The following is a 72,089-nucleotide window of genomic DNA, read 5'->3' on the forward strand; positions in this document are numbered from 1 at the left end:
TATTCTCTATGCAGACAGCTTAGTAAGTCGATACATGGAAGCCCCAACGGTGTCACATTGGAACACAGCAAAAAGAATTCTCCGTTACGTGAAAGGTACAACTAATTTGGGATTACTTTATTCAAAAACTGATGATTTCAAATTAGTTAGATTATGTGATAGTGATTGGGCCGGTGATAAGGATGGCCGAAAAAGTACAACTGGTTTTGTATTTTTTCTGGGTGATACTGCATTTACGTGGAGTTCGAAGAAGCATGCGATTGTGACGTCGTCAACCTACGAAGCTAAATATGTTGTTGTAACATCATGTGTATATCATGCAATTTGGCTTCGAAACTTACTCAAAGAATTTCAGATGACTCAGAATGATCCGACATAAATTTTTATCGATAATAAATCTACGTTGGCACTAGTGAAAAATCCAATGTTTTATGATCGAAGCAAACACATTGATACGAGGTATCATTTTATTCGGGAGTGCATTGAGCAAAAGGAGGTGAAGCTGAAGTATGTGAAGACTCAGGACCAAATTGCAGATATTTTCACGAAGCCGTTAAAGTACGACGTATTCAATCTATTGAGAGGTCAATTGGGAGTTGACAAAAATTAAGTTTAAGGGGCGTATTGAAAAAAAAATAAACATAATTTTATAAATATGTATTTGAATTAGAAGACATGTAGAAGGTTGATGGTGGAAGTCAAATATTCATCATATATGCATGTGAATGCATATGGATCAATTTAATTATGTTTTGTTGGTAAGGAACAAAAACAATAAAATATGAACAAATGAACACATTAATTGACAATTGTGGTTTGAAATGGTTATGATCTTTTATGGGTTAGTGTGTTTTATGGGTTAGTGTGTTGCTCAATAATGCCTATTTAAAAGGCTTTGTATTCTCATTTTTGACGTAGAGTGCTCAAGTAATAAGAGCAAAAAAAATTGTATTTCATTGTTTGTAATATTGTGATTGTGAGGAATTATAAAATATTTAAGTATTATTTCTTTAATTCATCCATTTCTTTTAACACTTTTTTCTTTGTCCTCCACTTTCAATAAAAAAAACTCATTCATATTTTCAGTCATTTTTTTAATGAGTAACATTTAATATTATTTAATTTTTTTTTTGTCATTAATGAAATTAACTAAATCCTATATATTGTTTGAAAAAGATTATTTTTTATTAAGTAATTCTTTCCTATATTCTTGCATTTCTTTAACATTTTTTTTACGTATTTCAAGTTATTGATAATTGAATTTTAAAAAACATAACATTTACTATGGTTGGTATAGTTTGACAACTTATTTAACTATTACGATTAAAAATATATATAAAAAGATCAAAACAAATATGGTGTCAACTTTTTGAAACTCCCAAGAAATAATTATTTTTTCCAGTCTATAATAATGTACTTCAAATAAAATGAATATTTATTGTATTTGTATAATTTGATAACTATTTTGTCTTTGTGAATTACAAAAAATAAATAAAGTTAAAGTAAAAAAAAGTTTTTTTATGGCTTTTTTAATTCTAAAAAACAACTTTATGGAACTCAAAACAATTTTTTTTGGATAACTTATTAATAATTGAATTCAAAATAAACTTATATTTTATCATTTATTTATTTATAAAATTTAACAATAAATAAAATTAAAAACACAAAATAAAATTTATATTTATGTTTCTACGATTGTTAAAATATATACTGTATAATTTGATTATTGAAAATATAATTTTTTTTATATAATGTGATTATAGTATTTGTTTTTATATATTTTTTTTTTGTACAAATGATTTAAAACACTTGAATGCTTTTCTAAAGATATATAACTTTTCAATATTATATTCTTTTGAGACGTTTATGGATTTTTACACATACATGTATTAATATGTACCAATTACTTACTTCAATTGTGTACATTTTTTTATTGTTTTCTCAAGCTTTTTTTTTTACTATTTTTAATTGTTTATTAAAAAATAATTTTTTTATTTGGTAATTTCATTATTAAAAATATCATTTTTTTTATATAATTTAGGGATTAAGATGTTTGCTATTCACTGTTTTTTTTAAATCATCTACAACATTTGAATGCTTTTCTAAAACATAAATAAGTTGCTATTTTTTAAAAGCTTCTATATGTGTATTAATTCGTTCCAATTGTTTACTTCAATTGTCTATATCTTTTTATTTGGCTCCAATTTTCCCATTGTTTTTTTTGTTAAACATTAAATTTATATTGTGATTTTTCTTATTAATACTTTTTTTTTCATTATTTGAAACTCATATGTCATTTCATGCGTCCCAAATTGTCATATTATGTTTCTTTTGTTTAACATTATTTACATATAATTAATGCACATAAATTATTACTATATAATTTTATTTGTTTTTTTCTATATATATACTTTTAATTTTTTTATTGGTTTGTGTTAAACAAATATAATAAATTTATATAACTTTGTACCATATTTTATTTAAATAATTTCCCATAAATAGATATAATTTGTTAAGAGTTATAAACTCCATTTGTTAGCACTTTTTTTTATCTATAGTATCTTAGAAAAATAACAGTTACATTAAGTATTTAATATGATTACAAAAATTGTCTTTAGTAAAAATAAATATTAATATATATAAATACTAAAAAAATAATATTATTTGTATGAGACATTATATCTGTCTTAGTTTCTTTTCGTTTTTTGTGTTTCCTTTCTTTTTTATCAAAAAAATATAATACTGATTTTTCAGCCAACCTTTAAAAATATTGTCATTTTCAAAATTTATTAATAATTATATCCAACAAAAAAAACTAGGATTTAATGCCATTTAATATGATTAGATAAGTCATTTCCTTCAGCTTTTTCAGACAATAACTTTTTGAGATTAAAAAAATAAAATTTTACATCTTCAATAATTTAACATTTAATATTATTTGTCATCTTCCTTATCATAAAAACCAAAATGTCTATAAATAAAATATCAAATGATACATTACGTTCACTTAAACTCACATGCTCGCTTATACTTCTTATTTGGTTAGTTTGTTCATTTCTTTTTTTATTTGTTCTTCTTTGTTTATCTAATTTGTTTAGTTTTTATTTTTTATTGCAATGACTAAACATTTTCTTTGTCAACAGATTGAAAACTTGCGTGACTATTCTTTTAAGGTATTTTACTTTACCTTTTTTTTATATACATATAATTTGCAAATAAATTTATTTCTTCCAAACAACCACTTGTAATTGTTTGTTTGAGAAACATAAATCTAAAAGTTGCTATGTTAAAACAATTTAAAAACAAATAATTTAATACATATATTAATTTACAATCTTGTCTTAATTTATTGAACAGATGGTTTTGATCAAGATACATTTGGAATCTTTGCTTAATAAATTTTTTACTCGAATGGAGTTTGATGTTGTATGGAGGTATTGACTTCTAGTCAATTGATATTTGGGGATATAATGATAATAATTTTGAAGAAGCAAATTATTACGATGTCTATCGAACACTTGAATGCTTAAAACCACTGTATAATATTGAAATTCATGATTTCAATTTTGACATCCGAACTAAATGAAAAAAAAATCTCGATGTTGCTCGCAACAAAGGAATGGAGGCTTTGATATTGTTAGATCATAAATATGATGAGCTTAAGGAATCATACGACCGCACCATTTCAGTCATTCGATCAATTCGCACTATATTTTGTGGCTTTAGATTAACTGATCATATTTTTCAGCATGCATAATATTTTCAATATAGTTGCGATTCTATAAGCAAAACATCTTCAAATCTTGAGGAATTTGAGGTTTTTATATCCACTGGAGTTTTTGAATTCTATCAGACCTTTTGAGTTTCCTACTCATGAACTGTCACTTAAAATTAACACACCGGTTATGCCTTTGAGAAATTTTAATCCAACTATTGGACTTTGTAACGGAACTAGATTACTAATTATGCAATTAGAAAAAAGAATCATAGAAGCATGTATTTTAACAGGTTCTTTTATTGGTAACAGAGTCTTCATACCACGTGTTACACTAAATTACAATGCAAACAAAAATCCATTTATTTTACAGCGTAGACAGTTTCTTTTAAAATTTGTTACAGTATGACTATCAATAAAAATCAAAGGCAAACACTTAAGCAAGTAGGTTTGTTTCTAGATGAACCAATCTTCTCACATGGTCAGCTATATGTTGCTTTATCCTGTGTAATAAACAGTTCGAATCTCAAAATAGTTTTACAGCCAAATACGACCCAAGAAAAACAAACAAATAAAGAAAACGAAATACATAAATGTTATATGACAAAAATATCGTTTACACTGAAATATTCAAAGATATAACATACAATTAGATGGAATCTTACTATAAAACATGTAATACATGTTATAAATATTTTTTTAATAGTGTATTTTTCATGCAGGTACAATATGTCTTATGTCGCACTGTCCAACATTAACAAGGACACTAAAAATGACGGAATCAAAGTACGTATTGCTAGGACTTGAGACTTTGTGAATCATAGAAATGTTAAACAAATCTACAGCTTTGACCTACTGTTTATTAACGAACATGAAACATATATTTTGTGTTTTTATATTTGGAAATTAATTATGTACTCATATGTATTATAATATCAGGAGGATACAATTCTGGCGACGATTTCAAATGATATTTCTGAAAAGTTCAAAACACTTCTTCTAGAAGGTAGTGTGTATCACATTTCAGGATTCCAAGTTATCACTTCCCAGTCGAAGTACCGAATTTGCCATCATTTTCGTTTGTGTTTCCCTTACAATACCTACATTAGGAAACTTGAAACTACTACAGCGGACATTCCATATGACATATTTAATTTCCTTTCTTTTGAGGCGATAGTAGAACGTACTAGTTTCTTGGACTATCTAATCGGTACGTTTTTTTTATATAAATGACAATGGTTTATAATTTTTTCTTTAATTCAACTTTTTTTAAATTGTTTCAACTAACATAAATTACATATATTAGATATCGAGTTAATTACAATGGTTGGAAATGTAGAAGATATCCGAGTTAATGACCAAATTAAGAAGAAACGAGACATAAACCTCAAAGACTCCAAGTAAGTTTTAAATTAACATATAAATTAAGCGCATGATTGCTAGATTGGAATAAAATAATAAAATTCGATATTTTTATTTCTAATTGGACAATAAATGAACGTTGTTTTGTGGGACACAGAAGACATCACTTTTTCTAAAGATTTTTTTCTATTGCTCAAGACAAGCCAATTGCAGTAGCCTTTGTATCAATTATACATAAGTCTTTCAATGATATTATTTTAAACACAATAAAAAATTTAATATAAATGTTAAATTTAATATGAACATTGACATTTCTATTATTGTAGATGGAGTTAGCTTAAACAGTTCGTCCGCCACCAGATGCTCATAAAACCAGAAATCCTTGAAATCATTTTTTTTGGAAAAGTAACTTTTGTTTATCTATTTTTAATTACAAAACACACACACACACACACACACACACATATATATATATATATATATATATATATATATATATATATATATATATAGGATCACTCTTAATGGGTATTACCCATCAATTGATACCTAGAAAAGTGTGTAAATAATCATGTATAGATTTTTTTTTTAATTAATGTAATTTATTAGAGCATCTCTAGTGCTAAATTACAAACTTTGTAACTTATAAGGTGCCACATAGGACAAGTTAGAGAGTCAAAGTGACATCCCATTAGAATGGGTGTTATTTAAAAAAAAAATTGGGTTAAAAAAATAATTAGATTAATAAATATGGACTGAAATATTAATTGTCCATAAAGTAAATTCAGTGTTAGCAAGTGGTGTCAGAAAAAAAAGTAAAAAAAAGTACAGTTTTTGTACAGTAAAGTTTGTAACTTTTTTTGGTTACAAACCAAAAAAAGTAACAAACCCAATAATGCTAGGCTACAACTCCAAGTTGGAAAGTTACAACCAATTTACAAGCATTAGACATGCTCTTACCCAACTATTTTACTTTAATTCATTTTCTCTCTCATAATAATTTTTTTCTAGGAAATGAAAAATAAAATTTCTAAAAGTTAGTGCCTTTTTGAAAAAAGTAATTTGAATTAATTTTATTTTATGTGACACATTAATCAATACAAAATTAATTATGTACTCCTCCCGGTCCACAATAGAAGTCTTTTAAGGTTAATGCACATTAATTAAGAAATGTAATTAATTTTAAGTAAAAAACTTTATTACCCTTGTAATAATTGCATCCACTAGTAACTTATCTATTCTCAAGACAAAAAGTCAACTTGAATAGGGGTATATTTGGTAAAAGTAAATTAATATGCATAGATTTAAGCAAAATGCCATTGTGGAATAAAATAAACTCTCTAGAAAGACTTCTATTGTGGACCGGAGGGAGTATAATTAATTAGTTTTTTTTTTAAGATAAAAGAACTTTATTGGCTAATATCAGCAGAAAGAAGTGAAGACAAAAAATGAGGAGCACAGGACCACTCCTCACGAACAGACCCAGAACTGACCGATCTTGCTAGGCAATGAGCGGCACAGTTCGCTGAACGTTTGACAAAAGAGATAGATATATTGTCTAACTCGTTAATTAACAAAATACAATCAGTAATAATGTCGGATAGATATGTTAATGCACCATTGACCCCTTGAATAGCTTGCACTACTGAGAGGCAATCCGTTCTGAGCTCCACATTACTTATTCCATTACTCTTTAACCATGAGAGCGCCTCTTTTACAGCCATGGCTTCCACGATGATTGGTTCGAACAATCCGGAAAGACCCCCATGACAAGCAAACATACAACACCCTTTATTATCCCGCAGTAAAAATCCAAATGAAGAGAAGCCCCTATCCTGAAATACCCCAGCGTCTATGTTGCAGGCTGTGATGCCTGTAACCGGTTTCTTCCAGATTTCTACAGCATTTCCAGGTTTTTGAATTGCAGACTGCCGCATCTCCCAAGCTGTACGCCAATCATAAGCCTCTTTTCCTGCACTTTGAATCAGATCAGCTACAGGTATGAGCAGATTTTGCCAGACTTTCCCGTTTCTGTTTTTCCATAACCACCAAAGCATATATATTTCAGTACACGCGAAGTTGGAACCCGTATTATGGATAATTGCTTCCAACCATGTTTTTAAGTCTTGCACCGGATCCATACGATTATCTCCATAGAAAACGACCCATGCTTGTCTAGCATATGAACATTGAATGAACGTATGGAGTTCGCTTTCGCCTGTCTCATTGCATACTGGACAGAGAGGGGAAAGGCTGCTGTGACGTAATTGCAGATTGGCCATTATCGGTAGACACCCAGACAAACACCTCCATATGAAATTCTTGATTTTGGGAATGGCTTTTAATTTCCACAATTCATTCCACATTTTGCTATCTGAACTGTATTGTAAACAATCATTGAGGAGACGATAGCTTGACTTTACCGTATACTCTCCCGTCTTTTCGAAGCCCCAATACCAAGTATCGTCAGATTCAAATCTCCGTCTTGGGATAGAGAGGATCATCTATTGATCCCTACTGTTGAAAGTGGCTTGGATCAAAGGTTGATTCCATCGATTGTCTGGGAGCAGTAGATCATGGACACTACCTGTAGGTAATTCATGAGTATATAATGATGAGACTTTGGGATTTACCTAGTCCGGGATCCAAGGATCATCCCAGATGCGCGTCGACCGACCATCATTGATTTTCCGTCTTAATCCTTTTAATAACACATGTCTGCTTGAGAGAATACTACTCCATATGAATGAGGGGTTGTGACCGGATTCTGCACGCAGGAAATCGACAGTGGGGAAATAACGAGCCTTTAAAAGACGGGTAACCAGAGAGTTCGGATTTTGAAGCAGACGCCATGCTTGCTTTGCAAGCAAGGCAAGGTTAAACTCTCATATTTTCCGAAAGCCTAGACCTCCAAATTTTTTTGGAATACACATCTTGTCAAAGCTCATCCAATGGATACCAGAGGTAGTACTACTATCAGCTCGCCACCAAAATCGGTTCAGTAACCGTTCAATGTCTTCACAGAATTGCTTTGGAAGGAGAAACACACTCATTGTGTATGTGGGGATTGATTGAAGGACTGAATTAATTAGGATCTCTTTTCCTGCGCGGGAAAGGAACTTCTCTTTCCAATTATTCAACCGAGATCGAATCCTGTCTTTTAGATACCCAAAGGTCTGTGTTCTGCTTCGTCCCACATAGGCAGGTGCACCAAGATAGAATCCGAGTTCCTGCACCTCCGGGATTCCTAACAGGTCATATGAGTTTTGCTTCACTAGTTCGCTTGTGTTGGAACTGAAAAATAGCGCCGACTTGTTTAGATTAATACATTGCCCAGATGCGCGTTTATATGACTGGAGGCATTGCTGAATTACTGTAGATTCCTCACTGTTAGCTCGGAAAAATAGATAACTATCGTCAGCAAAGGATAAATGAGAGATACTCGGTGCAATGCGCGCTATTTTACATCCATGAATAAGACCTGTTGTCTTCTTAGCTGTCAGAAGTGCCGATAATCCCTCAGCACAGATCAAAAAAAGAAAAGGGCTCAGCGGATCCCCCTGCCTTAAACCCCGGGTCGGAATGATTGGCCCCACTTCTCTACCTCCCTGTACTATCGTGTAACTGACCGATTCCACACACATCCGCATCCAATTAATCCAGATATCAGAGAAGCCCATTTTAGACAACATGTCCCATAAAAATTTCCATTCCACCCGATCGTATGCTTTACTCATATCAAGTTTTAACGCAGCTATGCCAATTTTTCCTTGTCTTTTGTTTTTTAAGTGGTGAATTACCTCGTATGCTGCAATGACATTGTCTGAAATAAGTCTTCCTCTAATAAACGCGCTTTGATTTTGTGAGATGACTGCCGGAAGAACTTCCTTGAACCTGTTAGATAGCATCTTGGATACTATTTTAAAGATGATGTTGCACAATGCTATTGGCCTTAGATCTGTAACTTCCTCGACATTAGGCTTCTTTGGAATCAGTACAAGTAATGTGTCATTCATTCTACTTGGGAGCTGTCCAGCTTGAAGGATATTTAGACAGAGTTCTGTAATGTCTTTTCCGATGATGCTCCAGAATTTTTGAAAGAATGCAGGGTTCAGACCGTCAGGGCCTGGGCTTTTGTCCGGGTGCATGCTGAAACACGCCGCTTTTACCTCCTCAGCGACAAACGGCTTTGATAGAAACAGATTTGCATCTTCTGTTATGCGACTTTCCACTTGTGATAGAAGTTCAGCCGATTCGCTACCTTTGCTGGTGAAGATCTGATGGAAATAACTGCTTAATATATCCTCGAGTCCCTCTCCCCATCCACATAAAGTTCCGTTTTCGTCTTTGAGTGTCGTAAATGTGTTGTGCTTTTTCCTGGAGGTTGCATAAGCATGATAATATTTGGAGTTAGAATCACCTTCCTGAAGCCAATGGAGCTTTGCTCTTTGCTTCCAAAAATCCTCCTGTTGCTGGAGGGTTTTTACATAATCGGATCTAGTTCTCTAAAAAAGCTCAATACCCAACTGATCAATTCTTGATCTAAGTACCTCTGTTTGCTGTTTTAGAGATTTGATCTGTTCTGTGAAGTTCCCTGTAATAGTCTTACTCCATTGTTGTAAAGCGGTTGCGCAATCCTCAATTTTGTTCACAATTGGTTTGTCAGATTCCCAAGATGACTGAACGGCGGCTGCACAACCTGTTTCCCTGATCCATGAATTCTCAAAGCGAAATCTACGAATATGAGGGGCACGTAACCATACCTTGAACTGTAGTAGGAGTGCAGAATGGTCGGAACAGGCAGCCGTTAGATTCTTTAACACTGATTGACCAAATTGTTCTTTCCATACTGCATTTACAACTGCCCGATCCAGGCGTTCTTCTATCCAATGGCTTGTGCCTCTTCCGGTTTCCCAAGTATACTGGTGCCCTTTCATGTATAAACTGTTTAAGCCACAATCTTCCAAAGCTGTCTGAAAACCCTCAATTAACCAGTAAGGTCTCTGCGAACCTCCTCTTTTATCTGTAAGACAAGCAATATCATTGAAATCCCCTATACAGCACCAAGCCCCGTCGTATACTGGGGATAAAGACCGTAAAAGCTCCCAAGACTCTCTCCTACGACTTCTCTCAGGGTAGCCATAAAAACATGTGAGTCTCCATGGTTGAACCTAGGGTATTGTAACCATTACGTCAATAAAATTAATTGAATCAGATAGAACATTTAAACTGATTGAACTGCGCCAGAACAATGCAATTCCACCCCCGTGGCCTCTTCCGTCCACCACATGATGATTTTCAAAACCCAACTTCTTGCAGACTAGTAAAACTTTTGCCTCTTTGATCATACTTTCCATTAGGAAAATAATTAGAGGCCTGTGGGCACGAACCAGGTCTTGTAAGACCGTGACTGTCCGAGAGTTGCCCAACCCTCGGCAGTTCCAACTGAGCAAACTCATAATCCTGGGCGGACCTGGCCTCCAGGTCTCGCCTCTCCTCCGTTTTTTGGTTGAACGGTGCAACTGAAGTCTCCTGTAATGGTGTCTGAAAGTCGTGGACGTTTAGGGTCCAGGATAAGGGTGTCATCAATCATGGTACCTTCTTTTGTGTGTGAGTCAGCCTTTGAGTTGAGTGTTCTGTTTGTGATCGTGACTTGCTTGTTTGGTTTTCCTTTTGGCCGTTCACTGTTATTTATGTCAGAAGTGGTGCCACCGGTGTCAGTATGAGAGAACTTATTAAATTTGGAGGAGTCGGCATCGTCAGACGGGTCTCGGAGCCATTCTTTCCCCCTCTGGATTCCGTTTTTTCGAACTATCGCTCGGAGCCAACTTCCGAACCTGCGCACATCTGACGTTTCCTTGCTGTCGAACAATGATGGGCAAAATTTATCAGCATGGCCGATTATTCCACAGTAAAAGCAAAATTGCAGAAGGCGTTCATATCTCACATTAACCCATAGCCAGTCTCCTCCGCTCCTTTTAATTTTCTGACCCACTTTCAGTACCTTACGGACGTCAATGGTGATCATAATTCTGAGATAGCTATGACGGAGGCCGGTGAAGTTCTTCGGGTCTGACTCTATATATGTGCCCAGTTGATTACCAATAGCTTTGCAAACCGCTTCCGTCTGAAAGCCAATTGGGAGATCAGAGAGTTGGGCCCAGATAATAAGATTAGTTAACGTAGGTTGCAAGGCTTGTTCCGTAGGCTCTAGCTTTTTTATGATCAAGAGGTTTTGGTTGAAAGTCCAGGGTCCGTCGTTTAGAACTCTCTTCATGTCCAGTTCGTGGTAGAATTGGAACAGATATCTTCCTTCCATGTCTATCTCGATGATCGTTACCCCTTTCACAGTTGCCAAATTGCAGCTAGGGTGTCTTCATAGACTCGAAGTGCGTTGCTTTAACTGCAAGGAATTGTCCGACAATAAACAGAGAGGGCGCTGCGGTGTCTATCTGTAAAAAATCATCTGGTAATTCGAGACCTTCGCCTTCTGTGCTGATACACAACTGTGCGTATTCCTCCACCAAACCTTTGTTTTTTTCCATTGATGATAGTTAGTCGAAACTTAGAGGGGACCAAGCCTATGCCGTTGCAGAAGTTTGCGATAGAGGGGTTAGGGTTTTGGGGAGGGCTGTGAAAATTATAAAATTGGAACTGTATAGGTGTTTAAGAATGTCGACCGGGATGGGGGAAGAGCAGATACGGTGGACGATGGCTAGATTTTGGATTTTAGGGTTAACACATCTCAATGGAGAAGACGCAAACACTCCAATAGGAGAGACAGAATTATGATAGGAGATTGATTGTATTTTTTAGTATAATTAATTAGTTTAATTAGTTAATTATTTATGTGAAATTCTACACCACAAAATATAATTCTTAAAATATAAACATTAAATCCTAAATTGTAAGAATTAAACTCTCAAATAAAAAAACTAAACTCTAAATATGTGACATCATCAAATTATAAATATATGACGTATCATCAAACCATCGTTATGATGTACCACATCATCCATACATCGAATGTATAGAAAAATTTCTCTTTCAGTGATGATATACTGCTAGAAAAAAGAAAAAAAATTTCTTTTGCTTCATCATAACATCCATCCACTCGGCTACTAATTTGATGGCATGTAACACATAAACCAATAAAAAATGAACATCGACAACTAATTAATTAAATATTTTTTAGGAAATTATTTAGATAAAATTTTAGACCCCAAAATACAAATACTAAACCTCGGGCTTCAAAATCTCTTTGCAACTGGTGTCATCAGTCTAGTCAATGATCCCAAACCAAAGAGACTGAGCCACATGCAGAGTACCTGGCTGGTGCTTGTACTTCTTCCCATTCTAGGGTCAATCGTAAAATATAACCCAAAACTCTAAAATATGTCATGTGTCATCAAATCAATGACTCGACATACCATATCATACATGCCTATGACATATACTAAAATTTGTGGTTTCAATGATGATAAAAAATACTACTGAAAAAAATCCTTGTTTTAAGATGTAATTAGGCTAATAATTGGATGACAAATAGCACATCGACCAATTAAAAAATTAACATGTGAAATTAATGAATTAAATGTTGATATTATCTTAATAATATCTGGATTCATGTGTCCTTATCCTAAACCAACTATAATGTCCGAAGTAAGGAAGGCCTTTAGATTAAACTACACATGATTCATGAATAAACATCTCTCGAGACACATTGATCAATGGGATATTCTCTGAATCCTCTTCGAATCAAAACCCTTCACTCACGCCTAAGATTAAGGAGTCCCAATTCAGGCATATTTCTAACTACCTAAAATACATCCATCATCTAACATAACATACTTTAGCATACGTAATGTGCCTTACCATAACATAATGTAAGGTAAGTTAAGGTAACATAATGTAACCTAACGTATGTAATATAACGTGACATAATGTAACCAACGTAATGTGGCGTGACATAACAAACATAACATAACATCACGTTAACGTAACTTAGCATAACGTAATGTACATTCGCATAAAAAAACGTATGGTAACTGTTGGCCCAAAAAATAAAATAATTATTTTTATGTATATAAAATGCTTGGGTTATGTTTTTAGGATATAGTTTATATTTTCTAGAAATAATACACGTGCAAGCTAACCTTCAACCCATGAGAGAGCCCGGCACCACGCGGGGCGTGTCCTCAATACGCAGCGCGTAAACAAGGCGTCCGGAGAAATCAACGTCAAAAACTCAATACGCAGCGCATCCTTCACTTTACGCGGGGCGTACTTTCTTACGCGGGACGCACTTGTCAATACGTCATGCGTAAGACGCATCCGCAGAGTGTTCCAAGATCAGAAGCTCCAATACGCAGGGCGTATCCACCAATACGCAGGGCGTACTCCTTCACGCGGGACGTGACACCAGAGACGCCACGCGTAGAAACCAACAAGAAACGCACAAGGCCCAGTATCCGCCAACACGCAGGGCGTAGTAGGACATACGCGGGGCGTATCGTCTCTTCCGGCAACAGTTGGAAGTAGTCAATGGAAGTTGATGGTAGTTAGTGGAAGTTGAGGTAGTGGGGTGATGTGGCATGGAGGTAGTTGAGTTAGTTGGTGACTAATTACCAAAATACCACTCAATAATTACCAAAATGCCACTGAATAATTACCAAAATGCCACTCCAAAATACTATAAATAAACCCCCTCCCCTTCATTAAAAAACACACTCAACACACATACAAACCCCTCTCTAAAGGTTACTCTCAATGCTCTCTAGTTTCTAGTTTTTAAGTTCTTAGTTCTTAAGTTTAGTTCTTCAAGTTCTTCAAAGTTCTTCTTTTCGTTCTTCGTTTTTCTTAGCTTCGATTCCTTTTTTAGCTCTCTTTAGCTCTAATCCAAGTTTCAATAGCCTCTTTCCAAGTCCTTTCCAATTCAATTTAGCATTCCAAGCCTTCAATTTGCTCAATTCTTAGCTAAAACTCTGTTTTCAAATTAATTTTCCAGATTCGTCTAACTACTTTCAAAGCCCGATTTCGTCTGTTTAAAGTCATTTTTTGCTTTCAATCCCTTCGACAAAGTTGTTCCTAACGTTCTGAAGTTCGATCTAGTGTGTTTATTTGCCCAATTCCGTGCCCAGAAACTCTAGTTACAAGCCGATCTTTCCAGCCCAAATTCTTTTAGACATTCTGTTTCCAGAATTTTCCAGATTCGTCCAGTTATTTTCAACTCCCAATTTCGTCTACTTAGCATCCGTTTTATCTTTCGATCCTTTATAGAAGTTTGTTCCTGACCTCCTGAAGTTAAATTTAGCCTATTTACTAGTCCAATTCCGTATACGTAATCATCCAAACGAGCCTCCCGAAGTTGAGGGTTAAATCTGCCCCATTTGCCTACCAACGTTTTGCCATTGCCAAGATCATATACCGTACGGGCCCGACCGACCACAGCCCTCCAAGAACTTCCAGCCGACACCAAAATTCAACATCAATCCGAGATAGCTATTGTGGCTCCGAGTTTGTTGTTGAATTCCAGTTTATTTTAATTGCATTTCAATTCCTTGTATTTGATTTGTTCTTCCATTTCAATTGAATTAGCTATATGTTTAGTATAGAAATTCTTCAATTGTAATTCATTTCCAATTTTATGCTTACCTCAAACACATGTATTCAAACCTTGATTTACATCAATAAAATACCGATTTTTCACCAAATTTCGTGTCAATTTCGCACTTTAAATTCCTTTATTTTCTCGTCTTCAATTTACCCGCATTAGCTTAAATAAAACAATTTATCTAGCAAAGTTTTTATAACGGCGCTAGAGACCCAAGAGGAACTTTTTTCAATCCTTGCGTCCCTCGCCAATCGCTTCGATTAGATTTCAAGTTTTGGCGAGCAAATTCCATAAACTTAACTATTTCAATTGAGAAGTAATCTTCTCTGGCACGCCCGCACCCTAACCACACGTGACAAGGTTGAAATTAGCATATTCGCAAAATATCGCTAACAGTAACATAACGTAATGTACATTCGCATAAAAAAACGTAAGGTAACATAACGTAATGTAACGTAACGTAACGTAATGTAATGAATGTAATATAACGTGTGACATAACGTAACATAACGTGACTTAACATAACGTGACTTAACGTAACGTAATGTAACATAACATTACGTAAAGTAATGTAACATTATGTTACATTATATTATATTACGTTTGAAGGAAAATAGATAGGTCTAGGCGCAACGGAAATATAAAATTTTATCTATTTTCCTTTTCCCAAGATCCGTTAATCGTTATTTCATATAAAGAAGGGTTAAACAAGTGCACATTTTCTAATGATCTATCTACCGTTGCAAACGAAGTTCCTATAACTTCTTAACTGTTTTTCATGAATAATGAAAACAACAGAAAAGAAAATGGTTAGTGATCAACCAATGAATAACAATCTAAATTGATTTCCTCTGAAGGAATCGACACGAGATCAAAGAGAGAGAGAGAGAGAGAGTAAACGAAAGAGTAATTAGATGAGTGGAGTTCAGAAGAAATTCTTCCTTTCTATTGATTATCTTGGTCGAATTTTCACATGCCAATGGGGTTCTATTTATAGCCTCTAAAATTATAGGAATTTTCACATGCACCTTAATGAGCAAGTGAATTTGCTCATTCACCGTTAGATATAGGCTTATTAAATCTAAGCCTCAGGATGCTTTGAATCTCTATCTTAGAATTCTAATAAACCTAGATCTAACGATGAATGGGTAAATTCTACATGCTCATTAAGGTGCATGTGATTAAGACTGCTAAAATTAACCCTAATCGCATTAGGTTAAAACTCTTAATTAGAATCCTAATCCGAATAGGTTTACTAATAGATAAATAAATACAATTATTATCTTTATCGATATCTTAATATATATAAATAATAATAATAATAATCCTAATCCTAATTAGATATTTATTTATATTGGAGATTTAATTAATTAGATATATAATCACATTAAATCTTCTGATTATTATTATTATCACATAATTAGATAATTTAACTATAACTATAATCTAATTACAATTATCAATTAAATTATCTTTATCCCTAATACATATATTTCGGACCCCATATATCTCCACCCTCTCAATTACTATTTTGTCCTCCGATTCCAAGTCCCATATGCGACCCAATGGGTTCTTACCACTACTAGCCGTATATATTTATTGGATTCAACCTGATTAATTTCAACTAAATATATAACAGAATGAATTCAAAGACTGTTACTAGAAGAACCGTAGAGATTCCCCCAGAGCGATAAGAAGCCAGGTTGATACTGACGTTTACCTTACCGCATTAGGTCCATTATAATTTGATCCTTCATTAGCTATATTCTTAGATGAATCTGTAAATATGTCAAGTTACATATAATGAGACCAGTAACGTAACATAACATAATATAACGTAATATAATGTAACCTAACTTAATAAAACTTAATGTAACTTAGCGTAACATAACTTAATGTAACTTAATTTAATGTAACCTAACATAATGTAACTTAATGTAATGTAACGTTACATAACGTAACGTAAGGTCATGTAACGTAACATAACGTAACGTAACATGATGTGACGTAACGCAACGTGACATAATATGACGTAACATAACATGATGTGACCTTACGCTATGTTATGTTAAGTTATGTTACAGTAAGTCATAATAAGTAACGTAACGTAACATAATGTAACATGACGTGACATAACGTAACGTCACACAATGTGATGTGACATAACGTAACGTCATATAATGTGATGTGATATAACGTAACGTCACATAATGTGATGTGACATAACGTAACGTAACCTAACGTAGTGTCATATAATGTAATATAATATAACGTAACGTAATGTAACGTAATATCACATAACCTAACATAACGTAATATAACATGACGTAATGTAACATCATGTAACATAACATAACGTAACGTAACTTATTGTAACGTAAGTTTCATAAGGTAACATAACGTAGCGTAACTTATTGTGACTTAGCGTAACGTAACGTAACATAACGTAGCGTAATTTAACTTATTATGACTTAGCGTAACGTAACTTAACATAATGTAGTGTAACATAATATAATGTAACGTAACGTAACGTAACTTAACTTAAAGAAACTTAATGTAACTTAGCCTAACATAACTTAATGTAACTAACTTAATTTAACGTGATCTAATAGAATGTAACTTAGCCTAATGTAACGTAACGTTACGTGATGTAACGTCAGGGCCATCTTAAACTTTTTGGGGCCCCTGTGCTAAATTTTTCTTAAACCCTTACTAATTAATAGAATTTTGTATTAAGGTTGTAAATTTTGAATGGTTGAATATCTAAATCACATACGCACTCAATGTAATGAAAAAGTGTAAATAAATCTTATTACATTATATTATTATTTTATTATTTTAAGCTAATATCTATATTCGACTAAGCACATCTTAAATTTTGGGGCCCTTATAATTTTGAGGCCCTGTGCGTTAGCACTCCTTGCACGCCCTCATCTACTCCCCTGTGTAACGTAATATAACATAGCGTAACATAACATAACTTAACTTAACTTAACGTCATATAGTGGAACATGACGTAACGTAACATAACGTAAAGTGACGTAACATAACATGACGTAATGTAAAGTGACGTAACATAACGTGATGTAATGTAACGTAACATGACGTAACATAGCATGATGTAACATAATGTAACGTAACGTAACGTGACATAACGTGTCATCACGTGACGTAACATAACATGACGTGACATCAGTAATGTAACATAACATAACACGACGTCAGTAACGTAACATGACGTGACGTCACCTAACGTAATGTAACGTAACTTAATATGATGTAACATGATATAACATAACGTGACGTAATGCGATATAACATAACGTGACGTAATGTAACGTAATGTGACGTAATGTAAGGTAGCGTGACGTGACATAACGTAACGTGACGTGACATAACGTAACGTGACGTGACATAACGTAACGTGATGTGACATAACGTAACGTGATGTGATATAACGTAACATAACATAACATAACTTAATGTAACTTAATTTAACGTGACCTAAAAGAATGTAACTTAGCATAATGTAACATAATATGACGTAACATAAATGACGTAACGTGACATAACGTAATGTGACATGACATGATATAACGTAACATGACATGACGTAACGTAACATCATGTCACGTTACGTAACATCACGTCACACTACGTAACGTCACATCACGTAACGTCGTGCAACTGATGCAGAATATAAAAATAAAATATCTTAGTTTTTTAATAATGTTTGAAACTATCCAACTTACCAATATTAGAGATAAAATTACTCTTACTTACTAATATTAAATTTAAAATTGTACTATTTTAAATATTTTTACACTTTATGTTTCGTCGATTTTGTTTGGATCCTCCTTCCGATAAAAAAAAATAAGAAACATGTACAATTTTATTTTAATACATACTTTATATATTCATAAAGATTGATAAACAATAGCCGAAATCAAGTTTATATAATTAATTACAATCTAGAATTTTTTCAAAAAATAAAATAAAATTACAACCTAGAATTTCATAAAAAAAAAAAGAAAATACAATCTAGAAATTAGGAAGCATTAATGCTAGTTAGTAGGAAAAAAATAGCATCAATTAAGATATAAAAGAGAGAAGCGTTTATATATCACAAGTCACATTAGTCATTTCATTAAATAAATATTTTCTAGCCAAACATTATTATTCTTTATAATTAATTTTTATATTGGAAGAATATATAATGCACATGTTTCCATATTGTATTTATAACATTATATTTTGGAATTTGGTATTATAAATCATTCTAATAAATTTACACATTTTTCAAAACTATCCATGGGTGGGTAATACCCATTGAGAAATAATCCATATATATATATATATATATATATATATATATATATATAACATATTAGTTGCTAATATTTATTATGTAATATCCGTAAATTTAGGGAGTGATTTTGCAAAATAAAAATTATAAGAGTTATTTTTAAATTATATTAAAATAGATGTATTATTTGAACATTTTGTTATTATTATTAGTTATTAGTTATTATCATTATAATATATTATATCAAATTGTTTATTATTATTATTATTATTATTATTATATTAGAAGGGTTCGCGGTGAAAAGGAGTTCCTTTTTTTTCAGAATCAAAAACCTTCCTCCTGCGCAGTCTTCCTTTTTCTTTTTCTTTTTAATTTAATTTTTTCCATAACTCCTTATTCTGGGCACCATTTGAGATAAAAAAAATTACACCATTAAATTCCTTATCACGTAAGGAAGATTTCAAGACCAATATTGTTATTTTTCTAGTCGAAAAATGTGGTGACCGGTGCGTGCATTTTTCATCGACAAAGTGTTAGATTTCGACCTTTTGAGTGATTTTAATAGCGAAAGGAGCGTACTTTTGGACTCTCCTAAACGTTGGCTATCTTGTGGTAGTCTCGGTTCGTGCTTTCGACAACTCCGGCGAATTTCCGACCACCGGTTTCCGGCGAAACTCCGGTGAGCGTTCCGGGCAGAATTTTAATCATTTCGTTTAGGTTCTAATCTACATAATAGTGTTTCTTAATTCTTGGTCTATTAGGATAATTGAACTAATTAGACTAATATGAAATCTTAAAGTATTTGGTGGGGTTAGGAGCATTTTGAGTATACATTTGCATATATATTATTTTTTCAATAATAATTAATTATAGGAATGCATTTCTATAATTATAGGAGAGGAAGAGACGGGTGAGCAGGACCCCGAACAGTTTGATTAGCTTTTGAGACGAGAGGTAACCATAATTATAAATATTTATATATATATATATAATTAATACTTATATGCCTATATACATTATAATTTATTCCAAAAAGGTTATGCCTATATCTATATTGTTTTAGGAAGAATTGTTTATACGTTGTTATGCCTATAATTATATGTCAATAAATATAGGTATATTCATTCCAGGAAAGTTATATCTATAACTATTGGTATATTCTATATTGTTCATGATAATGTTAAATATGAGTTAGTTTTTGTTCTGGACAATCAATTGTTGTGGTGAACCATTATTATTTAGTGGTATGGTTTTGCTTAATTAAATCATAGAAGGTGCATATTATTTTATCACATATTGAATCATTACCTTACAAGGAAAATGTCTGTGGTTGAATGGAAAGGCGTCTCATTTTAGAATTTCACTTAATTAGGTAGCTTAAGTGGATAGGTACAATGGTCTGGAGGTTGCTGATACTGTGAATATATACACCTGTCTTGAAAGAGGAGACGATAGGGTGTTATTAAATTTTGGATTGGGTTTGGTACTACGTCTTGCAAGATTAGACGATAGCAGTACCGTTATAAAAGTACTTATATTGTGAAGTCTCAAGGTTGTGTGTCTTGCAAGAGTAGACGATAACGCATACCTATTTTGATGATAAAACACCATAGGACCATATATATATATATATATATATATATATATATATATATATATTACTTAGGTTTAGCTAGGGCCCTTAAAATAAATATAACTTTAGGATATTAGGCGTAGTAAAGAGTCTGGTTTGTGATATCATCTATTTAATTTTAATGATTACTTGATTGATCAAATATAATATATGTGAACTGTATGTTTGTGTGTGTGTGTATATATATATATAAATATTTACTATTATGCTTATTGAGTAGGCAGCTCACCCCTTGCCATGTTAAAATTTTCAGGCTAGGTTCAGAAGTTCTCCTATTTGCTAGATTTTCAGGTTTTTCCTGCATTCAGGCTGGCCAGCACAACGGTCTTATTCCCATTAGCAAATTTTATAGACATTCATTATATTTATTATACTATTGGATTTGATTATTTGTTTAAATTTAAATGAATATTATTCACAGGTTAAATTGTTTGGTTGGTTATTTAATTCTTTGGTTATGAGATTTTGATAGACGGTAATAAATGAGGAGCCTTTATAGAGTTATGTTGGTGTTTTTGCTTAAATTATGATAATTGCTTGGTTTTCTATACGCCCCGGAACGGGGGTTACATATTACACTCATTTTAGTATTGAAAAATCTTACCTTTTGCTGGAAAAAAGCATGTTACATTTCCCAAAAGTCATGGCTATAGAGGAAGAGAAAGAAGCATATTGAAAGATAATTGATGAGTTACTGCAAATATATATTCATACAGATAAGGTTTATTTAAGATTATATTTGATTAGTTTATATATATGAGTCTAAGAATAAAAATTAACATTATCAATCTCAATTTCATTTTTGTTAAGGAAATCAAATTCACATGTAAGGAAAAAAATCAAATAAATTGACCACATTGATGATTGGTGGTAACATGCATGTCCTAGATGTAAAAGTAGTATTCAAAACTTTGATGACAAATTGTGGTGTAAAAATTGCAGATTCATTGATGATCTATCATTGACATGGTAAATTTTTAAATTTCTTATAATATTCATACATATTTCAATTATTTCCTATTAAAATTATTTTTGCTTATTATATAACAAATATTACAGGTATAGAGTGAAATTGGTTATTGAAGATGCTACAGGTACAAGCACATTTGTAGTTTTTGGACATATGACAACAGATTTAATTGGCATTCTTGCAAATAGTTTTAAAGAAAGTTATGAGGTTCCACCTGTAATGACAAAGATTTATAGTGTCGATATTGTATTTTAGATTCAAGTCAGTAATTTAGTTGATGATCCCTCCAACATATCATTTAAAGCAATTTATATATTTAAGGACATTTTGTTAACACCTAAAAAATAAGTTCCAAATCCAAATTCAACACCTTCCACTCATTTGAAGTCGCACGTATCTCGATGTTCTTTATCACTAGTAGCAAAATGAAAGTTACCAATTGTTGAAAGTCAACCAAATGTTCATCAATCATCAATAGAGGTTCAAAAAAACGTAATGAGTAAGTACATAAGTAATAGTTAATTTTTTTTTGTGAATCTTAATATTAATATGCTTTCAACTTCATCAAAAAAGAAATAAATATTAGATCAAATACGATCAATGAGGTTAGTTTTTTTAAATATCTTTTCCAATTACATTCTTGGTGTATTTTCATCATAACTATTTAATTTTTTTTCAGGGCAATTACAGCCACTTCTCAACTATCTTTCCTAATTGTCTCTTTACAATTATTTATCAATTGTACCTGAATTTATTTATTAAAAATTGTTTAATCAAATTATCTCCTTTTCCAAATCCTCTAGCTTACCTTGAACTCTTTTAAACAATGAAGTTAATGCAACGTATACTAAATTCATGGATAATATACGACTTCACAATTCAGTGTTTTCAGTCACTTCTAAGGTGTCAAAATAGATAACAATATAAATAAAACACCAGATCTATATGTTTTTAGGATTTGCAGAGAAAATCACAATCTAATTGGTTCTTTATTGCCTTCAATTCATCAACCATCTAAATTTCTCCAATACATCTTTACGACATAGTTACTGAAATTACAACAAAACTTCCAATTTTTACTCAAACTTCTAATTTCAACTCATAATCAAACGAAAATTTTATTGCTAAAGATATTACCTTCTCTTGGTTAATGAGGACCTAGGATGATATCAGGAAGGAAATAGGCAAATAATATGAGGAGGATGACAAAAAGCAGTATCTCTATGATTATGAGGCAAAGGATTTCGTTCATGGATTCACACTTTTTCTGATTCGCCATTTTTTGGTGTGGATGAAGAGAGACAAAGAGATAGTGAATATGCAGTTGGGTTAATGGAGGCATGGAGATAGAGCTATATAAGTGACATTATATAGTGTGCAATTTTTAGGGTTGAATATGGGTCATCTTATCGTACGATGATGTATTTGATACGTAGGTATATTAGGGCAGAATTATGACGGTATGCTGACATTATAATGACGTATTTAATACAGATAATGATTATACACTTCAATTCATAAAAATATGCATAAAAATATACTCCTTATTTTGTTAGGTAATATTCATAAAAATATATTACAAAATTTAATTTTTTTTCTACTATATTATTTAATTATTTTTTCCCAAAGCAAAGCGAGGGTACCTTCTAGTTATAAATTGTAAAAGAAATTGAGAGCGGAGAAAATTTATTAGTCCTTTAATGTTTAAGGATAAAATAATTATTAAAGTAATTGAATTGTAACACGTGTCTTGAGAAGAGAAGTATGAACCTAGAGGTGGACAATTCGATATGTAAATTCTTTTGAGAAAAATTGAGAAAGGCCTCAATAGAACTTATTGTATATATGGGTAAAGATGAGAATTGATTGTAGGTTGAGTACAACAAGGCCTCGATGGAAGAGATAGAAGAAAGGGGTGGGCAAATGCAACAAGAAAAAGAAAGGCCAAACACGATAGTTTGATTTTGTAAAATTTATCCAATGGTGAAAGCACACAAAGTAAGGCTTACTTTGTCAAAAACAAAGTAAGCATAGCATCTACCTAAAAATAGATGTGTTGTTGGTTATGTCATACACATCACTATTAGACATGTATGGCGTACCATAAATTTTCGGGTAATTTATAAAACTAGACTTTAGGAGAGACTTATTTACATATTTAGACTCATTCATATACATACTATCAAAATAGACTCTTCCACTTCTAGAATACCCATAACACTCCCTTTCCTCCCTAACCCTTCTCATTCTCCCTCCTATTGCGAACGGAAAATCGAATGAAAAACTGGCCACTGAAGATGGATAAAACGAGAAGGAAGAACGATCAGGATAAACCCAAATCGAAGTTATTTCCTTCCACATGTGTGTTTGTTTTCTTCTACTTGATTTCAGATAGAATTTAGGGTTTTATATATGGACTTGTTGTGGCATGTTTTTTTAGGCTTAGGTATTAGTGTTTAATGGCTACATTGGCGATTTTCAAACTAATTTGTGTTGTATATGTGTGATGAATGGGTTTTCGAACTAATTTGTGTTGTATTCCTAACACTGAGAACTGGTTTGTGATCGTTCGCATTTCATAAACTGCGAATAGATAAGCATAAACCCTTGTCGCATTTCGATGGAATGCGAACACTCTGCGGATATGTGAATAGATAAGCCCTTAATGAAGTAATCGCATTTTGATGAAATGCGATTACTATACGGATATGCGAATAGTTAAACTATAATCAAGTAGTTGCATTTCGATAAAATCTGATATCAACTACATAAACGCGAATCATAGTTGGATAAAATGTGATATCATTTATGTACACGTGAATCACGTTTACATGTAAATACGATGAGTTATATGTCACATTTAGTGAAATGCGACTCGAATTTCATAAATGTGAATGGTATGTTTTGTATGAACTGTAATTTTACTGTGTGAAATGCAATTAGATTCACTGAAATGCTAATTTTACAGGTTTCGGTTATCAAAATAAAGGCGGTAAAATCAGATAGTGGTGTCAAATTTAAGTACTCTTGGAGCTTAGGTACAAAAGGCACAATAACAATAAGAGGAGACCTTGAAGCGATGATCGATTTACAAGATATATTGACGCCTTTATAGATTAAGGCTTTCAAAAGCATATGTTTCGGACATCTGATGGATTTGGATAACATCACCTTCTGTAGTGCCTTTATCCATACGTTGTTATCTAGAGAGATTGTGCACAAGAAATCGATGGATAATGTGGTTTTATATCAGAGGAGTTGAATTGAGAATTAGTGGTTGGGAGTATGGACTTATATCCGGCTTGTGATTTGGTGGTTGCTTGATTTTACGAATAAGATTAGTAAGCCGAAGAAAAAGGAAATACTGAAGAAGTACTTCAAATGGGTAGAACACATAACCCATGGTGGCATATTTCGAGTGTTCATAGAAACTGATTGGAGTAAAGAGAATGAATGGTGAAGCTGTTAGTCTGGCGATGTTGTTTTCAATACACTGTTGTCTACTCACCACCGAGAAATCACAGATGGTGAATACAGATTGGATAGTCCTTGTCGATTATCCTATATTGTTTGATGTGTTCCCATGGGGGGGAGGTAGCTTGGTCTGAGACCATCAAGACGATTTCGAGAGGTATCTCGAAACAAAAGGAGGTAATTATGTCTAAAAAAAGAGCTCCAGCTAAATATCAACTGTTTGGGTTTGCACATGTAGTCCATGTATGAATTGTAAATATTTTTTTTATGAATTACAAAAATATAGTTGTAGGTATCAAGCCTCGCCCAACGAACCCGATGGGATGATACCGTTGACTACAACGATGTGATTGGAGCCGAAAGCAACCAATCTGGAAATCAAGCTGCTCGGTAGGACCGAAGCTCAGAGTTGAAAGAGTCGCCATTCACGAATGGGAAATGATCATCGGATTCCTTGCGGGAGATCGGTTGGGTTCGGGAAATTGGGTATGAGCCGAGAAGGCTAGCTCCTTTCTAGAGAAAGACTACTAGGCACCTTGACAGCGTCGGGTCTCAACCACCGGCCTCCTACTTAACACTACTAGACGCTAATGGTCTAATCGTATATTTCTTTAAGTTTTAAATTCATTTGAAAACCTTTTCTTTCTCGTTTTGAAAACCGTTTTGAGCATTTGATTAAAAGTCATTTGAGTTAGAAGAATCACCCATTTTGATTACATAAATCATTGTATGTGAGGAGAGGAGAGGAGAAGAAGAATGAATCGTAAATCATAAATTATAACAAGTGAATATATACCTAAGCTATATACATCAAAGTCTAAAGCTAATCTCTCTCTCAAAAAAACCATTTATTTGCAAGTTCGAGCCTAAATCGTCGTTGGAAGGATTTAGACGAGTTTAAAACCCCGTTAATTTACATGTTTCTACCTAAATCACCGTTCGAACGACTTAGGCTCATTAAAGAATGTGAAGTTAAAAATCGTTTAAATTTAATTGTAAAAGCATGATTAGACATACAAGATTATTTTGTGAAAAATCATTTAAGAAAGAAAATTGGATCAAAACATTTTATTTACATTTGAGAGGCATTTAAAAGCTTTAACTAAAATTTTCCCCATTTAAAATTTACGTATATTTACATGTTCGCCTAAATCCGCCGTTCGAACGGATTAAGGTGTTAAATCGTGACGAAAATAGCGGCCCCCGACGGGGCCGCGTTTTGGACGTGTCTATATATATAAAAAAGACTAAAACAAACCAAATAAAAATAAAACCAACAAAAGTAAAAAATGATTTTTACCAAAATATATTTTATAAAATTAGCTTTTATAAAATCGATTCTCACAAAATCGTTTTATGAAGTTTTCGAAATCTAATAAATCCTACCGACCCGAGGTTTTATTAAAATTAAAATTTGAAAAAAATGGAACGAAATACCCCAAACATATCGCGAGGATTTAAAATTCCATTTGCGGAACCGATTCGACCGCCACCTCGATTTAATTTTAGAATTCAATCGAGCCGGCTTCCACGGTTCCCTCGAACAACATTTTTATTTATTATTTTTATCAACTCATCATTTATCGATCTCGACTGATTTGGATTCCTTTAACTGTTTTCTTCATCGGTCCTCCGACCCCAGTGTCTACAATAGTTTACGTACTTGTTTGTATCCTTTGTATAGGTTTGGCTATTTAAGCTCTGGAAGTGTAATGGTAACGATGTTTTAGATTCAAATTATTTTTTAAAATTTTTTATGAGTAAGTTCAGTTCCGATGGTTATAATAATTTATTAAGTTTATAGGTTACTAATAAAAATATAAAATTTAGAGTCTTTCTTTAGATTTATTAAAGTGAAATTTAGGACTAATGGGCTGATAGCAATGTCATGAGTTTTGAAGTATAATCGGTCGTTAACGATATCGGTTTTAATTAGACAGTTATATATCGGTTTTAATTGGACAATTATATATTAAAATATAACAAACACTTCTTTAGAGGTTTAGATCCCGGAAGAAATCGACGTTAGCCAATTATTAAATTCTTAGTTTGAATTGTTATATATTGAAAAATAATAATAATATAAAGAAATTGAAAAGGAAAATTTGTACGGATAGACTCCTAGCAATGTCACGAGTCTAACTGAACCTTCAGTCGGAATTAACGATATCAATTTAATGTTACATTATAATTCTAGTAACAAACAAAAATACTCCGATAAAAGTGTTTGGTTTCAAATTAGTTTCGAGTTATTTATATAATATTTACATGACTTAAATTTGTTGAGTTAAAACATTTACAAATTAGAAGGATTAATACTGATATTTACCAATTAGAGTCGGTATAAAGGAGAATATACAATTGGTATAAGAATTTGAATATTAAATTAGTTCAAATAGACTTATGATAATATAAGGAGTCTAACAGTAGGTATATTCGGTCGAAAATAGTTATTCCGATGATAGACAAAACTAAGTTTCAGTTTTAAATGATTTAAGTGGTTTTGAATATGTTTTAGTAAATTGTTTAAGATATATTGTTTTAAAATATTTATATACTTTTGATTTTGATTATTTGAAGAATAATTATTTATTATCGTGGTATTTTGAAAATTGGGTTGGAAAATGAATTTGACTATTTTATACGAATTGTTTTTAGACTGAGAAAGTTGTTGCGGTTGTTATTATTATTATTTCTGTGATTTGGATGGAAGTCCAAATATGATTTTTATGTTGTGATATTTTGAAAGAAAGATAAAATGGTTTTTTCCATCTAGGATTGCCCGAGGTAGGAGTTGTAAGTTGTAAGACCATACCTAATGGCGGTATGGCCAGAGTGCACGGCTAGTAGTCCTAACATTAGGCAAGAAACGAGATATGAATGAGATATCTCGATTATTGATATGATAAGCTACACGGGTGGAATTCGAGGATGGATACACATACACAAATTTTATATTATGTTTTTAAAATGCTGGATGATTTGATATTTTACGTTTGTTTGATTACGAGTTGGTTTGTTAAAGCGATTTATTTGATTACGAGTTGTTTTGATAAAATGGTTATTTGTTCATGAGCGAGTTTGATAAAATGTTTATTTGATGTGATTCGTTTTGATAAAATGATTTATCTATATAATTATATTGTAATAAAGTAAATTGTACAATTAAATGATTAGTGTGTCAATTAACGTATCAATTAATTAAGAGAACTACCTAAAATAGGTAGAACTGCATGGCTTTGATTCCCGGTTTAAATATGAATAGACATTCGGGATACATAGGAAGCTTGGTAGAATTATCAGTCCAAGCCAAATAATTAAATAAACTTTAGGTAGTCCAAATAATAAATTTTTAATCGTAGAAAATTGGTTCGCCTTCTAGACTGTTAAAAGTTGGTTATCCTGTTTTCCGTTCATACCCGATGCCGTTTTCGATCAGGTGTGACAAGAAGACGTCAGAGTCATTCTACGTGAAGAATCCAATTTGTCTTCCACCCCGTGTGCTGAGATGGAACAATAACAAAGTCCCGACCTTTGAACAAATATTTGATATTGTCAACGTGAGCATCTATACTTGATGTTATGAAGGTGAGCATCTCTAATTTATCATTTGATCATCTATTTATTTTGTAGAATTCCACTCCTCCATGACCTGAAATTGTTGTTGAAGATGCCAAGAAGAATACGACTTGGTATAATTTGCTTGTTGATCACATTGAGGGTTGTGAGGTTATTGTGTCAAATTATTTGAGTCTTTATTGATGCGAAAGGTGAGGTTAAGGGTAAAGATCAAGATGGTGCTACAGATGATGGTAAGGAAAATGATCAACATGCTGATGATGAGAGAAATGATCAAGGTGATGTGGCTGATCGAAAAGATGATGATGTTAAGGGTGGGGAAAATACTACTCGGGCATATCTTCCATCTCATGATGTGATATCTGAGATTCGTAATTTGTTTATCGAGCACCAAGAATGGTTCAATTGGATGAAATTGAGTGAACTTGTCTGAAAATGTCTGAAAATGTGTGAAATTTCGCATTTTATGTTATATATATTGCATTTTACACAGATGCAAATCGTATCATGTTACCTGTGTCACATTTGAATATTATGTGATTCGCATCTGAATGAGTATGTCTTGCATTTGAGTTATATGCGGTTCACATTATGTTTTATGTCTCACATTTGGGTTATATGCAATTCGCATCTGTCCATCTGATTGCATTTCACCAAATGTGATTATGTGACACTGAGTGAAATTGAATGAAACATATTGAAATTGAGTGAAACTGAATGAGTGAAATCCATATTACATTTAATTCATATCATCTAAACATTGAGATGCCCTAGAGGTCGAAGAACTTGGTATTTCACTCGGAGGTCTTGATGTATTTGGTACAGGGTGATGACAATTCAAACAATTATGTAGAGCAACCGGATGGTCTTCTATTTTGACTTCTGGGTCATCCAGCTGATCGAGTTCCAATTAAAGGGGGAAGTACTTTCACAGAGTTGTCACATATCTTCCATTCGGATTGGTGTCCAACTGGATATATAGACTCGGCATAAGCCAATTTCAATGTATAATTTTTGTAGTAATTATCGACCCACTGATATGCATTCGTTAACCGAAACTTAGATGCAACTCTACACACGTGTCTATATGGGAATCCAAATAGTTGCCATTTCCTATATGTGCATGTTCTTGATTCTAAATCAACAATTCCACCCTTATTTCGATCGCGAATCTCAAAATGTATGATTGTCGATTCCACAAAATGAGCAAGTAACTGCCTTGTGTATATGCCTAATCATCTTTACTTCAGCCCATTCTATCAAGTGGGATGTTCGTTCTACTGAAAAAGAAATACATCATGTTAAACCATGAGGTTAAATATCCCATAAATAATAACGACATTGTTATATTTGTAACATGTGATGTGTCTCTTATAAAACCATTTTTGAAGGGTTGCTCTTATGTATTCCATCATCATTGTGATAGGTAAACGTCTACCATCAACCATGACTGCATTGAATCATTCAGCTATATTTGTAGTCATTATGTTGTAATAGCGAGTAGAAAAGTGTGTATGTGACCATTTTTTATTACAGTTTCTTCTAAATATGTCGTGCAACGGGCATATATTTCACGTAGTTTTGAGAATGCCTATTCAAAATCGGAGATGTGATCAACTTTAGCATCTCGCTAATACTGCTTTATTATCTTCTTAATAAACCAAAATTTGGTCTTCACATTCATTTTGAGATGTTGACAACAACATCCATGTATTGCATTTGGAAATACCAAATTCACAGCATGATCAATACTCTTGTGTCTGTCTCATTATGGCAAAGTTGTCAACATCACCAATACATTCTCTTAGCTTGGCCATAAACCAGATCCATGTTTCATTTGATTCATTCGGTCCAATCCCAAAAGCAATGGGATAAATATGATCATTACCATCTTTGCAAACCAAAATGTACAATGTACTCGGATATTTACCTTTTAAGAATGCTCCGTCAACACATATAACAGGCCTTATATATTCTTTAAAAGCTCTAAGAGACGGACCCATAGCCATGAAGAAATACTTAAAATGATCATCCTCATCGGTTTCAATATGAGTTACCATTCTTGGATTAGTACTCTTCAATGTCTCACCGTAGTTCAGTAACAACATGTACGACTCTTCCGGGGTACCACATTGAGATTCTAACGCCCAACTTCTTGCTCTCCAAGCTTGCATGTAATAGAGGTTAATTGTATGTTCTTTCCCAAAATCGAAAATAATGTCCTTTGGTCGATAAACTCTATCATCTTGATCAAACTTATTTGCTAGTGGTGTGCCTGCAACATGTTTCCCTGCTTGCCTGTGATGTGGTAGAATTTGATCTCTAGGACAAGTGTGTTGGTCCATGAATCCATTCTTTGAAGTCTGAACATATCAGAATTATGATGATAGCTCTAGCCCGCCACTTACATACATCATCATGTCTATATTTAACTTCAACCAAGGACTTGTTTGATTTATAGACCTTCCATTCACATTTCTCTTGAATTGCATGTCTCCCTAGTATATCTTGCAATTCTCTTTTGTTTATGAATATATCATGCACCTTTAAACTAATCACCCATGTTGACAGTTTAGATACAATAGAAACCACAGGTGCATCATGGACTTCTGGAAGCCACCGAAATGGATCAGTCCTTCTTCATTTTCTGTCTTCGTCATCTGCCTCATAGATACTTGATGGGACATGGTCATCTTGTGTATTTGTTGCAGTACCAACTTTATCATTTGGTTGTGTCTCAGGTACAAATGTATCTCTAGCATCATCGTGCTTGGCGTTATAAAGACCCCATACATCTTCATGTGTCATTTGATAAATAATTGTATCACTACTCTCAAAGTCCAACATATGATTTGGGCATGCATTGTCTTGTAGAATATTACTTGTCTCAACATTCTCTTCCTTACAACCTCATCAAATTTGTGCATCTATTGTGCAGCGTATCAATTCAACATATAGTGGCATCACATGGGTCGGATTCATCAAGCAATGGCGTATGAAGCGTCGTACACCATTGCGATCTACGATAGATACTTTGTTTGGACTATCTTTTGTTTGCATGGACATTCGTAAATTATATAAAACTGAATCAACACCTACACATATATAAATTCTCTCTTTTAACTTCTTCAATTTATTTATTTTTTTGAAACCCGAAGCAACTTCGATTCACCACCAACATATATCATGGTACTTGCAACTTTTTTCCATTGGTCATTCCAAGAGACCAAACAAATAAAAATATATGTAGACATACTATACTAAAAAGTGCAAAATACATTGTCAAATACCTAAAAGAATCATGTCATAAACATAGAAAATGTAGTTTGAAACTGAGTAAAACTAATTGAAATTCTCTTTCACATTATGCTTTTATGATCGCATATGCGGATATGTGCTTCACATTTTATCATCTGTATCGCCTATTTTATAAATGCGATGAGAAATCCTATATGCACATATGTAGAAGTTATCGTATTTTTGTTCGATGTTCGCATTTTGCGATTTGCGAACATCGAACCCTAGATCTGTATACTATTATATGCGTAAAAACTTTGAGTATAACAGTTCTAATATTTCAATTGTTGAACGTGATTTGGAGACAAATGTTGAAGCTTGTAAGTGATTCGGAGCCAAAAGTTAGAGCTTGAAAGTGATTTGGAGATGAAATGAAATTGATTATTGAAAGTGTTTATTATATACTAAGATATTTTTGGAAAACACGTAATGAAAAAGTCTATTTTGGTACCATATATAGGAATGACTATAAATATGTAAATGAGACGCTTCTAAGTTCTAATTTTATAAATTACCCCAAATTTTCTCACTTGTTTTAAAAAAAACACATTCTTTTGCTAATTTCCACAATTATCTAATGATAAACCGTTCTTTAAACCCAACGCTCCCAAATCCCTACCAAAGTAATAAACGTAAAATAGAACTCATCTTTCTTCTGTAGTTCTTCTTCTTCTTCTTCTTCAACCGTTTTCCAGTCACTTTGCTGATTATATTTTGATCAAGTTCCCGACATGCCCCTCCCAAAACCTCAAATTCACCATTCGACCATTCCCCTTCCATCTTCCACAGATGTCCTTCTAGCAGACAAAGCCCTAACCCTCCTCAGACGCCATCCTTACCACCTGAATAGTCTCGCTTCCGATTTTACCCCTGAAGCTGCTTCCTGTTTACTCCTCAAATCTCAAGATGACAAAACCCTAATCTCAAAGCTAATCAACTGGGCAAAGTCCCATCCATTCTTCAACCCTCCCTGTAAGTGCCTTGCCCTTCACATTTTGACTAAATTTAAGCTCTTTAAAACTGCACAGACTCTTGCCCAGGACTTGGCTGTCGAGACACCCGATGATTCTGGCACTTTCGTCTTTCAGTGCCTTAAAGATTCATATCATATGTGTGATTCCAGCTCTGCGGTTTTTGATTTAGTGGTAAAATCCTATTCCCATTTGAATTTTACTGATAAGGCTTTATATATTGTTAATTTAGCTAAACTCGATGGCTTTATGCCTGGTGTTTTATCCTATAATGCCATTATTGATTCCTTAATTAGGTGCAAAAAACCAATTAGATTAGCTGAGCAAGTGTACAAAGAAATGATAGCTAGTGGTATTTCTTTAAATGTGTTTAGTTACAATATTTTCATTAGGGGATTCTGCGGGGCTGGAAATTTGGATATGGGTTTAAAGTTTTTCAAGGAAATGGAGAAAAATGGGTGTTTGCCTAATGTGGTTACGTATAATACTGTACTTGATGGATATTGTAAGTTGAAGAGAGTTGATGAAGCATTTGTTTTGTTGAAATCTATGGCGTTGAGAGGTTTGGAGCCTAATGTGATCACATATAATGTGGTAATCAATGGGCTTTGTAGAGAAGGAAGGATGAAGGAGTCGAGCGAGATTCTGGCAGAAATGAATCGGAAGGGTTATGTTCCTGATGAAGTGACTTATAATACACTTGTTAATGGATATTGCAAGGAGGGTAATTTTCACGAAGCACTTGTTTTACATTCAGATATGGTGAGAAATGGATTAACCCCCAATGTTATGACATATACTTCATTAATAAATGGCATGTGTAAGGCTGGAAATATGAATCGAGCCGTGCAGTTTTTTGATCAGATGCATGTTAGAGGACTTCGTCCAAATGCAAGGACATACACAACATTAATCAATGGGTTTGCACAAAAGGGATTCTTGGATGAGGCTTACCGGGTTTTGAATGAAATGACCACTAGTGGTTTCTTACCTTCACTTGTGACTTACAATGCGCTTATTAACGGACACTGTGTTTTGGGGAGGATGGAAGAGGCCATAGGGTTGTTACAAGACATGGTGGGCAAGGGGTTATCCCCTGATGTTTATAGTTACAGTACAATCATTTCAGGATTTTCTCGTAACCAAGAGTTGGACAAGGCATTTCGAATGAAGGCAGAGATGGTTGAGAAGGGCATTTCTCCAGACTTGGTTACTTATTCAACACTTATCCAAGGTCTCTGTGAACAGGGAAGAGTAACCGAAGCTTGTGAGATGTTCCAAGAGATGTTGAATCTGAGGCTGCATCCCGATGAATTTATTTATACAACTTTGATAAATGCTTACTGTAAAGGAGGAGATTTGGTTAAGGCTCTTCAGTTGCATGATGAAATGATACAGAAAGGCCACCTGCCTGATGCTGTTACTTACAGTGTGCTGATTAACGGACTTAATAAACAGGCTCGAACAAAGAAAGCAAAGCGGCTTCTTCTTAAGTTGTTTTACGATGAATCTATCCCGTCTGATATAACGTATAGTACACTAATAGAGAATAGCTGTAACATTGAATTTAAGGGTGTGCTAGCTCTTATGAAGGGGTTTTGCATGAAAGGTTTGATGGATGAAGCGGATAGAGTTTTCGAATCAGTTATTAAGAAAAACCACAATCCCAATGAAGACGTGTACAATGTTATTATACATGGTCATTGTAGAGGTGGAAACGTTCAGAAGGCATATGGCCTGTACAAGGAAATGGTTCGCCAGGGTTTTGTGCCTCATACTTTGACTATTCTTGCTCTGGTAAAAGCACTTTTTACAGAAGGTATGAATGAGAAGCTAAATGAGGTGATAGGAAACATATTGAGAAGCTGCAAGCTTAGTGATGCTGAGATTTCCAAAGTTCAAGTTGAAATAAACCAGAAAGAAGGGAACATGGATGGGGTTTTTAGGGTGCTTACCGAAATGGCGAAGGACGGGATCATTCCAAGTGGGAATTCTGGAAATGCTAGAGGATAATCTATTTCATGGATTTTTTAATTATTTTGTCAATATTTACTTAGCATATTGGTTACAGCAGAGGATGTGTTTAGAAGGGCTGAAATTGCATGGTTTCACTTGTTGAAGATTCAAGCACTCACTGCTAATGCTCCATATTGCTTCTCATATCTTCCTGTGATTTAGATGTTGATGAGTTTCTCATCGTTACGGAATTACCACATTTACCTTTCCTGGCCAACTGTTAAAACGAACTGTAATATATTTTGGCAACTGCACAGGCTTCTTTCTGCATCTGTGGTTGATAATATCTTCATGAATATTGAGACTTCCAAGACATACATATGAATGCTCAAGCATGTCTCAGGCCTCCGAGCAAAGTCATTCAGTTCCATCAGCCTTCATTAATGAAGAACAACTTCTGCATCATTAAGATTGTTTAAACAGCGTGTTTTCCATCACTAAACGGCTATTGAACACTTATGCAATTATGCCCCTTCATGTTAAGTATGGAGTTACTTGTAAGCTCATAATTCATTTGCAAAATGCCTATATTAATGTGCTCATTATTATTTTGTAATAGTTCAAAATTATTTTAGCAAATAAATTAAGGCTCAATTTGCCAATTCTTTTTGAGGGTTGTACTTAAAGTCCAACAACGTGATCAAAGAAAAAAACCAACATGATATAGCAACTATGGAAAAAGCTAGAGAAAGAAGATTTTTCTTTATTTATGCCTATAAATGTGAGTTCATTCCTATCTTGGTTTACATGAAACGTTCATTTTTCTCAAGTTCTCTTCCTTTTATGTTTTCTGAATATTGTATTTACTATTTTCTGTTTAGACTGAGGAATTAGGAATTCTCGATGAAAATGAAATTGCTGCACATAATTTCCCACCAGGGGCCGAATCAGGGAAAATTGGGTCAGCTTCGATTTTAGGCAGCTAGTCGGCTGATTTATTGAACACTGATTTCTTTGCAATGCCCACATTTTCATTCCAGTAACTACATTTTATGAAAATCAAAGTTCAGCCAATGTACTAAAAGAACAGAGACTTAACCTGAATGCAAAGAAGTTGCCCCAGCCGCTTAAATGCACAATTCATAAAAATATTGATTTTGTTCACGTTGAAAAAAAATAAAAAAAAAATTAACTTGTTTCCATTAGCAAAAGTGTCTCTAAAGCTAGGAGCTCTTTCAGCTAAAATTTAGACGGCAAAAGATTAAAGAGTTGTACAAAGAAATCCAGAATCTCCATTGACAATGAATCGTCCTATCTTTTTCCTGAAAACTCATTAACCACTCACCATTCATTATGTCTACTTCCAAAAACTGTAACCCATTGAAGATGCTCCAGGCAACACCAAATGGATAACACGGCAAGCAATTAGAAGATCACAATTCTCATATTATCAACACAGTACAGTTGATGAATCTGATTGCGAGAAGAGTACGAAGAGCAGCTACCGTATTCTTGTGCAGCACATTTGGAGAGCAGTACCTGCTCAACTGCAATATCCTTAAATTGAGTAACTATGCCCCGTCAAACTCCTGTATAATTACTAAATAAATGCCCAAGGATCATATTCACTGAATTACTTTCAATCATCCTTTCTATGCTTGGCTACATTCTAAGTCTTGGAAACAGATCAAAATCAGAATTGCAAGTTGCAACAGACCTTGTTGAAAATGGTTTGAAAACATCCAAATGTGATGAAAGGAAATGCATGGCAATAAAAAATACAAAAACTGAGAGTGATTGGAATATGGCTTCTTCCCAACAAGATAACAGAAGTTTGTAAAATGCAAATACATATCACCACAAAATGAAGATATGGCAGAAACTCCGGAATACAGCTAACACCATTAATTATTGACTTCAAAAGTGCAATAATCTTTACATACGCCTCGAACGTGAAACATCCTTTAGGTTCAAGTGGTTTATGATAATGCACCAATGCACCCTGAGACGAGATAATTAACAAATATTGCAAGAAAAAGGACATAAGATCGACTTTGACACTTTGAAACAGCAACAAAATGGCAATTAAGGCAACCCCATGAAGAGCACATATGAAGAATTCACATACTCATTTTAGGGAAAACAAAAATGCGCAACCAAAAGCACAACAAAGAGTTACCATAAACAGAACAAATATTAATATTGGTGCAGGACTCGGAATTATACAAGGGTTAGTACACAAAACTTCTCCCAAATGAAGGAAACACTTTATTCTTCTTGGTGCTCCAAAGACTGATATGCTCTCTTTAGAAGTTAAAAGCTTGAAACTGTGAATTCAAATTTAGCGCAGTCAACCAATAGCTCAAAAAAATATACAACAGAAATGACAAATTCATTAATGCATCTATTTAAAGAAACAGCTAGCACATTATAATCCGATTACCACCCTTCGATTCAGGATTCTATCTGATTAGAAAATCACATTCCAAGTTAGCTCCTCATCAAGTACAACCCATCAATTACATGTGAACTATACTAGTGCAAATCTCTGTCACACTCCTACAACAGGTCAACCAAAAAAAAATTGCAAAAAAGAAACTGACAAATAATCTACCGAAGTTAGAGTAGCTATAGATTTTATCCCTACACAGAAATTGATGCTAGATCCCCTCTTGAAACATGTATCTATCTTGAGGAAAGCCTTTGGTGCAAATCATCAGCTAATGCCTGCCTCAAGCCATCTCCAAAATAATGAAAAGACTTCTCACTCTCAAGCATCACTGGTGGACGCCCATTCTCATCTGGTTCCTTCCAGATCTCCGGCTCAGGTTCCCTTGCAACCTGGCATAGATTATGCAACACACAACATGCAACAATTGTCTGTGGGACATGATTAAGACCCACATTCAAATCCTGCAAGATCTTCCACCTTCCTTTCAACAACCCAATAGCCTCCACCACAACAGACCTCCCCTTCATCAGCATTCCATCAAACAAGTTCTGTGCCGGAGTTCCTGTCCCATTCGGTGAAAAGGGTGCCATCAAGAATGACAACAAAGGGTAACACCAATCCCCTACTATATAAGGTCTAACATGGTGACCCCTAACATTAATTACCTTCTCCCACACAACATCACCTGAAACAAGCCTATTGTACAACAAACTCTCTCTGAAATGCGTAGCATCATCAGTACTACCAGGTGCTTTAACACACACATCCCAAAACACCTTCTTGTGATCAGCCACTACTTGCAACAAAACCGAAGGATACCCATATTGGCATTTATACAAATTCACCCCACTTTGATCAGTGGGCAATCTATGGACTTTAATTGGACTACCATCTATAGCTCCACACATGTTAGGTAAAGAAGTAATCTCTTCAAAAGCTTGAGTAGTCTCTATCAACCTACGTCTACTAATAGGAATCTTAATAAACTCAGGATAAAGCTTAGTAGCCAACAAACGAGTTACCATATTAGTGATCTTTGAAATCAAGTAAGGCTCAAGAGAGTACCGAGTAGCAATTGTCTTGGCAGAAAATCCATGAGCAAGCCGCGAGAGCACCATAGCCACAGCATAATCAGACGGAAGAGACAGATTGGAAGCAGTTATATGGGGCTTCAGTTTGTCAACAACAGTAGTGAAAACAGGGTAGGAAAGGCCGTAAAGAGACCTCCATTGAGCGTCACGAAGAGGGGCTTCGAGAGACCAGATGTGTTCGGTGGAGAGAGCGCGGAAGGCAGCGACGGAGTAAGCGGCGTTGTCAGGAGGAGCTGAATTGTCGGTGGGAGGTTCATCGGAGGGATTGGTAGTGTTAGTAGTGGTGTTGGGATTGTGGTTTCGGGGTTTGGAGGAAGCTAGGAAGGAGAGAAGAGAAGCTAGGGTGAAGAAGAGGAGAGGAGCGGCGGAGGAAGAGGTGAGAAGAGATGAAGGGGAAGGAGAAGAAAGAGAAGGAGAGGAAACAGATGAAGATGAGGGAGAAGAAAGAAGGGAAGTTGTTGGGTCTAAAGTATTGTGAAGGTGGAGAAGATTTGATAGCATTAACAAGAATGATTCATCCATGAATTTGGTTGGGTTTTAGGGTTTTGCAGGTCGGGGAATTAGGTCAGAGAAAGAACAGATCTTTATTTGTAGGAGATAGAAAGGAAATGAGGGAAAGCTTGAACCTTGAGCTAAAGCTCACTGGGTTCTCTTCTCTTCTTTCTCTTCTAAACTCTGAATTCTCCTCCTCTTCTCAAAGCCTAGCCTAACAGAAATTAAGCATATACAGTAAAACCTCTATGACTTAATAATGTTGGGAACATCGAATTTTATTAATTTAGAGAGTTATTAATTAATTAATAAATTATTAATTATTAATTTATAAGGTGATTTTAAATTTTTTTTAAATAAAGTTTAAATTACTAATTTAAATAATTTTTTTTTGTCTAAAATCAATGAACAAATAAGATTAAATGTGCATTATATAAGTTAATTGAACTGAAGTTCATTGTATTTATGTTAAAAATATTCAATATATATTATAGTTAATGAATTACTATATAAATTTATATGGAATGTTGTTTCAAATCATACCAAAAATAGACTTTTTATGAATCTGTCACAACGAATTTAGAGGAAGCAACCACTAAAGACATTCATGACCTTGAAGGAACGATTGGTCAGCTTGGTTATCGCAATCCAATGGATGTCAATCAAATATTGGATTATCCAAGTGAAAATAATAAATGCTCAAGTTTAGAAGAAATTGTGTCGAGCGTTAAGCAAAATTCAATTGAGGATGAAGCTGGGGATGTTCGGTACCTTTGAAACCAGTCACAAGAAAGGAAGCAATTATAGCACTCTTTACAATTTTTTGTTACAATTTGACAAGGATACACCGGAACTTTTGAATGCACTGAGAATAGTTAGAGATGAAATTAAACTAGATTTAAATTTCAAGAAAAAACAAAATACTATAGATTCATATTTTTACTAAATTATCCTAAGTATGTATATCTATATATATTTCGCATATGTATTTGAGAAATTATTAATTTATAGAGGTAATAATACAATGTATTTATAAAGGGTTGTTCCAGAAAATTATTATCTTATTAATTTATTAAAATTGATCATTTTTTGAACTGGCCCAAGTCGGGACCGGAAGAAATTATTATTTTAGAGAGTTTATTAATTTATCGAGTATTAATTTATAGAGGTTTTACTGTATTATGTTCATTTATTATTTAAGTAGCTTTAAAGTGTATTTTTATTGGAATTGCACACTACATTTTAGTTTAGTTACAACAATTAACTATTTATTTATGTATTAATTCTTCGGAAGTTATGAAAAACAAGGTATGTATCTATACTATATATAATTACGGAAGCAGAGAGAAATGAGAAGAAGTGTTTTAAAGGTCTTTTTGATGAGTTGTCAACGTAGTAAAAAATCAGATTAAAAATATTTATTTAATTAAAAATAAATATTTAATTAATTAAAAATAACAAATTTATATTTATAATATATTAAATAATTACTAGCCTATTAATTAAAATAATAAAAGAAAACAATAGTTACGGGAAGATGAAAAAACACAAAGCAAAGGAAATCCAAAAGTCACAAATAAACTTCTATATAAAGCATGATAGATAGTATTATATTTTTGAAGGTAAATATTCGATTTTTTTCATATGTTGTAGTTATTTTGTTCTCAATTATGTTGTTGTTTTATTTTTATTAAACAATAGTCGTTATAGTTTCATCTTTCAGATTCATTTCTGTTGTTACCCAGGTTCTATACCTCTCGCTATCTTATCCATGTTTTCTTTTTTTTTTTCCAAACTGATAGCTTCAATTGAAAAAATCCGGCAGAAATAGAAGATGCATGAACAACTAAAACCGGAAAACACAAAAGTGTCAAAAATTACAAGAAATTCTTATGTTTCTCAAGGTAATTATTCGATTTTTTTCATATGTTGTAGTTATTTTTGTTCTCAATTGTGTTGTTGTTTTCTTTTTATTAAACAATAGTTGTTATAGTTTCATTTTTCAGAGATGAAATTCCATTTCTATCGTTACCCAGGTTCCATACCTCTCGCTACCTTATTCATGTTTTCTTTTTTATTTGTCTTTTTTTTTCAAAATGACTAAAATAAAGATTTTGTAAATTTGTATTCGTTTTTAGTATATGTTGCTAGGTGTTATCGTTTCGATTGCTAACTCTTAACTAAAATTTAGATTTTCGGCTTTATATGAACTCAATTTTTGGCTTTCTCAATTGTGCTGTTGTTTTATTTTTATTAAACAATTGTTGTTATAGTTTCATCTTTCAGAGATGAAATTCCAATTCTGTCGTTATCCAGATTCCATACATCTTGCTACCTTATCCATGTTTTTTTTTTTATTTATTTATTTTTCAAAATGACTAAAATAAAAATTTTGTATATTTGCATTCTTTTTTAGTATATGTTCCTAGGTGTTATCGTTTTGATTGTTAACTCTAACTAAAATTTTGATTTTCGGCTTTTTATGAACTCAATTTTTAGTTTTAATTGAAGTTAGATTAATTTTTCTAATTCGGAACATGTTGAAATCCACTCATTTTTTTAGTTTGAGTTTAGCTAATTGATATGGATTGTATTTTTTATTTTTATTCATTTTGGTACAAATAGATATAAAGTTTCACACGATAGTTGTTCATTGAAGTTTGAAACATATTAAATAAAATATTAAAGAGATATTGGAATATTATAGTTACAATGAAGTTTATTTCAATATAAATTATGTTATATTATTATTATTATTATCAAGAAGTTATTTTTTCCCAATTTTCTAGACAATGAGATTGTAAGCGTCTAATACGATTGATAAGATGTTTATTTTTTAAGAATGTGGATTATGCTAGATACGAATTCAAAATTAAGGTAAATAAAAATAAACTTTGATGCTCAAAATCCTAAAAATGTACATTAATTATGGATATTGAGATAATTGTTTTTGCAACATTGGCTTATATAATTTTTAACTATTATATTATGGTTCGTACAAAATTGTTAGTATTTCAAGAGTTTTTAACAGATGAAAATGAAATATGATCATAGGACAAATTATTGAAAAATATTAATTAAGAAAATATTATTATTTGAATCTCTTCAAATTCTCAAATGTTGAGCATAATGATTCTAATTAAACGTTTTTTTGTACTGAGTGGTTACAATTGCGATTTAATTCTATTTAACTAAAATTAATTTATGGACTTAATACTTCATTAAGAAAAAATAAAATGTTTAATTAATTGGCAAAAAATATTTTCACTCTCCTCTTTATACGCTTATGTCTCGACATTCTCTCTTATTTTAAAAAAAACCCCCGAGAGGAAGATGGTTCTCTCCTAATTATCTTTTTCGTCCCTTCATTTTTTTTTCAATTATTTTGTTTGTTTTTCTTACTTAAAAAATTCAAGAATATATAATTATTAGAAAATATTAATGAAGTCAAATAAGTGATATCTGCGAGTCTGGCTGATATTCTATATAGTGAAAGAATGAAGAACAAATTGATTGAATGTCTTGATGAGATATTACGAGATGAAAATAGGAGAAATCATCATCTTAAACTGATTCAATTAGATATATTGGGTTATTGTAGCATAATGAATAATTGAATTCGAATACTTGGTGATCATGAAATTCCATCAACCAAAATAATTATCATCAAAATGAATTTGTGACTAATTCTTACGAATTTTATTTTTTTTATATGTAACATATTGAATTGATAAAGTTTCTTCATATGCAACATTAGAAAAGTATTGATTGTAATAGTTTATAGAATAATATATTGATGTTGCTTCCATTTTAACATAAATTGTAATTCTTTTGCATCGTACATATAATATTTAATTTTAATTGTAGTTTAATTCAATTTTTATTTAACCTATATTGTAATTCTTTTGTATCGTAAATATAATATTTAATTTTAATTATAGCTTAATTCAATTTTTGGTTTTTTATTATATTCTAATATATTTCTTAATTAATCTGCTATTTTATTATTATTGTTTCACAGAATATTTGGAATATGAAAATGTATTAAAATTCCTAAAAAGTACAAATCATTGAATTTTGTAAAAATAAATAAATCATTCATCTTTAGTTAAAATTCTATAAAAAAAAAGTAGTCAATTATTTTTAAAATTAATTTAATTTGAATTATCATTAAAAAATATAGGGTTAATATACATATTTGCCCTTGTATTATCACGAAAAAACCAGATATACCCTTACATCAAATAAATCCATAAAAATATCCCTAAATTTTCCACAAACCTGCAATAATACCATAATCTAACAGATTTACTTATTTGGCATCAACGGTGTCATCCTCATCAATATCACATTCTCAGAATCTCGTAATCTTACTTCCAGGTACGCAACACTTCTCTCTGTTTCTCTTTGTGTTTTAATTGCTTCTCCTTCATTTCTTTCGGTTTTTCTTTTTCAACTTTTCTTAGTTTTCTCTCTACTCTACTCCACTCCACTCCCAACCAAACAGATTCAGAACAACTGCTTTTTCTGGGCAACTTTTTTTTTTTTTTGGATTTGAATCTCTTTATAAAATGCTGAGAAACTCAGGTTTTCTTTGCTGCCTTTGATTATTGAGTATTACCCCTTTCTTGTTTTCTTCTCTCTCCTTAAATCATTCGGTTTTCTTATTTTAATTCGCTGTTGATTATCTGAGTACTTTTGATACCACAAAACAAAATCTTTAATTTGATTTGTTTTGATTTTTTCTGAATGTGTAGATATACCATATCCAATAGTTTGTTAAATTTGTTTGTTTTGTTCAAGTTTTCATGGTCCAAGACACTGGTCAAGAAGCAGTTTAATATCAAGAGCAAAGCCGAAGAATTTCAAGCAGACCATGTGGTTTATGAAGGTGATTATTGGTGTTTATCGTCTTCTGGTTTTGGGGATCTTGGCCAATTTTTTTTGCAAGAAAAATGGGAATGATTTTGGATGGGAATAATTTTTATGCCAAATGATGTTTATAAGAATGATGTGGAACGACGTTTATGAAGTATGTTAGATTAGGGTATAAGTGTAGGTTTGTGTAAAATTTAGGGATAGTTTTGTGGGTTTATTTGATGTAAGGGCATATCTGTTTTTCCGTAATAATACAGGGGCATATATGTATATTAACCCAACAATATATATTAATTTCAAATATACATAATATAAATTTTTTTCATAGTATGATATAAAATTATTTAAAAGTAAATATGTCAATTCATTTATTTATCTAAATTTATATAAAAGTTTCATACCCCGTGCATCGCACGGGTTTTCGACTAGTTTCCAAACTAATAACCAAACTGTTTTTTCCTTTTTTTTTCTTTAAAAAAGTATTCGGATTCATTAATAGTCGAGAGAATTACATCATTAATAATAAAAGGGAAGTAAGCACATACTCATAAAGACAGACTTAATAAAAGTCATATCTAGAGAAAACACTATGCACTTGCAAATCGTCAAATGAAAGATACTCAAAAGTATTTATGGTACATGAAAAACAGACATAAAAATGTATATATGAATCTACCATAGCCATTTCTAAAAAGCACACTCGGTCCTTAAATTGGAAGATTTGACAAAACATAAACCATCTGATGACACGCGGAGAAATTCTGATTAACTTTCGTCCCTGTGGGGGCATCGTTGGGTTCGACGGGGGGAAGCTCTGATGCCAAAGTCAGTAAGGAAGAACAAGAGGGCAAACTGAATTGATAAAGGGTAAAAATGAATGTGTACCTTGACAGCCTGAGACGTAGGCTATATATAGCTAGAAAGTTGTAACTTTCAGTAACTAGAAAGTCTCCATTAATGTTCCATTAATGGCGGTTACAAGTTACCTTTAAGCCGGCGGTTAGCTAATTGATAGCTCATTAATAGTCTTTATGGCCGGGTCGGCCCAGCCGTTCTAATGGCGAATGAGTGTTCAAGGAGATTCGCCTCATAGGTTAGCTGAGTTGCGTAACTCGGCGTGTAATCGCTATCGAACCCGTTCCACTAGGAGTCAAATTCTTTCTACTTCGGCCACCGGTATTGCTCCGGCCGTAGATTTTAGGCGTTTTTCGGGGACAATGGCCTCTTCTTCTGCCCAACCTAGGAAAAAGAATCCCCGAGCGGAGTCCACTTCGTCTCGTATGAGTGCCGCGGACCTAGCGGATCAGGCGATTCGCTTCCCATGGATCAATAACTATGAGACTCAATTAGCGGCGGCTCATCAACGTCCCTCCTGTCCGCTAAGTGGCTTTCTAACCGTATATTGTAGTCACGTAAAGAGAGGGTTCCGACTTCCTCTTCCCAAGATGATGGCGGACATCCTTTCCTATTTCGATATCACTGCCAGCCAACTACACCCCAATGGCTGGTTAGATATTGCTTTAGATGGCTATCTAGCCTCAAATTTAGGGGTAGTGTTCACTCCGCGGATCTTTAGAGCTTTTCATAAACCGTCAAAACGAAAGTCGGAGTCGTTTCTTACTTTTGCAAAATTTGGAGTGTATTCGCCGTTCAGTGGCAAAATATCCAACGTCCACTGTTGGGACGAGAAATTCTTCTACGTGAAGATAAACGAGGGCGAATCACTGGGTTTTCCAACATTCTGGAATCCCAAACCTTTGCATATGGCGGGCGATATGCGAATATTGACGGCGAGCGATGAGGTAGTGGCGGAGCTCATGAAGAGTGTCAAGGCGGATGCCTGGACATATGCGGATGCTTTAGCCTTCATGATGAGCGATATTCCCTTGATTCGCAAAGATGGGGACAAGTTCATTTACTCGAAGATTACACAATTTGACCAAGGTAACTTTGTTTTCTTCTTGAACCTTGATTACTTTATTGTTTTCCTTGGCAGGGGTTTATCTAAGGCCAATCATGCTCTTGCAGAGAAGCGTAGGAAGTTGTTGGAGGATGAGGCCCGCAAGAAAGCTCAGGTGGCGAATCCTTAGAAGGACACTGGGAAACGTCTGGCGGATACAGTGGTCGATCCGCCTCTGAAAAGGAGGAAGCCTGCAGCCGCTGGTGGTCCCAAGTTTATGGCGGATGCCATGAGATCCGTCATGCCCGTGGTGGAGATGGAGCAAGTAGGTTGCCTTTACCTTTTGTCTGTTCGCTATGTTTGAAATCTAAGTGTTGATCCTTACTTCTTTGTGCAGACGGCGAAGCCTGACCTAGGCAAATACTGGTCCGCCAAGTATGGGGCTGAAGGATCCTTAGAGAATGAGTCTATTATCAACGACTTGGATGAGGCTATGGGCCAGTTGGGTGAGGTGCAGAGGAATCAGAATCAAATTCCCGGATCAATCCATGCTCAAAGGGGGAAGACTGAGCTTCTCACGGTAGGTCCCCTTGCTAAAAAGGATCTTTTTTAGAAAAAGTTATACCTTTGTTCTTTCATTTTTGACAAAAAGGTTTGCCTTTGACAGATGTATACTCGTATACGTGCTATGGAGGCGGAGCTCCTTCAAGGTGTGGCGGACAAGGCTACTATAGATAGGTTGGAGAAAGAAATAGCTGACGCCAGGGCGAATATAGCATCCGCCACGACTGCCATAGCCCTTAAGGATGCCGAGATAAAGAAGCTGAAGGAGAAGATCGAGGCTGATGCCAAGGAGCATGAGAATGCTGTAGGAGAAGCTGAGTACATGGCTGGTGAGCAAGCTTTCTTTTACGGCGAACTGATCATGGCGTATGTCTCGCTGGCGCATCCTGAGATCGATTTCACAGATCCGCAGTTCGCCATTCCAGAGCCAGAAGATGTTCTTAAATTTAACAAAATCCCTGACATCAAGGAATACCTCCGAGACTATGTTCGGAAATGGATGAAGGGACCCGTTGAAGAAAGCAAACCTGCCACCAACGTCATGCTAGTGGACCTTGAGGAAGTGCCTTCGAAGTCTGGTGAGGAGCCGATAACCGAGGGTACCCTTCTTCCTGGGGGAACACCTTCTGTGGAAAAGGAGGCTTCCTTGACGGGCGAATCTGGAGCTACTGAAAAGGAAGTTTCTCAAGTTGATGCCTCATGCGAAAAGAACACTAAGGAGAATTCTCCTGTTTAGTGTTTATTTGTTTTGTAAAAAATTTCAAGTACAATTTGTTTAATCCTTATGGTAGCTATTTATTTTACCTTTACGTTTGCGTAAGTAAACATATAAGTGTCTAGGATTTATTTTGGAGTAGGTGGCCAGCCATACTCCTATTGCGTGAACCTTTGTGAAGGTTAGAATCTGTTCTATTCCTTTAGAGGAAGTAAAGTTGCCTTAGGGATCAACTTGCTACCTATCTTTAAGGTGAAGTGATCCGCCTTTAGGACTTGTGAATCCTTCTTTGGGAAGGGTGCAAGAGAGTGTAAAGACCTTGCGTCCAAGGACTGTTTTAACTCTATCTCGAATGGGGATTCGCCAGAGATGGATCCGCCCATGAGATTTGTTCTCCTATCTTTGAGGAGAAAAAGTAGCTATGAGATAGCAGTACTTTGTTTAATGTGGAGAGCGTTGGATTCCTCCCTTCTTTTTAAGACTGGAATATTGATATTGCTGCAATAAAAACTTTAAAAAGAACATAGATAATAGAACAATTGATGTTTATTGATAGGAGAAATGCTTTATTACAGCAAGCAGGTCTTACATGTGAGCCTCGTTAAAACCTTTAATAAGAAAAACCACATGGGAAAAAAGCTTACTAAAGGAAAAAGAGTACTCAATACCGTAGGTACACTTTATTTTCTGACAAAATATTTGCGGAGATTTTGGAGGTTCCACGTGCATGGCAATGTGTTCCCCTCCATGTCTTGAATCTTAAATGTGGCGAACCCAATCTTGTCCACTATTTGATATGGACCCGTCCAGGTGAGCCCTAGCTTGCCCTTCCCTTCTCGAGACTGGATTTTATCGGCTTTGCGGAGCACGAGGTCTCCCAGATTCAGGTCTACAAGTTTGGCATTTTTATCATGGTAAGCGGCGATCCGCTGCTTGTATACTGCCATACGTACATATGCCTTGTCTCTTCAATCTTCCACTTGATCAAGACTCTCTTTAATCTGTGGCTGTTGTCCTCATCGCAATAGAATGCAACTCTATCACTTGGGACCAGTATTTCAATTGGAATTACAGCTTCTACACCATGAGAGAGGGCGAATGGTGTTTCTCCTGTGGCCGTTCTAGGAGTGGTGCGATACACCCATAAGACGCTTGTCAACTGATCCGCCCACTTCTTATCATGCTCCCCTAATCTCTTCTTGATTCCTTTTACGATCGTCCGATTCGTAACTTCAGTCATACCGTTGGATTGAGGATAATAAACGGAAGCGAATCTGTTCAAAATGCCCAATTTCTCACAGAAAGTTTTGAACTCGCCGCAGTTGAACTGCGTTCCATTATCAGTGATGATTGTGTGGGGTACGCCATATCTTCCCACGATATTGTCTTTAACAAATTCCACCATTTATTCAGCAGTGATGGAGGAGACAGCTTCGGCTTCTACCCACTTGGTGAAGTGATCTACTGCCACTACCACGTACTTCCTTTGTCTACGAGTAGGAGGAAATGGTCCAACGATGTCAATTCCCCAGATGGCAAAGGGTCGCCCTTCAATGATGGGCCTCTAGAGATGTTTGGCAGTTTGTGATTCATTTGCATGAATCTGACAACTATGGCAAGATTCCACCAATTTTTGTGCATCAAGCTCGGCAGTGGGCCAATAAAATCCTGCTAACCTGGATTTCTTCAAGATGGAGGCGGATGCCTCATGGGCCACACATAATCCCTCGTGCAGCTCCTTGAGGACTTGCTGTCCCTCTTCTGGCATGATACATTTTAACCAAGGATGGCTAAAAGACTTTCTGTAGAGGCAATCGTTGATCATGGAGAAATAAGCCGCTTTCCTGACGATCCGCCGAGCCTCCTCTTTATCGATGGGTAGAGCTCCATCTGACAAATACTGGCGAATGACTGTCCGCCAATCATCCTCTACTGTTGTGAGTAGGGATACTTCTTCGGAGGCGAAGGTCGGAGCAGCTTTAACCTCGAATGGACATTGCGGATCTGTCCAGTTCTCTTCGCTGGAAGCCATTTTTGCTAGGTGATCTGCTTCGGTGTTTGATCCTCGGGGCACATGGATCAATTCCCATTTAGTTTCTTTAGCTCGAGGTGATCCAACAATTTTTTGACCTCGGCCACGTATTTGGCCAAAACATCATCCTTTACCTCGTAATTTTTGATCACTTGATTGACCATCAACTTGGAGTCACTATAGATCACGATCCGCTCGAGAGTGATTTCTTTTAGCAGGCGCAACCCCAATATTAGAGCCTCATATTATGCGGCATTGTTGGTTGCATGGAAATCCAACTTTGCTGCGTACCGTAGTTTTATGTATTGGGGGCCCTTGATCACGATACCTATACCAGCTCCATCTGCTGAGGAAGCTCCATCCGTGTACATCGTCCACTCCTCTACAGGAGATTTAGGGAGATTCACCACTTCTTCGGTGAATTCATTCACAAAGTCTGCCAAGACCTGACTCTTCAAGGCGGACCTGCTCTCATATCGCACATCAAACTCTCCAATGCGAATTGCCCATTCCATCAATCTCCCTGAAGTGTCCAGCTTTTGCAATACTTTTCTCATGGGTATATTCGTGCGAACTATGACAGTGTGGGCCTGGAAGTATGGACTAAGGCGGGTTGCCGTGGTGACAACGGCCAGAGCCATTTTATCAAGTTTAGAATACCTGGTTTCAGCATCCTTCAATACTTTGCTCACGTAATAGATTGGATACTACTGGCCATCCTCTTCTCTTATCATGACTGTGCACACAGCTTTATCTGTAACCGAGACATACATGTAGAGATTCTCACCTTTTAGGGGTCGGCTCATCATGGGCGGTTCTGAGAGAAACCGCTTGATTCCTTCGAAAGCCTTTTCACAATCCTCATTCCACTCGAATGCCTTTTGCTTCTTGATGACCTCATAAAAGGGCTGACACCTACGAGCTGAACAAGAGATAAACCTGCCCAAGGCCACGATCCGCCCGTTAAGGCGTTGCACTTCCCTGATGTTCCGCGGTGCTTGCATTTCTAGAACGACCTTAACCTTGTCAGGATTTGGGCTCACTCCTTTCTCACTAATCATGAATCCCAAGAACTTTCCATATGTCGCACCAAAGGTACATTTTTCCGGGTTCAGCTTAATATTGTGACGTCGGAGTACGTCTAGTACCTCCCTTACATCGTCTGCATGTTTTTCCACAGTGGTGCTTTTGATGATCATGTCGTCCACATAGACAGAGTAGTTATCACCTTTGCTTTCCGAGAATATTTTGTTCATCATCCGCTGATAGGTGGCACGTGCATTCTTAAGCCCAAAGGGCATGACTTTGAAGCAATAAGTGGCTTGGTGAGTCACGAACGAGGTCTTGATTCTATCTGAAGGCTCCATGGGGATTTGATGATAACTTGACTTTACGTCCGTAAAGGAGTACATAGCATGTCCGGCGGTTCCATCTACGAGTATGTCAATATATGGCAAAGGATAGTTGTCTTTGGGACAAGCCTTATTGAGATCCGTAAAGTCAATACACATGCGGTAGGATCCGCCTGCCTTCACCAGAACGACGTTCGCCAACCATTGTGTATAAAGTACCTCTTCAATGGCGTCCGCCCGTTGGAGCTTGGTGATCTCTTCCTCTATCACCTTCTGCCTTTCAAGGCCATGGTTTCTCCGTTTCTGAGCTACGGGAACTGCATCTTTGTCGATGTTAAGTTTGTGAGTGAGCACGTCTGGACTGATCCCTGGGAGGATCTCATCTTTCCATGCAAAGACGTCTTTCGCTTCATGGAGAACCTTGGTGATTGCTTCTTTAACTTCACATTTGAGCCCTTTAGCCATTCGCACCTGCTTTTCATCCGCCATGAGGTACATTTCTGTCTCGCCCAAGGCCATTGTGACGAGTTCCTCTTCATCTTCGTCTTTAGATTGGGGGCGAATCATTAGTGATTCTGAATATGTCTCCTGAGCCACCTTTTGGCTCCCTCTGATCATTACACCTCCCTTGGCCGTGGGGATGTAAAAAGTTAAGTGGTGTATGGAGATAAGGGCTGCTGCTTCGGAGATAAAGGGTCGTCCGAGGATAATATTGTAGGCCAACTGACCATCCAAGATAGAAAATTCCAGATCGCCTTTCCAGACCTGATCCTCATCTGCTAACTCACAATCCAATGTTACCTGGCCCTTTGTCTGGATGGTATGTCCTGTCACTCCCAGGATATCCACTACGGTTGGTTCTACTTGGATTGGATCAACCATGAGTTTGGCGAAAGCTCCTCTTGTGATGACATTGCACGAGCTCCCAGTATCGATCATCACTCTTTTCATCTCCCAGCCTTCCACCATCATAGTAATGACCAAAGCATCTGCATGAGGAGAGATCTCTGGACCTACGCCTGCAAAGGGGCGATTCAACGATGCCCTATCAAGAGCAGTGGTCTTTGCCTTTTTCAGTACTGGTTGGTACCCAGGTCCGCCTGCTATGACATTGATGGTCCCCTTTCCTTTCTTCTTTGGGTCATCTCTGGATCTATCACCATCCTTCTTGCCATCATTTTGGATGAATCGATCCAATTTGCCCCTCTCAATGAGACGCTCTATTTCCCGAGCTAACTCCCAGCATGCATCTGTGTCATGGCCATTTTTCCTGTGATACTTACAATAATTTTTAGGATTTTTACCAGCATTGGTGTACTCCCCCCCTTTTGGTTCGGGGTATGAAATGCTCTGTTTATGTTGACTGTTCTCGATCCACATAAGCACTTCACTTTTAGAAGCATTGAGAGGTGTGAAGGAGGTGACAAATGCCGATTTGTTCTTAGAACCCATACGTCGGCTTCTAGAGGAGGAATCCTGGTGCTTGTCCTTTTCTCTATCTCGATGGCGAGATTCGCCTTTGTCCCTTCTAGGCGGAGATGGTGATTCACGGCGAATGTCATCTACCTCCATAAAGTCTTTGCAGCGCTCCATCAATTCTGCCATGCTGCTGGGCTTCTTTCGAATTAGATCCTCCTGTAAACTCTTGCAAGTGGTGTTTTTTACCAGAGATTCCACTGCCATGGAGATATCCACATCAACAATTTGTATACACAATTTGTTGAAAGTGTTTACATACTCTCGAAGGGATTCGTTCGCTTTCTGCTTTAATTCAAAAAGCTTCCTTGACTTGACCACTGGAGGGATACAGCCGGTGAATTTAGCACAAAATTCTCTGCTTAGTTGGTCCCAACTGTCTATCGAGCCAGGAGGTAGAGATTGGAACCAGTCATAAGCGGGACCTCCTAACGTGGTGATAAACATTTTGTATAGCACTGGTTCAGTTGCACGGTTGAGGCGAAGCAGTATTCGGTATTTTTCTGGCGTGGGCCTCTGGGTTGTCGGCACCCGTGTATATGGGGAGATTAGGTATTTTAAAATGCCTATCCGTTTCCTCTGCCTCGATCCAAGCCGTGAAGGGCGAATCTCTATTGGCGAATGGGTTATGCCTGGCATTCTCCTCATTCATGCGGAGCACCGCAGCCCGAACTCTGTCGTCAAAATTCTCCGGACCCGCTCTTGGGCGGCCCCTCCGTGGAGATCTACTTGGAGAAGATGAAGAGATGGATCCCGAAGACGGATCCGAGGGTGATCGTCCGCCTCCGCTTCCGCGTCCTCCTCCGTTTCCACGTCCACCTCCTCCACCCTGTCTGCCCGGGGGAGCTTGACCGCTACCCCCTCCAGAGCCTCTTGAAGGAATGCACCCTTCATTTCCTTGGTGTGGTGGTGGTGGTGGTGGCCCATTCGAACGGGGTGTCTCTACTAGCCTTTTGCTCTCTCTACGTCCAGTAGATGGGGGTGATCTACCCTTTCGGGAGGATCTCGACCGTCGAGGCGAAGGTGATTCGGACCACCTACTCTTCTCTTTTCTACGTTTTTTGTGTTTTCGCCCCTCTGATCCTCCCAAAGAGAGATTCGACCGTGGTCGCCTTGGGATATCTGATCCGCCTAGATTTAGCCTTTGGCTTGCAGATCCGCCAGGAAGAGTTTGATCGTTCCTTTGACTTCCTCCTGCGCCAGCAGGGAATAATTCCCGATTGATCGGTCGTTCTCCAAACGCCGCCGTGGAAGTTACCATGGATTCCGTATTGTGGGCTTGGAGAAATGAATAATTGTGGGCGTTTGGTCCTAGAGTCATCTGGGGCCAAGAAGATATCGTAGATGTAGGCGCCAAGCTCCAAAACAGAGGAATGGTCATGAATGACCGTAGGCGATCACCTGTTTCAGGGCCAAACTTTTCCCCTATTGCTTCTGCACACATGTTGATGAATGCATCCGGGGGCATACTACTTTCAGCTTGTGTTGTGGGAGCATTTGGATCAGTGCGTCCAACATTAGTTACTGGTTGACTCGATGGTGTTATTAATGGTGTTTCAACCCCTGAGGAGGGGTTCTGCTCTCCATTTGTCATATTCTTTCTAACGTGAATGGAAACCCTTTATTTGATTAAGGATTCCACGATCACCACACCAATTGATGACACGCGGAGAAATTCTGATTAACTTCCGTCTCTGTGGGGGCGTCGTTGGGTTCGACGGGGGGAAGCTCCGATGCCAAAGTCAGTAAGGAAGAACAAGAGGGCAAACTGAATTGACAAAGGGTAAAAATGAATGTGTACCTTGATAGCCTGAGACGTAGGCTATATATAGCTAGAAAGTTGTAACTTTCAGTAACTAGAAAGTCTCCATTAATGTTCCATTAATAGCGGTTACAAGTTACCTTTAAGCCGCCGGTTAGCTAATTGATAGCTCATTAATGGTCTTTATGGCCGGGTCGGCCCAGTCGTTCTAATGGCGAATGAGTGTTCAAGGAGATTCGCCTCATAGGTTCGCTGGCGGGTCTCTTTTGATGGGACCTTGGTGATCCGCCAGTCGGATCCCTGTGGAGGATCAATACGCGGCGTTCTTTAGGTGAATATCCCTTTTGGTCCTCGGGATAATATCTCAATGTTATCACCATCAAAATAACATTTCAGATCCTTATTTCCACTGAAAATATGATTTGGAAGTTGTTACCCGATTGATCATAGGAGAGGACGAAGCATCAGAAAAAAAGGAAGAGATTAAATTAAACCCATTTAAAAAAACCATTACATGAGAAAAAAAACCGAGAAGAAATAAATGATGAAAGCCCATAAAGAAAAGAGAAGCACAAGATAAGAAAAGAAAATCCACATCGGAGCATCGAAAAAACTCAAATTTCATATTTGAAAAAGTCACTTGTTTCGTAAAGAGTTGGCATTTTATCTTTTATTTAATTAAAAACACTTAATACTACACCATGTATGAGAATTATATATAAAAAAATTGTAAGAAATTAGAGCATGAACAAATTATCAATAAATCTTGTATCTAACGGTGAATGATCAAATTTACGTGATCATCAGGGTCCATGTGAACGCAACTGTGTATCTCCAAACTAATAACCAAAATCTGTTCTTTCCTTTTTTTTTTCTTTAAATAAAAGTATCTAGATTCATTAATAATCATTAAAAGGGGAGTAAGCACCTACTCATAAAGACTGACTTAATAAGAGTCATATCTCTCAACAAGAGAAAACATTATCTGGTTGCAGACCGTCAAATGAAAGATAATTGAAATAAGTCCTCCATTAAAAACATACTGTAGTACATGAAAAACGGACACAAAATGCATATATGAGTCTATCATAGCCATTTCTAAAAAGCACACTCAGTCCTTAAATTGGAAGATTTTACAAAACATAAACCATCAAAATAACATTTCAGATCCTTATTTCCACCGAAAATATGATTTGGAAGTTGTTACCTGATTAATCATAGGAGAGGACGAAGCATCGACAAAAAAGGAAGAGATTAAATGAAACCCATTTAAAAAAACCATTACATGAGAAAAAAAAACCGAGAAGAAGAAATAAATGATGAAGGCCCATAAAGAAAAGAGAAGCATAAGGTAAGAAAATCCACATCGGAGCATTGAAAAAACTCAATTTTTCATATTTGAAAAAGTCAGAGTTCGCGTTTTGTCTTTTATTTAATTAAAAACACTTAATACTACACTATATATGAGAATTATATATAAAAGAATTGTAAGAAATGCTATTATTTAATTAAAAACACTTAATACTACACTATATATGAGAATTATATATAAAAGAATTGTAAGAAATTAGAGCATGAACAAATTATCAATAAATTAAAAACACTTAATATTCATTTCATAAGTTTTTAATTTATTACAATTTTTTATATATAATTCTCATATATGGGTGTAGTACTTTATTTAAAAAAAATGAAATTAGAAGTTTATTATTATTATTATTATTATTATTTTTATTATTATTATTATATTGTTCAGGATGATTTTCTTCACGTTGTTAACCGTAACATTGTCGTTAATTGTTCCATCATTGGCACTGCCAAACAGTTGTGGGGTGGGGGGGATCAATAGATGTCCATTCGTCACATGTTTCTTACCATGATTCTATAATTGGTCCCCAACTAGAGATTTCTACTATAATTCATATTGATCTCCAAGCGGAAGGTTTGGTAAATATTTCACATAGGGTTGGCAATCCCCTGCGTCCCACGCTAATCGTTCTTTCCTGATTGATTAAGCAGTGGTTGGAAAACGAAAGGTTTGGTAAATGTTTCATATAGAGTTGGCAATCCCTTGCGTCCCACATTAATCGTTCTTTCTTGATTGATTAAGCAGTGGCTGAGAAGTGGAAGAATGCCCTAGTGGCAAGTTGTTGGGCAAGAACTTAGGACATATTGCTCTTTGGAACTGTACCCTACATGTGTGGAAACTTAAAAGGGCAGTTGACATGATGGATTTAGGCATGATTTCTTTTTTGCCAAGTTTGAAAATTTGGATGATAGATAAAAAGTTATAAGAGAATGTCTATATACAATAGTCATTATATCATAGTTCGTAATTAGTCCCCAGATTTTATCCCTAAGTTAATACATTAGTGGATTCTATGTTGGTTTGGATCAGATTTCCTAGTCAACGGTACCCATAAAATATAATAGTCATTATTTCATAGTTCGTAATTAGTCCCTAGATTTTTTGTAACATCCCTAAAACCCTAACATAGGAGTCTTCCCACATTCATATATGTTTTCATGATTAAAAATATACATTTTAGATTCATCTCATTGTCATTAGAAGTTTCATATGCATAATGCGATTATCGTGCGATTAGTAAGCGATTAGTGAGATGTAACAATTGATTAGTGAGAGTTAATTGAGTTAGGACTTAAATGAATGAATACATATGACCTTAATTGATTAAATTACACTCTTGGGTTTAAATTGAAGTTTGTGAGCAGCACCTCACTAAACATGAGGTGTCACCCAAGGTGAAGACAAATTACACCTCTTTACTTCAAAAAGATGTATATAACTCAATCCTTATCATTTGCTGCCCAAATTTCGACCATATCTTCGGGAAACCTTCTCATTTCATACCCTAAACCTCTCCAAAACAAACTCTTCCAATTTCTTCCATTTTCAAGCCAAACAAGTTAAGTTAATAAGCATACTAGGTGATAGACACAAATTGAAGGTTAGTATGTTGTTTTAGCATCTTTTCTATGAGTTTGAGATTCTGAAATACCTAAGTATGATGATAGAATTTGTTGTGGATAAGTTATGAGTGAGTTTATTGAATTTTGGTGTTGTTTAAATTGGTTCCTAAGAAGGGAGAAAAAAGGAAAAAGGAATAGAGGAAGAGGAAAAGAAAGAGAAAACTTATTGAACAGTTGCAGGTATTGAAGTCGTCGGTTGTTGGTTGACGATGTTAAAGAAATGGTGGGGTGGAGATATATGCGTGAGAAAACTGAGAAATTAGGAAATTTAGTAGAGCCTAATGTTCACTTATATAAAAGTAGAAAGTTTGAGTTTTGGAAAATATTAATAGGTTAAATGAGTTGACCTTTTTAATTAGTAACTCAACTAATTTATTAAGGGTAAATTATAAAATTGGGTAAAATAGGAGGCCCATTTACATATTTAACCCATTTACTCAACCTATTACATATCTAGACTTTATTTTTGTGACTTTCCCAAAATACCCTAATCTTTCATCTTCCCATTGTTTTCTGAAATCACTTATGATCGAGAAAGCATTGAATCATGGCTTCAGGACGGGAATTTCACTTGTCCTGTAACTAATCAGATCCTCACAAGTTTCGATCAAATCCCTAACCATTCTTTCCGGAAATTGATTCAAGATTGGTGCGTCGAGAATCAGAACTCCGACGTCGAACATATTCCTACTCCGAGAATTCCGATCTCGTCGGTTGAAATCACTAATCTCCTTCAAAAGCTTGATTCCTTGGTGAAGGTTTTGGATAAATCTGAATGCCTTTCTTTGTTGCAAAGGATTAAGAAATGGAGTGACGAAAGTGAACGTAACCGTCGCTCCATTATCGCTCATCGATCCGACATAGTTCTAGCATCAACCTTTTGTGAGTTTTCAGCTGATTCAATCGATAGAAACGCTGATATTCTGAAGGATATATCAGCGTTAATGAACGATTTGATGTTTCCATTGGATTTAGAAACACGATTCAAAATTTGATGTTTCCATATGCTTAGCATATTGTGAAGTTGCGAAGTAAAATCAATTCTGCTAATTAGCATATTGCGAATTCGCGAAGTAAAATCGATTATGCTAATTAGCATATTGTGAATTTGCGAAGTAAAATCGATTATGCTAATTAGCAATGCGAAGTAAAATCGATTATGCTAATTAGCATATTGCAAATTTGCGAAGTAAAAGTCATATACGCGAAGTCAGACGGAAGGAGAAAGAAAAAGACTAAGAAATTTCTAAGTGTTATATATACGAAAAGTATTTTTGGAAAGTCATAAAAATAAAGTCTAGATATGTAATAGTTTGAGTAAATGAGTTAAATATGTAAATGGGCCTCCCATTTTACCCAATTTTGTAATTTACCCATTTATTAAATAGATGATATGAGTCTATCTATTTATCACACCCTAATTCATTTAAATGCGAGTTACATGAATTGTTAAATGTGTGACCTATTTTGACATTCCTATAGATATTCACCATTTTATTTATTCCAAATTTTTTGTTGAAAAAATTGAAACGAATGATTGGGGCGTTTGATATTTACCCGTACAACCTTCAATCCTTGTTTGGAAGGAAGTTAATAGAGGTAAGTGGAAGATTAATATCACGTTAACCTTGTTTAGAGTTGTTTTTGGAAAGTAAATAAATCCTGTAACCTTCAAACTCTAACCTTTAAATTAGAAGTTAACATAAATAACGAAAAATTTATTAAATTTTTTTATATCCGTCTATTAAATTTAACTTTCATTTCTATGCATATTTAAGCTCCCAAAACAAAATTAAACTTTTAACTTCATTAATATTTTATAAACTCCTAAACAAAGTTAAATTAACTTGCAAACTCCCAAACAAACCCAAAACAGATAAAAAGAAATATTTACCCGCACAGACCAGCTCTCATCTTTTTTTTTTTTGGGCAAAAAATCCTGCTTTTGAAGGAGAGGAGAAGTTGTTCCACAGAATTAGGGTTTTTAGATTTTACTTTTAATATATTCGTTCTTAATCTTATCTGTTAGTAGATCATCAAAATTCCAAATTGGACACTGCTTCGTTCGATTGAACTAAATCAATCTTCGTCAACTCTCTGAATCGTTAGACATGACTGAGGTTTGTTAATCTTAAGCATATCCTTTATATTTTTGGTTCGAAATCATCGAACATGATCATTATCAATCTATCTTTATATGTTGAGGTTGAGAATCTCTTTAATTGGTCATAAATAGCGATTATGATATTCAACTTCATTCATGGCTTTCAAGACAATTCTATTATTTAGCTATCAGTGTGGAATGAAATATATTGACTCTTCTTATTCGTCCTCTTCTTTAAGTATTGGGTTAGTCAAGGTAACAAATGGTGCGACTTCTGCAAAATCTACATATCAAATAATCCTTCCAGCATTAGGAACCATGAGCTGGGTCAACGCCATAAGGATAATGTTGCCAAGCGGCTCGCGTCTATGAGAAAGGAGAATGCTGCCAAAGAGAAACAGCAAAAGGAAGCAGTCCTGGCCTTTGAGCAAATTGAAGCTGTGAGTATTTACAATTTATGCTGTTATAACGAACACAGCTTAAGCGTATAAAGAAAAGTAAGAAGTTCAAGTTCTTCTTAGAACACTTATTATTATTTCTTGCATATACACTTTTAAAAATATACACTTTTAAAATGTTTGCAAGTTGGAGGTATTGGACATATAGATATTGCAGTTGGAAATTGAAAATTTCAGTCAGATTGGTTTTGGCTCTGTTTCTCAGCAAAACAGAATGACATTTTGGAAATATTAGTATAGTGTTTACAGTTAACAGTTACCATCGGAAGAAGGTTAATATTTTCATTTGTATTGCTTGTGTAAACTTTTAATTCTGGACAGATTTCACCATTTTTGTATTATCAAGTAAGCTTAAATTGGTTTATAATCTGGAGTTTCTTCTATTTACAAATGCATTGCAGAAAGCTAATCGTAGCTATCAAAAGGATGTAGCAAAACAGGAGGCAAGTGATGGACATGTATTAACTGTTGAAGAACATCGTGAAGGGGGTATGTGTGAAATCCTGCTGTTTCCTGAGAAGTTAATAACATTTGCTTTAAATTTGATGCATGTTTTGCCAATGCATACAAGATCCCGTCGAAATTAAAATGAAACAGCATTCCTCTCTGAAGGCATGCTTGACAGTCTGATCTTTCTTTTGTACAATTAGATTTAGGATCAAGGTAATAGTGAAATAAACTGTACTGAAATCATTGTTCATGTATTTTTGTGCCATGTTGTTATTCAGACAGGCATGCAATGGTGCTGTCAATGAATTATTAGCCTGATACACCTACACATTTGCTCATACTTGTCTACCGGTAAAGCAAGTTAAGCTCACGCCTAAGATTTCAGTGCAATTGCTTGTGGGGACATGGATGTAGTGGAGCAATAATTGTGGAAAAATAATCATGCAATTATAATTATTCAAAACGGTGACAAATGCATGCCTAGAGTTCATGGTGGGTTAAGATATTGTGTGTTCCAATTGTAAGTTTGTATTAGCAATCTTAGGAGGGTTGGATTCTTTCACAGAAATGATTGGAGCCCAATGCACATAGACAACTTTGAATGTGTTCAAACACAGTCAAATTCAAACGCAGGATTTATATAAGCTAAGAAATCTATTGCGAAATAATCATTTTACACCTTTTTTGGTTGGTTGTTTTATTTGGTCTAACACTCAAGTTTTCAGCAGTTGGGAGAGAAAATAATTTGCATTCTTACTTTCTAACTAATGTGTTGAATAACGAAGCTAAATAAAACAGAATAATAGAGCAAAGATCAAACACAAGGATTTGTTAACGAAGTTCGGAAGTTTTAATTGCCTACGTCTCCGGGAGCGATGAGCGGTTTTTTTTCTTATGATTGTGTAAAAGAGATACAGATTACATGTATTTATAGTGTGTAACCCTACTTGGTATAAAATTACTCAAATACCCTTGTACCATATAAGCCCCTTGGATATTATGAGCCATATCCAACATAATGTATAGAGTCTAGCTAGTGATCTGACTGGAACAAACGTAAATTTTGGTTGCACTTCCATATTGACTAACAAATTATCTTTTCTGACCTGCAGACTTATAAGACTGCAAGAAATATTCTTATTAATTGTTTTATACAATGTATAATTAATTAGTAACTCCTGGGTAAGCTGTACTAGTCTTTTCCTTTTATTTTTAGCTCATTTGTTCTAAAAAAATCATAAAATATCGGCTGTGTGCTCTATATTTCTTCTGGTCCTTATCCTGTTGAATCCTGCTTCTTTTGATTGTTTTACTGTTCAAACTGATACAGCTCTGAATGATGACAGAGTGGGAGTATGACAATGCTTCAGGCTATCACTACAATCAAAGCAACGGGTTGCACTTTGATCCAAAATCAGGCTTTTATTATTCTGATGCTATAGGTATAAAGACATTCTGTTGGTTTATTAAATAGTCCTCTTTTCTTTCTCACTACTGCATCATCTGCCATAGATGGCTTGTGTTATGATGGGATGGAGGTTGTGCAACAGGAAAATGGGTGACACAGGAAGAGGCGTATGCATCAATTCAGGCTTCGTCAAATTCCAAGCACAAAGGATCCAGTTTGAAAAAGCCTATGCCAATGCTCGTAGCAGGTTTGAAAAAGGAAACTAAACTGGCTATTCAAAACGGGCCACCACCTGGTCCAGTTGTTTCAGCTCCCTTAAATCCCATGAGATCTGTTAAAGGTGCGACTTCAGCAGTTGCTATTAATAAGAGAAAGAGGCAGGATGAGAAACCAAAGGTTTTATCTCCAGAAGAAAAAGCTGCTCTTAAAGCAAGGGAGGCTGCAAAGAAAAGAGTCGAAGAGAGGGAGAAATCTTTGCTTGGCCTTTACAAACGATGAGTTGGAAGACATCTCAAAGAAGAGCTTTTGGTCCCCTGAGTATACTGGTAAGCTAAGTTACTGTGATTTATTAGACTATCAAATTTATGTTATGAATGTCGATAGAAAGTTATTTGAAAGCTTTGAATACCCCTCAAAAGAGCCCTTTTCACATTATTTTACCAATTTTCTTCCATGCATGAATAAAAAAAATTAGAATGTGTGAACTTTTTGTTCTAACAATTTCAATTAAACCAATGTCCAGTTAGCCTGTGGCGAATTGGTACCGCCCTTAAAAAGAGGGTGAAGGTCCTGGATTCAAATTTCAAGACCTTCAATCCCCCCTCTCTCAAATAGCTGTCAAATGAAGAAGCGAGGCTGAATTCCTTACTTTGAAATCTGCCCATTTTAAATGTTAGCATAAGTTGTTTTGGATTTACTTGAAAAAAATTTAATGATATTTTTCTTAGTAACTTATCATTCAGTAACCATTCAATAATTTCTAGTTTATGAATTAGGTATGCATTTTTTCCCACTCTAGGCCTTGACTACAAAACCTTAAGCCTTTTATTATTAGCTGAAAGAGGAAATTGTCATACCCTAAACCTCTGTTACCAGCAACTTTTCTTTGAACTTTGAAGTGTCCTTGGTTGCTTTCACAGGTGTAAGGATGTAATGCAGATATATCAGCATGTACATTTTAGAACATATTAGCCATGTAAAGAACCATTACTTAACAGTAGACAACTGATAAAGCCTGACCCATGAGGATGATAGAGTGCCTGTGCTTGATCAACTCTCTTATGGCTCAAGAATTTGTAGAGTATGCCACAGAGAAGGATAGGGCAGGTGGGTAGTGGTACTCAGTTGGGTAGTAGTCAACGAAGATGTGGATGTAGAGGGCGAATTGTTATGGATGAATTTATGGAGGTGGAAGAGAAGGCAACATATAGGGAGTGTTCAGTTTTAGAAAAAAGCGGATTTGCTGGTGAAGACAGCGCAGGGCTGAAAACCATAAAGTTTAATGGGCTCATTAGAGAAATTCAAATTCAAATTCTCATGGACAGTGGCGCAACCCATAATTTCATATCCAGGAGGTTGGCAACTTCTTTACGACTGATGATTTAAAAGATTCTAATTAGCCATTAAGTTGGCAGATGGATATGTAGCCAGGATATTCCTTCCAGGGTGGAAGACAAATCAAGCTGATTTCTGTCCTATGGGACACCGTAATGATCAAAGTGGTGGGCGTTTCCAAGTCAAGTTGCCTCCTTGCCTATGTATGGACGTTTCTATCTCTGTCCCCTTATATCTCCTCTTTCAAAGGCGTGTTCCACCTTAGAAGGAATATCCTACAAAGGGTCATCCTCCGACAGGGGCAACATTTCTTGTTTCTTTATCCATTCATTAATCAGAGACCTGAGGTTCCCCTTTCCTTTCGAAACTCCTCTTGCATTCCTTGAGAAAGCTCTTGAAACTTTGCGTTTACCCCATTCTGCTTGGATAGCCATTAAACTTGAGAGGAATGTACTTTCAGTAGTCTTTGGGCAGGTCGGACCAAATGAAGAGATCACAACAAATAACAATGGTCAAAATAACACATCTCAATGACAATAAGAGCAACATAAGAAAATAATCTCAGATGTTGTTTTCAAGAGATAAAACAATATCAAGTTTACAATATAGAAAGGATAGATGCAACTCTCTCTCTCTCTACAAGATAAGAAGTCACTACCCAGAAACAAATCTCTATAGTGGTAGTCATATAATGCTGCTGGAGCTCAAAATAGCTAGGCCAGCTAGAATGACAAACTCAGCATTTGGCGATTCTTTTTATTGTTCTACTGTAATCCTATATATCCAACTAACCACCACTACACTCTACTCACGTGTTCTATTCTTCTTGCTCTGGTCTATGATGCACGGAAACGGATACGATACGGAAACGGAAACCCGGAAACAGAATTTCTAAAAAGGATAGGAAACGGAAACGTGGGGGAAACGTGTAAATATTAAAAATATAGGGGTATACTCTGAAGCACGGACACGCCATAGACCCAACGTATCGCATACGTATCCGATACGGAAACGGCCGGAAACGCCTGGGACACGGTGTCGGGGCCGTTTCCGTAATATCGAAAAGTTGGACACGCGTATCAGTGAAGGATACGCGTGTCCCAGAAAAAAAAACAAGCGATTCTTCAAATGTGAAAGAACAGCCGTTCAACTTCAATCATCGATCGTCGTTATTCCAAATAGATTTGGAGAGCCAGAAACTCCAAAGGACAGGGGGAATTAATGCCAGAAACTCCTAATTAATACAAAAACTCCATAGGTTTTTAGTGTTAAGGAGGAAAGCTTTTATTATGTTTAGTTAAGAGTTTTATAATTTCGTTTATATGTATTTATTTAGTTATATTACAAAAAATCATATATAAAAATATATTTTTAATATTTATAAATGTGCCCCAATATTTTTAATATTTACACGTGTACCCCACGTATCCGTGTCCTGTGTTTTATAGAAATGACGTTTCCCGTATCCGTGTCCGTGTCGGATACCGTATCCGGGCAACATAGGGGGTATATTTATAAATATTAAAAAATATAATAAATATAAAAATAATAATAAATACGTAAAATAATTATTGATAAAACACAAAAAATGTTGTTTAAAAAAAAAAACAATAAAAATGTAGAATTCATAATTCAATAAATTATAATTGAAATAGTCTTAATGTAGTACAAATATATAATAAACATAAAAAGAAGTAAAAAAAATCTGACGATTAAATATAATTTTTTTTTTATTGACATGTGTTATGATGCATCTTGGTGGACAGAAGAAGTACGACATGCAGTAAAGAGTAAGCGAGAATCCTATAAAATATTGGGGAAATGTAGGAGTGGCGAGAACTACGAAAAATACAAAGAGGCTAAAAGGGAAGTAAAGAAGGTCATACGAGATGCTAGAGCAAAGGTGAATCGGGATCTGTATACAAGATTGGATACGAAAGAAGGGGAAAGAGACATATATAGAATTGCTCGGATGAGAGATAAGAAGACGCGAGATCTCGGAAAAGTTAAATGTGTGAAGGATGTGGACCAGAAAGTCCTAGTTGGAGATAAGGATATCAAGGAACGATGGAGGTCCTATTTTGATGACTTATTTAATGAAGATCGCAGACAAGATGTTGGAGATATAAGTATCCATCACGATATGATAAATCATGAATGCCTACGGAGAATTCAAAAGGGTGAAGTCAAAATGGCATTAAGTCAGATGAAGTTGAAGAAAGCAGTAGGACCGGATGGCATCCCTATTGAGATTTGGAGATGTTTGGGAGAAAGAGGAATCGAATGGTTGACGACGTTCTTCAACAAAATTTGGAGAAACAATAAGATGCCATCAAAATGGAGGAGAAGTATCTTAATCCCTTTGTATAAGAACAAAGGCGATGTCCAAGATTGTGCCAACTATCGGGGAATCAAATTAATGAGTCACACTATGAAACTTTGGGAGCGAATGAAAGAACAAAGGTTAAGGGAGGACGGTGAAGATCTCGGAAAACCAGTTTGGCTTTATGCCGGGAAGATCAACTATGGAAGCCATCCACCTAATGAGACAATTAATGGAGCACTATCGAAATAAGAAGAAAGACTTGCATATGGTTTTCATTGACTTGGAGAAAGCATATGATAAGGTACCAAGGGAAGTACTTTGGTGGGCCTTGATAAGGAAAGACATTTCGCGGAAATATATTGACATCATAAAGGACATGTATGAGGGAGCATGCACGAGTGTACGTACTAGTGTTGGGAAGACTGAAGAGTTCCCTATTACGATTGGAGTGCATCAAGGTTCCGCACTAAGCCCATTTCTTTTTGCCATCGTTATGGATGAACTAACAAGTTCACTCCAAGATGGTATACCATGGTGCATGCTGTTTGCAGATGATATTGTGTTGGTTGATGAGACGAAAGGAGTGGAGAGGAAGTTGGAACTATGGAGACAAACTCTAGAATCTAGAGGCTTTAAGTTGAGCCGAAGTAAGACAGAATATTTGGAGTGTAAGTTTAGCGGCCATAGGAGTAGGGAGGCAGGGACAATCACCCTAGATGGGAGAGTTGTTCAGGCCTCGGATTGCTTCCGGTATTTAGGATCTATTATCCAAACGGATGGAGAAGTAGATGGAGATGTTGCTCATAGGATTAAAGCTGGTTGGTCGAAGTGGAAGAGTGCTACAGGTTTCCTTTGTGACCCTGGCATGCCTAATAGATTGAAGGGAAAATTCTACCGGACGGCAATTAGACCAACATTGTTATATGGTACGAAGTGTTGGGCAGCCACATCCATAAGATGTCGGTGGCGGAGATGCGTATGTTGAGATAGATGTGTGGTCATACGAGAAAGGATCGGGTGAGTAATGAAATAATTAGGACAAAAGTAGGGGTCACATCTATTGAGAATAAAATGAGAGAAAACCGCCTAAGGTGGTTTGGCCATGTGAGACGTAGAGCGCTTGATGCGCCGGTTAGGAGAACCGAAGAGTGGCAAAGGGATGTAGTGGTGAGGGGTAGGGGAAGACCTAAGCAAACTTGGAGGAGGGTGATCGAGACATGAGTTTACTGGGAATTGAGGAAAATATGGTAGTGGATAGGACGGAGTGGAGGGAGCGAATTTGTGTCGCTGACACGACTTGATTTCACGGTTATATATGATGGTTCATATTAGCCGACCCCGAATCATTTCGGGACTAAGGCTTTGTTGTTGTTGTTGTTGTATGTGTTATGATGCATGTGTCCTTACAGTTAAAGAGTCTTTGTGTTAAAAAAATAAAAAGAATTAAAAAAATCCAAACCAAACTACTCCGTTAGAGTCCGTAAACGACACCAACTCAAGAAGAAGAAGAAGAAAAACAGCGAAAAGAAACCACAAGAAGAAGAAAAAACAGAGAACACAGTTTATACTCAAGAACAAAGAAGAAGAATTCAGAGAGCTTTCCATGTTAGACTTTTGAAATCAATTAAGGTTCAGTTTTCCTTTTCATTAAATAGTGAATCTGATTCTGAATCCCAATATGGTACCATTCCAATTTTTCTTTTCTATAACACTGAAACGCTTTCTTCCTTCGGAAACGCGTTTCAATTTTTTGATAATTACAGAAACGTTCCCGGAAACGTTTCGTTTCCGTTTCCCACATCTGTGAGAAACGTTGAAACACTGCCGGAGGAACGTTTCCATGCTTCTCAGGCTCTGGTATACTCTCCAAGTTCTTGGGCCATTAGAGAATTTATCAAGCACAGGTCCTCTACCATCCTTCTGGGCGTGGCTATTGTTATCATTTCTCCCTCAGTTTTCATTAGTCTTGTCCTCAAAACTAATATCTGGAGATTGACTCTTGATTGTAAACACATTCTCCCAAGTTGCTTCGTCCATACTCTTTTCTGTCCATTGGACCAGCCATTGGTTAACTTTTCCCCATTGTGAACAACCTTTCTTGTTGCCAACACATGTTCAGGTTGTATAGAATCTGACAGCTCCACCTCAAATCCGGATGGCAATTCAGATTCAACCAATTGCTTCCCCACTGTCTTTTTGAATATAGAGACATGAACAATGTTGTGTACCTTGAAGCTTTCGGTAACTTAAGACAATATGCCACTACTCTTGCCTCGGCCAACACTTCATATGGCCCGTAAAAGCTTGCTGCCTGTTTCTGATTGATTCTCTTTGCCATGGAATGTTGTTGACAGCGCCATAGCTTCAAATACACCCAACCCCCCACTTCAAAGGATATTTCTCTTCTATCACTCTCTTTTCATTACCGTTTGTGCTTTCAACAAATATGCTTTGCAACTTCAGTTGTTTTAAGGCTTCATCTCTTTCCCCGAATTCTCTTGCCACAGAAGGGACGGATTTCACTTGGAATAAATTGGACAGGCATGAGAAGTTTCCTTCCATAAACTACTTCAAAGGGATTCTTTCCGGTTAATGCATGAAAGATGGTATGGAACCAATATTCTGCCCATGGAAGCCACTGCACCCGAGTTCGAGGTTGTTCCAGCCTCAAATAAGCTTCTTAACATCTATTGACTATTTGGCCATCCGATTCAAGATGATAGGCCAAACTCATATTCAACTTAGAGCCTTGCCTCTTCAAGAGTTCTATCCGAAAATCACTCATAAGAAGGGATCTCTATTGCTTCAGATTAACTTGGGAATGCCATGTCTGCAATTGATTTGGAGGTGTTAGGATATTTGAGAAGAAGAAAGTGACTATATTTGGTCAACCTCTCGACTGCAACAAGAATCTCCTCATACCCATATGATTTTATGAAGCACCAATACAGGTACGCATAAGGGTATGCGTACGAATATCACAAACAGTATTTTTAAGAAATATGAGATACAGGTACGACGGGGATACGCCAAATTATATATATATTTATATATATATATATATAATTTGTAATAAAAAATTTAAAAGACACACAAGTCATTATAAACCATAAATCACATTCATAAGTCATCATAAAACCACAAATAACATTCATAATAATTAATAAGTCATTAATTCATCAAAAAGAAACATTTAATACTTCAAACTATTTAAACTACCAAGTCTAAAGACTATTCTAAGACACTTTCATGCTCTTTATCTATTTCTCCTTTATTTATGTTTTTGCAAAGAAAAGGGTGTGGGTGGGGGCTGGTTTACTTAATTATTTATATTTAATTTTTATATATTAGCCCCTATTTTTGTAAAGTTATTTAAAAGACCCCTAAATTTTACCTAATTAACTTGGAACCTTATACCTGAAGTATCCCCGCATATCCCTGATGTATCCTCGCATCCCCGTTATTAAAAGAAAAAAGAAAAAAGGGGATACTTGTTTTTCTGTAGCCCGTATGTATCCCCGGAGTATTCGATACGTGTAGATCGACCTCTTAGAAGTATTGGTGCTTCATAGGATTTATGCTGCCAACTTATAAGTCTTATAGAATCCAATGATATTTCCTCCCAAACGATTCCCAAAAGCAATAGTGGTTGCAGAAGTCCACTCGGAACTTGAGAAAAAGATTTGTAGTGCTGGCAAATGTCACAAGCCCTTACAAATTCTCGGACAGCCCTGCTTATGCGTATTCAATTAAGATCGGCGGCCAACCTTTGATAAGTTAGGTAACAACCTGATTGGCCATCTGTTCCTGTACAACGGAACTCCTCAATCAACTTTCTAATCCATGGTGATGGTACAAAAATCACCAGCCTTCCCATGTGATATAACACTTCATTCCTCAATTCGAATTTGGGCTGAGAACCCCGCTTACTAATAAGGTCTTCAATGCTTTTATTCAATTGTGGATCATGCGACACGGCATCAGTGAGTGATTCTCCTCTCCGCAAGGTAAAAGATGTTATCATGGCCAAGTCCCCTTCTTCCCTGTTTTTCAGTAAGCTTGTGTATTTTGAGGTAGGGAGTAGGCACTAGTTAGTCTCTGTATTCTCATTTACAGGATTATCTAGCCTTCGCGTAAGGAATCTGTAAAAATTTTCAGATGAAGGAGAAGTTAGATTTGTTTTGAATTTACAGTTTTGGTTAAAATTGAGGGTAAAGAGTGATTTAATGTGGAGTTGAATTTTGGATCCCGACTATTTTTATAGAGTATCAGATCCTTTTTGACGTTTAAAATTGTAATATTTTACTGATCTAATTCTTCATCTGAAGTTTTTTACGAACTTGTTGGGGCACGTTTGGCATCGCTTTCCCAGCTAAAAGCAGCCTTTGGTAAATGCAAAACTGCTTAAAACCTGGGAAAGTAGCTGTCACAACTTATCAACAAAGATGATATTAAATTTTTTTGGACAAAAATAGCCATAACTTTCAATACAAAATTCGAGAACAATATTGTCCTCCTTTACTTTGACCTCTGCCATGGCATCCACCTTGATTGAAATTTACTGTCGCTGCAGCTACTGAAGTGTAGTTGGACACTAACACTCCACCTCCTTTGCTGTTATCAGAAACAGAGACTTATGATGAGGGTGCAGATATGTGATATGAAGAGATAACGACCTTGATGTAGATAGATTTTGACGAGAAAATGAGTGGAATCTGGGAATTTGAGGTGAGAGATGGACTCTAGGGATTGAGTTATTGGGAAATGAGGTTAGGCGAATGAATAGAAGGAAAAGAAATGAAGTGATTTGGACATGGTTATTGAGAAATGTAAAAACAGAATTAAATACTGATTTTTTTAGTAAAGGAGCTATGGAATTGATTCCGAAGAGAGATTGAAGATCTATTGGAGCAAAATTCCCAATTTTTTTTTTCTTCTGTTGCTCAACGGTAAACGTTGTTGTGGTTCGAGTCTTAGGAGCAGCCTCTTGCCAAAATATTGGCAGGGGAAGGCTTGCCCCAGTACACCCTTGTGGTGGGACCCCTCCCTGGACCCTCGCTTTAAGCGGGGACGTGTAATGCACCAGACCGTCCTTTTTTTTTATCAGTTGTAGGTGATGGAGGGGTTTTTGAAGTTTTCACGGATACAAGAGAAAGAGATAGATAAGAGCAAATTTTGAATAATTTTTTTTTTCTTTGAAAATGTTACAAGAGCTGATATGACTTGATAGGGACCCAGGTAGGTCAAAGTAACAGTTGAACATGCCATGTTAGCATCTTGTTGGTTTATAACAAGAAACACTTTTCTGTTACGAAAGTGATAAGTTCACACTTGTTTATGTGACAAACTGAGTTCGAGGGTCATAGCTAACATTTACCTCATTTTGTCATGTTTGGGGCGTGGAGGCAACTTTTGCTTGGTACCTGAACATTCGTAAGTATAGTTGAGGTGCAACCATACACCATCTTATACCATAACGTAGGGCAGCTGAGGCTCCTTGTTCACCCTAGCAATGGTTAGTTTACTTTTATAATCTACTATTTATTTTTCTGCTTTATGCCTTGCTGAGTTGGTCCCAAGTTCTAAACATTTTCTTTTGATAGAACCCAAGTTCTAAACATTGAATGCTACTATCTACATCAATAAAATAAATGTAATGACATGAAATCAACTATTAAAATGTGAATATTACAATACAATAACTTTGACTCCAAATTGTCAATTGAAGTAGCATTTCTAGTTAGCAGCATTGGAGCAGTGCCAAGTGCTAGTTTCATAGCTAATTGGTTGGGAGATAAATAGCTTGACATAGTGTAATAAAGGTCATTTTTTATCCAATGATGGTGGTGACAGTAGGTTGGAGAGTGGGATTTTTCTTGGTGATTGGAATTGAGGAAAATATGGTAGTGGATAGGACGGATTGGAGGGAGCGAATCTGTGTCGCTGACACGACTTGACTTTCACGGTTTTATATGATGGTTCATGTTAGCCGACCCCGAATCATTTCGGGACTAAGGCTTTGTTGTTGTTGTTGTTGTTGTATTGTTGATAGAGAATAGAGTATTGATATTAAAGGGTAGTTTTGGTATAGAGGGGCACATGATATGGCCCTTAGCTGTGGGAGTTTTATTAGGATTGTTGGAATTATATATAGGGGGGTGTGAGTGGCAAAGGGATGTAGTGGTGAGGGGTAGGGGTAGACCTAAGCAAACTTGGAGGAGGGTGATCGAGAGTGATATGAGTTTATTAGGGATTGAGGAGAATATGGTAGTGGATAGGACAGAGTGGAGGGAGAGAATTTGTGTCGCTGACACGACTTGATTGCACGGTTTCATATGATGGTTCATGTTAGCCGACGCCGAATCATTTCGGGACTAAGGCTTTGTTGTTGTTGTTGTATATATAGGGGGTGTGAGAGTAGAGAGGGTAGCTTTTGGAATATTGGGTTATTTTGTGGGCTCTTAGCAGTAGCTAAGGGATAGGGAGATTTTCTCCTTGGAGCTGTGCTTGCATAGCTATTGTTCTCTTCTTTTCCTTGTTCTTCTTTCAGTAATTCCGTTATCAATTTATCAGATAATCTTCTTCTTCTTTCTATTATTCTGTTTGGTAAATCACTCTCTCACTACCTTTCGCGTTGAGTTTCTCAACAATTGTGCCGTGATTTTTTTGTTCATTAGGCATGTGGCTTGTGTTGAGCTAACCTTGCAATCATCTTCTTTGGATATTCATGAAGCTTCATAGTGGACTCTAGACTTTGCAAGCATATGGTATTTGATGTTGTGATTTCCTGGAACTTTGCATACATAATTAATTATGTCCAAACAGACCTTTTTTTTTGGGCAAAATGTTCAACCAGACTTAGTAGTTGTTATATGTCGTCTCCCCTTAACTTTGGCCTTACATTCTGTATGGCCCTGAACTTCAAAACCGGACATAAAAGTCCCTATGAAAGTAAATGACCTCAGAAATACTGTTGAAGACCTCAAAATGGAAAATCCAAGAATTGAAGTTGCTTAGGACCAAATTTCCCATGGAACCACGTTTTCGATTTTCCAAAATCACCGTTTTCGGAGCTTTGTCTCTCTAAACAACCCCTTTCTTTCTCCTAACCAAACAAAACCTAAATGACCTCGAAACAAAAAAGTTCAAGAATTTAAGTTGCTTAGAATATCATCTCTACCAGCTCTACAATTGAGGGTTACTTGCTA

The 72,089-nt window shown here is 35.5% G+C and overlaps 3 protein-coding genes and 1 long non-coding RNA gene across 4 annotated transcripts; 3 read left to right on the forward strand and 1 right to left on the reverse strand.

The window, feature by feature from the left end:
• Positions 1-19,581: 19,581 nt before the first annotated feature.
• Positions 19,582-21,814, forward strand: LOC136208712 (uncharacterized). The gene is made up of 3 exons (XR_010677245.1): positions 19,582-19,675; positions 19,892-19,950; positions 21,689-21,814. It is a non-coding gene; the product is annotated as an uncharacterized lncRNA (long non-coding RNA).
• A 10,688-nt stretch (positions 21,815-32,502) lies between these two features.
• Positions 32,503-35,545, forward strand: LOC136209212 (pentatricopeptide repeat-containing protein At5g39710). Its single transcript, XM_066000621.1, has one exon. It carries the CDS (start codon positions 32,681-32,683, stop codon positions 34,931-34,933), a length of 2,253 nt encoding a protein of 750 aa, XP_065856693.1. The 5' UTR covers positions 32,503-32,680; the 3' UTR covers positions 34,934-35,545.
• A 1,702-nt stretch (positions 35,546-37,247) lies between these two features.
• Positions 37,248-39,127, reverse strand: LOC136209391 (protein ALP1-like). Its single transcript, XM_066000842.1, has one exon. The coding sequence runs from the start codon at positions 38,939-38,941 to the stop codon at positions 37,562-37,564; it is 1,380 nt and encodes a 459-aa protein (XP_065856914.1). The 5' UTR covers positions 38,942-39,127; the 3' UTR covers positions 37,248-37,561.
• A 19,359-nt stretch (positions 39,128-58,486) lies between these two features.
• LOC136208602 (zinc finger protein ZOP1) lies at positions 58,487-61,546 on the forward strand. Its single transcript, XM_065999659.1, has 5 exons — positions 58,487-58,701; positions 58,925-59,125; positions 59,545-59,632; positions 60,940-61,035; positions 61,144-61,546. The coding sequence occupies exons 1-5, from the start codon at positions 58,693-58,695 to the stop codon at positions 61,497-61,499; spliced, it is 750 nt and encodes a 249-aa protein (XP_065855731.1). The 5' UTR covers positions 58,487-58,692; the 3' UTR covers positions 61,500-61,546.
• The last annotated feature ends 10,543 nt before the right edge of the window (positions 61,547-72,089 follow it).

This window comes from Euphorbia lathyris, chromosome 10, assembly GCF_963576675.1.
Source record: "Euphorbia lathyris chromosome 10, ddEupLath1.1, whole genome shotgun sequence".
Lineage (NCBI taxonomy): Eukaryota > Viridiplantae > Streptophyta > Magnoliopsida > Malpighiales > Euphorbiaceae > Euphorbia > Euphorbia lathyris.

Bases quoted from the DNA above. Each gene is read 5' to 3' on its own strand.
- LOC136209212 (XM_066000621.1), top strand. From the start codon at position 32,681: ATGCCCCTCCCAAAACCTCAAATTCACCATTCGACCATTCCCCTTCCA.
- LOC136209391 (XM_066000842.1), bottom strand. From the start codon at position 38,941: ATGGATGAATCATTCTTGTTAATGCTATCAAATCTTCTCCACCTTCAC.
- LOC136208602 (XM_065999659.1), top strand. The intron at 59,126-59,544 runs GTGAGTATTTAC...AATGCATTGCAG, and splicing joins CCTTTGAGCAAATTGAAGCT to AAAGCTAATCGTAGCTATCA. The intron at 61,036-61,143 runs GTATAAAGACAT...GTTGTGCAACAG, and splicing joins TTATTATTCTGATGCTATAG to GAAAATGGGTGACACAGGAA.